The sequence below is a fragment of the Pelecanus crispus genome, chromosome 3 (genome assembly GCF_030463565.1).
Source record: "Pelecanus crispus isolate bPelCri1 chromosome 3, bPelCri1.pri, whole genome shotgun sequence".
NCBI classification, from domain to species: domain Eukaryota; kingdom Metazoa; phylum Chordata; class Aves; order Pelecaniformes; family Pelecanidae; genus Pelecanus; species Pelecanus crispus.
In genome coordinates, this window is record NC_134645.1 from 12691234 (window position 1) to 12762929 (window position 71696).

Here is a 71696-nt window from a genome sequence, read left to right on the forward strand (position 1 = left end):
GCTAGTCCTTGGTTTTGAGAAGATGGAACCTTATCTGTAATTTTAAAGGTTTACACAACACAAAAATATATTTTCAAGGGGAAAATTCAGATGAGTCCTGCATCTTGTAGTTACACAAGGGAACTGGATGGGTAACTGTTATTAGTGCTAATGTAAAAATCCACTGCACTTCACTTGATTCAGGGGCACCTAAATGTACTATTAGCACTAAAAAGTCTCAAATTAATGAATTAGTATTCATGCTTGTTCTGAATGAGGTAATGTTTTTCCTGCTGAGAGATAATGCTAGACTACAGGAACAAGGAGCAATCTCTGCATGGTGAATTTTGGTCCCTCTGATCGTACCCCAGGTGGGAAGGGCAAATTTGGGCAGCTATTGGGATCAATTCACAGCCTTCAGTGCAAGGGGTTTGCTGGCGCCAGCTTTTTAAACTGTGGAAGTCCATCCTTTGCTCACTTCTTGGCCCAATGTAGCTGTGTATCTTCTGGAGCAGGCATCACTGTGTGTCACCAGGGGCAGGTGGCCCTGGTTTGGACTTGTCTATGCTGCTTCAGCATGCAGTCCCTGGCCATTTTAGGGCAGAAGGGGCAGATTTGGCTGTGCTTTGTTCCCTGCCCTAGGGTTTGCCCTACCTGTGACAGTTCAGCAAGTTCTCAAGACAGTTCTCTCTTAAAGACTTGGCTGTTGCAGTTGAACCCAAGGTGTTTGGTTTGGGGTTTTTTTATTGCCTTCAGCAGTCTTTATGATCCACTTTCTTTCAGGCCATATAGCATGGATATCCTGAGTCATGGTAAATGCAGGGTATAAGCAGGACTACAGGGTGTAAGCAGGACTGTGAGGCCTTAGCCCCTGAGGGTTTGCTCACCAGCAATGGCCCAGCAAGAGCACTCGGCTAGAGAGTGTTTAGAGACATCATTGCTGCATTGAAGGGTGAGGTCCTGCAAGATGCTGGAGGTGATCAAATGGTTCCCCATTGTCAAACAGTTTCTTTTCCCAAAGCTGGTTGTGCAGCACCCCTAACCCTGTGTGTGACCTGTAGTGCTCCACAGTGAGATGGTTTAGCTGGCACAAACCTTAACTGCTGTGGGGGGAGAAAAGTCAGGCTGGTGGTCCTGCACACTGAACTGGCTCAACCAAGGGGCTTGGGGAACACTGCAGTGGGTGCAAGAAACAGGGTGAGGCTGCTGGTTTCGGTGGCAGCCAGCTGTGAAATGGTACCCAGCAGCCCAGGGACCATGATGGAGGGGGCTGAGATGCAGCCATGAATGCAGCAATCTCATGTAATCCTGGGCTTGGACCTGATGCTGGAGCTGCCTGAGACAAATATGAGGTTATAGCCCTCTGCCAGCATCTCTTATTACCACTACCCCTGTTTAAAACTGGGATAACTCTCCCACTGGGACCATCCCCATGGTCTCTTTAGACCTTTAACTCCTTATGACTCAAATTTCTTTTCCATGCTAAGCATGAACGGCACAGAGACTAGCACCAGCGCTGGTATTGCAATACACGTGGAGGGGAGGTATATACACCCCTCTAAACTTCACAGTAACTCTCAGTGATGGGAGATCCCACCCACTAAGAAACATTAGGCCTGCTACTTCTAAAAAAAAATTTAAAAGTCAAATTTTTTTTCCTCCCCCTTGCCAGTTTTGATTGAAAACCGCTTGGGCACTTAAGGAGACATCACTGTGTTATCTCCCTGTGGAAGTAATATCTTTTTTTCTGCTGCCATTAGGGTTAAACTTTGCTTTGAGTGATATGCTCCTACTAATATAGGTGGGGGTCTCTTACACAGAAGCCCTTTTAAGACACATTAAGAGTTGTAAATGGAGCTTTCATTTGTTTCTGAAGCCGCCTTTATACTGAAGCCCATGAATCATGCCAGCCGATGCCAGCTGAAGCTCTAATGGCCAATGGTTTCAGTGCTCCACTTAAAGCTATGCAGGGAGAGTGTCATACATTTTTAAGTTTTGTCCCATTATCGTAAGTTTTCACAAGATTTTAGATGGATCTGATATTTATGTAGATGCAGAGCATGTCTTCTGATCCAGTCACAGTTTTGGACTTCAGATCTAGTCTGGCATTTTTAACTGTGGCTCATAGACTTCTGGATGCTCTACTTAGGGCAGGATTTCTAAAGCGAATATTTTTCCCACCATCTCTCAATGCTAACAGGGAGCTCCCAGCAGGGATATTCCAAGGATATTTTGCATTTTTGTGCTGCTTCATGTCTGTTTTAGTTGCCTTTCAGTCCTCAATAGTTCCCCGAGTTTATGATTACAGTCTCATTTAACATCCTTTGCTATGGAAACTTGTATTAGTGCCAGGGAACTACTAAGCAAATGCCAATGCAGAGTCTAAGAGTGGGAGGGAAGCATCATGAGACATGATGTTTATAAGGGAAGTGGAAGGTGGAATTCATTTCATGTAAACCCAAAAACCTGCATCAGTACTTTCATTATATCATATTTCTCTCCCTGCCCCACCCAGCCCTTCTCAGGTTCCTATGTGTTTACATTTTTGTTACGATAAGTATCTAAATATTTTCCTAATTTATCCAAGAAATGAAGGGATTTTCTAAAAGAACAACGAGGATATTGTAAAGGAAACAAAGCCTGCTTTGCCAACACTATTGTCTTCCTCAAAAATTGGTGGACGGGGACTGGAGGGGAGTGGGGAAATGGAGGAAGGGAGGATGCATGTGTTGCCAGAGCAATGGTCTTGCAAGAATCATGTAGCTGTTTTAATTTCTGTAAAATGAAACATGCTGTGCTCTAAAATGACAAGATTTCTTTCCGATCTATGGGAAGTTGCTGTTATTTAGTAACTCCAGGTTACTGATGGTGAGTTGCTATTAAATAATTGACCTGGTTTCGGCTGGGATTGAGTTAGTTTTCTTCCTAGTAGCAGGCATAGTGCTGTGTTTTGGATTTAGTATGAGAAGAATGCTGAGAACACACTGATGTTTTAGTTGTTGCTAAGGACTGCTTATGCTAGTCAAGGACTTTTCAGCTTCCCATGCTCTGCCAGGTGCACAAGAAACTGGGAGGGGGCACAGCCAGAATAGTTGATCCAAACTGACCAAAGGGCTATTCTGTACCATATGACGTCATGCTCCGTATATAAACTAGGGGGGGGGGGGGGGGGTTGGCTGGGGAGCAGTGATTGCTGCTCGGGAACTGTCTGGGTATTGGTCGGCGGGTGGTGAGCAATTGCATTGTGCCTCACTTGCTTTGTATAGTATTATTAAAATTATTGTATTGTTATTATTATCATTACCACTTTATTTCAATTATTAAACTGTCCTTATCTCAACCCAGGAGTGTTTCTCACTCTTACTCCTCTGATTCTCTCCCCCATCCCATCGGGGTAGGGGGAGTGAGTGAGCGGCTGCGTGGTGCTTAGTTGCTGGCTGGGGCTAAACCACGACAATAATGTAACGTGTTAACAAACATTGGGCCTGTTGCTGTCTTGGGATCAGGGACTTGGTGACAGTTAATGGAAACCTTCAGCAAAACAACATGCAAGCCTGTGTTACAGAGCACTCAAGATGCTCTCCTGGGGCAAATAAAGGGTGACAAACTCCTTCATTCCCAATCTTGTGGTTCCTTAGTGAAAACACAATGGTACCCACGTCTGGGCACAACTCTGTTTCCTTTTTTGTATAAGGAAGGGGTGCAGAAATTCCCCAGGCTGAGGAATTGAGCACTGCAGTTAGCCACACTTCAACCAAGCCTTTGCCACGTAAGCTTGAATGGGGTGCAGAAGAGGGTCATGCCCATGCAAAGGCAAGGCTGTGCATAGCTGGGGTGCCCCTTCAAGGGTCTTGTAGGGCCATCTGTCTGAGTTGGGGGCAATGAGAAACTGGCAGTGGGGACAGGAGGGAAAGTCAGTGCAAGTGGTTTGCATCATTGTATTGGGTTTGTGTGGGAAGGTTTTGGGAGCGTAGGGGCTACAGGCTTCTGTGAGAAGCTGCCAGAAGCTTCCCCTATGTCCAATAGAGCCAATGCCAGCCAGCTCCAAGATGGACCCACCACTGGCCAAGGCCAAGCCCATCAGTGACAGTGGCAACGCCTCTGTGATAACATATTTAAGAAGGGAGGAAAAAAAAACCCTGCACAACTGCAGCCAGAGAGAGGAGTGAGAATATGTGAGAGGAAGGACTCCGTAGACACTAAGGTCAGTGAAGGAGGAGGGGGAGGAAGGGAAGGAGGTGCTCCAGGTGCCAGAGCAGAGATTCTCCTGCAGCCCCTGGTGAAGACCCTGGTGAGGCAGGCTGTGCCCCTGCAGCCCATGGAGGCCCATGGTGGAGCAGATACCCACCTGCAGCCTGTGGCAGACCCCATGCCAGAGCAGGTGGATGTGCCCGAAGGAGGCTGTGACCCCGTGGGAAGCCCACGCTGGAGCAGGCTCCTGACAGGACCTGTGGACCCGTGGAGAGAGAGGAGCCCAGGCTGGAGCAGGTTTGCTGGCAGGACTTGTGACCCCGTGGGGGACCCATGTTGGAGCAGTCTGCTCCCGAAGGGCTGCACCCCATGGAAGGGACCCACGCTGGAGCAGTTCGTGGAGGACTGTGTCCTGTGGGAGGGACCCCACGCTGGAGCAGGGGAAGAGTAACCATTACGCATGACGGAGCCCTGCTTTCCCAGGGATGGCTGAACACCTGCCTGCTGATGGGAAGCAGTGAATGAATTCCTTGTTTTGCTTTGCTTGCACGCACAGCTTTTGCTTTACGTGTTGAACTTTCTTTACCTCAGCCCACAAGTTTTCTCATTTTTACTCTTCCGATTTTCTCCCCCATATCGTGCTGTGGGTGGAGTGAGCAAGAAGTTGCGTGCTGCTTAGTTGAGAGCTGGGGCTAAACTACGACACACTTACTTCCTGCAATTGGGCAAGTATTCTCATCATTATTTACAAAAACCAGGCTGCCTGAGTCCTCTTGGGCTTCAAATCTCAACTAGTACAGCCTCAGGGCTACTTTGATATTCTGCCTCTGCTGCATGCCACCTCCAACCCTGCTTCATACCCTATGTCATGGCTGGGAGCAAGGTATGCTTTTAAGGCAGCTTCCACAGTATTTGGGGAGGCTGCATGCACATGGCATCTTTTAGCTTTTTCACTCCTGCTCAGCGACTTCACCACAACAGTATCATTGCCAGAACAAAGCAGTTTGCCAGACAGTACTGGCTAAGTACTAGTAATTCTTATTAAACTACTATTGTGGAAAGGGGAAAACACGGTTTCCAACATGTATGCACATAGTTTAAATAGAGTTTGTGTTTGCACGCTTGAAACAGATCTTGTAGCCTTTTCTTTCTGGATCTCTTTGGGACTTTTGCAACCAGCAACTCGATTCAACTCGGGTTATATGATATAAAAACCTATTTCCTTTGTTTTTATTTTGTTGCTATGTAAACAAGAAAAGCAGACCATAAATCCTAAGTTTTTGGACAGATATTTAAGAAGAGTTCTATAAACTCATCTACATGCTCTAATTACTATATGGTTTTATATTATTTTGAGTAGCTGAGTCGCCTGCTGCGTCATCGCAAAGTATGACCTTATCTGACCCAACCATATTGAAGTAACTCCTTAAGGAGGAGAAAAAAAAAAAAAAGTACACTGGCATGTTTAATTAAATGTAGAATTTTTTTCAGATTAAGCCAAGACATAACAATATTCCCCATCCCACCCTTGTCCTATTTGCTCTACATTGAGATTGGTGACTTTCACTCTTCTGATTCTCTTCCCCATCCCACCGGGGGGAGTGAGCAAGTGGCTGTGTGGTGCTTAGTTGCTGGCTGGGGTTAAACCACGACCATGAGTACTTCATGAATCCATTTAAGGCTTTAATTGCAATTTTTAGCTATAACGAATTACTGTAGGAAATGCAATAATAGTTTTGACTATGCACACATTTTCTGGAATAAACACGGGCTGAAAGAGAGCAAGTGTTACACCTTGTTCTTGACAAAAATTTAACGGTACAATTTTATAACATGACACCAGAGACATGTTTTTGAAAAAATTAACACAACAAAGCACATTTGAAAGTGTTCAATTCTATCCCAGCTTTATAACAAATAACTTGAACTAATAAAAACGGGCAAGAGAAAACAAGTAGGCAATTACTTTTCAAAACAGTATTTTCTCTGAAGTTTCTTCTTCCTCCTTTCTTCAGCTCACTGTTGATTACACCCATAGAAATTATGGCTCCTAATATTTACTTAATTACTAAGTGTTTGTAACTAGAGTAGTTCACATTCGTGTTTGACAAGATCCTCACTTTCCAACAAGTACTTTTCACCAACCCGCCCTCCTCCTTATCCAGAAGAATTCCTCTTATCCTTTTGGCTTCAAAATAAACTGCTTTCGGCTATCATTTCCTTTTACTGCATACCTCCCCCTATCTTTTTTCCTTTAAGCAGGGTACTCTGATCTTGTAATACTCACATAAAGACCTCAGCAAATCAGAAGTATTACATACTTTTCTGGTATAGAACATCTGATATTAACATTCATTTTCCCTACAACATCCAGGGCTGTGTCACAAATTACTTATAAACATGGCTGGATTTGCAGGGGATGAATGGATGGAAGATAGCACACTATTTAAACGACAGATGGAAGGACAGCATAGAGCAGCATACTTGTAATGACGCTAACTCCCAATGCAAGACAGTTTCTCTGCATACTCAAACTGCAGCTGCTTTGTCAGCTGACACAAGTTGTATAAAGCAGAAGCAAGTTACTTACCAAACTATGCAAGCTTATCATTAGAGTGAAAGGACTGGTCATACTATCACAACTCCACAGCTCTGCTACAAAACAGAGCACAAGCTCCCTCAAAACCACAGAGGAACATAGTTTCCCTTTATTTGCTGGTAATTTGTTGGGTGAATTCCAGTGGAACACCCTTTTTGTCAAAAAATCAGGTTTCAGGAAGGCCACAAGGTTGTAGTCCCAAACACAACACTACCTTTTAGTGCAGCAAAGCTCCCTGGGGTCTTCATCCAATGGTCTTAGCTACCCCAAAACAGGGAAAAGTATCACACTTAGACTTTGCCTACAGCTTCAAAACTCCAGTATGGGCATTCCCACATCAGTTTGCCTTGGTGCCATTGCTGTGAAGACATGTTTCTATCTGTACCATGAATGACAGCCCTTTTGACCATGTGACTGGGTATACAGGCAACCAGACCTGTGCAGAGGAAGAGACAGAGCCTGCACAACAGCAGGGGGGCTTCCTGGGAGCCCCAACCCAGGCATGTGGGGAGCAGGGGGCACCAGCTCCTGCCGACCCACATTTCAGTGGGCAAAAGAGGCCGCAGCCTGGTGGCAGGAGTGGGACACCAACCCGGGCGAGGCCCCAGGAAAATGCACACAGAGATAGATGGCCACCATCAAATCCACAGAGACCAAAGCCTTTCAAGAAAGGTGTGCTGCCTGCCCTGCCATACCACAAAAGAAGCCATCCTGCCTGTAACGCCATGAGCTCGCAGCCAGCCTAAGCCATTGCAACCCAATACTACCTTAAGGAAACATAGAATCCTCTTATCCTTTTGGCTTCAAAATAAACTGCTTTCGGCTATCATTTCCTTTTAGAATGCTTTGGGTTGGAAGGGACCTTTAGAGGTCATCTAGCCCAACCCCCCTGCAGTGAGCAGGGACATCTTTAACCAGATCAGGTTGCTCAGAGCCCCATCCAACCTGACCTTGAATGTTTCCAGGGACGGGGCCTCCGCTACCTCTCTGGGCAACCTGTTCCAGTGCTTGACCACCCTCATTGTAAAAAATTTCTTTCTTATGTCTAGTCTAAATCTATTCTCCTTTAGTTTAAATACATTATTCCTTGTCCTGTCACAACAGGCCTTGCTAAAAAGATTGCCCCCATCCTTCCTGTAGGCCCCCTTTAAGTACTGAAAGGCCGCAATAAGGTCTCCCTGCAGCCTTCTCCAGGCTGAACAACCCCAACTCTCTCAGCCTGTCCTCGTAGGAGAGGTGCTCCAGCCAGATCATTTTTGTGGCCCTCCTCTGGACTCGCTCCAGCAGGTCCATGTCCTTCTTGTGCTGAGGGCCCCAGAGCTGGACGCAGTACTCCAGGTGAGGTCTCACCAGAGCAGAGCAGAGGGGCAGAATCACCTCCCTCCACCTGCTGGCCATGCTTCTGTGGAAACAGAGCTACCTGTGCCCAGCGCAGCCCTCACACTCCCAGGCTGGGTACTCAGGGGGTAGGAAGATGGTGGTGGAAGCCTGCCTTGCCTCGGCAAGGCCCCTACGCAGCTCCCAGCCCTCAGCTCACCCCTCCCGACACAGCCATCCCCTTCCCCTTCCCCTTCCCCTTCCCCTTCCCCTTCCCCTTCCCCTTCCCCTTCCCCTTCCCCTTCCCCTTCCCCTTCCCCTTCCCCTTCCCCATCCCCACCCCCACCCCCATCCCCATCCCCATCCCCATCCCCACCCCTCCACCCCCCAGCTCAGCCCCGCCCCCCCGGCTCATCTCTGCCCCTTCGCTCTCCAGCCCCGCCCCTTCCCGCAGACCCCGGGATATCGAGGAAAAGGCGCGGCCTCCCCCGCCATTCCCGCTCGCTTCTTGTTGGCTTCCGTAGGAAAGGCGGGGCCGAAGCCACGGGGAGTGACGCGTCGGCACGGGGAGGTCACGTGGGCCACCCCGGTTCGGCCGGGAGCAGCTGGGACCGGTTGGCCGCCACGCCGCCCCCCCTTGCCCGCGCTGTCAGGCGGCCCTGGGCCGCGGGAGGAGGGGCAGGGAGCCCGGGCGGCGCCGCCAGCAGCCCCGCTGGAAGGGCTTGGAGGCCTGGCGCAGCGCTCGGCCAGGTCAGTCCACGCCGCTGGCCGGGGCGGGGGGCGCGGGGCCCGTGGAATTGCGGTGGGGCTGCGTGGCGGCGGCGGCAGGGGACGGCTGGTGCGTGCCACTGGGGAGACCTGGGGCCCGAGGGGGTCGGTTCGTGTGCCGGTGGCGGGAGGGCGCGGCGCCGCTCTCCCCACGGGGAGGTCTCGGGGGCAGCCGGTGCTCGGCACTTCGTGGGTGGCGGTGCTGGTGCCTGGCCCTGAGGAGAAACGGGGAGGGCGCGGCCCTCCCCTGCCGCGAGCCGGCGGCTGCAAGCCGCCGCCCCCTCGCAGCGCACCTTGCCTTGGCCCCGCCCCCTGGCCCGCGGCTTTCGAGGAAAAAGCGCGGCCTCGGCTCGCCCCTCCTGCTGGCTTCTTATTGGCTGCGATAGGACAGGCGGGGCCGAAGCCACGGGGAGTGACGCGTCGGCAAGGAGAGGTCACGTGGGGCCACTTCCTCCGCGCCGCCCCGCCCCGGTTCGGTTGGGGCAGCTGGAACCGGTTGGCGGCCGGGCCGCCCTCTCCTCTCCTCTCCTCTCCCCTCCCCTCCCCCGCGTCCCGCGCTGTCAGGCGGCCCTGGGCAGCGGCCGCAGACTCCGGCCGCGGGAGGAGGGGCAGGGAGCCTGGGCGCCGTCGCCAGCAGCAGCAGCAGCCCCGGCACAAAAGGGTTGGGAGCAGGGGAGCGGTGCTCGGCCAGGTCAGCCCGCGCCGCCGGCCGGGTGTCGCGGTGGGGCCGTGTGGGCAGGGGACGGTTCCTGCGTGCCCCTGGGGGGGCCAGCTCGCGCCCCGGGGGTGGGAGGGCGATGGGGAAGCGGCGCCGCTCTCCCCGCTGGCGGTCCTGGGGGGCGGGTATGGGGGGGTCGTTTGGTGGGGAGGGATGGCGCTCGGCCCTGAGGAGGGCTGGGGAAAGAGCGGGACGGCGCCTGCAGCTTTCCCAGAGGCGGACGGCTGCGGTCGCCGTGGCGGGGAGGCGGAAAGAGAGAGGCTGCGTGCCGCCGGGGGTGACCGAGGTGCCGCACGGCCAGGGGCGGGGGCACGGTGCCGGCAGGGCAGCAGGCGCGCCGTGCTCCCGGCGCTGCTGCGGCCGGGCCCGGGCCGTCATCCGGTGAGCGTGGCTCGGCGGGCTGCCTGCCGGGGACACGCCGGGCCGGCGGGTCTGGTGGTGTTGGTTTTTTGTGGTTTGGTTGGTTGGTTGTTTTGTTTTTTTTTTTTTTTTACGTCCCCGCCGAAAGCCTTCGCCCGGGGCGGTCCCGCCGCGGCTGCCGCATTATGTAAGCGGCCGGGAGGCTGGGATGGGGCGGGCCCGGGGACGCGGCTGCGCCGCCGGCCGTGGGGCAGCGCCGGCCGTGGGGCAGCGCCGGCCGTGGGGCAGCGCCGGCCGTGGGGCAGCGCCCGCGGCGGGCGGGGAGCGCTCTGTACGTTCCCGTCTGGCCGGCCGGCGGGGGTTGGGCACCCTGCGGCGTCGGCGGCGGGGGATGGGGCGGGGCGCGTGCGTGTGCGCGCTCTACTCTTTGTCTCTGCTCTGGACTAAAGGAACACGCTCACCACGCTAACGGCTTGTGTTTTGGTATTCCTGCTCTCATATGGACTAATAAGACAACTCTAGATTAACGCTGTTACCTGCTTCCTAACCAGGCTGTTGCAGGAGGCATATATTCATTTTCCTACTTTTTTTTTTTTCCTTTCCTTCTTTTTCAGTCAATAGCCTGTCTTGCAGGGTGTCGGTGTTTTGATGCATTAAAGCATGCGCTGTTAGATGGAGGTTAGCCTTCAGAATATTTTAAATGTTAATGGTAGAGCGAAAGAGTTGATGAGGGAATTATATTTTTTATCGTAAAAGATACTTTTCCTTACATATTTTTATATGTATTTCTATTCTAACACTGTTGCCTGTAAAATAACTATAGAAAATATTAAAAAAATCAGGGGAATGCTGTTTGCCTTGAGCAGAAGTTACTAGTCTAAACTGCCACATAATTAATCTCTTAGTAAAGCAAGCTGCTCCTCAATAAAATGGATACAGGCTTTGAAAAACCTTTTAAAAAGTTGTTTGTTGTTGTGTTGAGTACTGAGAGCTGTGGGCAGTGTTATACATGTTATTTGTCCTTGTAATTTCTAAGTGAGGAATGTTAGTATGATCACAAAGATCTTGGTTAAGATCTTGTCAGCCACACATGAATAATGAACAACACTTCAGCAAAGAGAAAGTAAACCAAGGCTGTTCTGGTTTACTTGCAAACATGCCCCAGCCATTTCCTGTCTTTTTCAAGAACTTTGTCTACAAAACTGCTGTGACATAGCTAAGACAGAAGAGTCTGCTACATGGACAGGAATTCAAGAAATGCCAAAAAACGTTAAGTTCTTGTTATTTAAAACCAAGCAGATGCATTATAGGTGAACACAGTGTGCCAGATAGGGATCTTGTTTTTGATTACCAGGGCTGGTTTGGCTCTGCAAATGGGTAGTTAAATTGATCCTGAAAATAGCATCTTAAAAGATGTTTTTCTCTATTGCTATATACTAATGTGATGCTGTTGCAGAAATAGTACTCAGGCTTTGCTTCTTTCTGAATGTCAGTATAGTCCTATTGGTAAAATTCCTGCCTTTGAATCAGAACAGCGTGTCCAAATCTTGTATGCAAGTTTGTTTTCTGTCCAGTGTTAATACTGCAATGCAGTATGAGAGAGCTGCTGACTTTGTGGCTGTTCTTTCTCGCACAGTCAAGGTGCGGGGGGAAAGGTGGGGGCAGGAAGAACCTTCTGGTTGTTTGGGTGAAAATGAAGGAGTTGATGCTGTAATGCTGTTTCTAAAAATTCTCCTCCAGTGAGATGTGAATGTCCTGACAAGCATATCCTCTGACCTTTTTCTAAAATCCAGGTGTTGTCAACTGTTGTTACTTAATTTTATTACATACCTGATTTGTTACTTTAGATGTGCTTTATAATATGCTGATACCTTGTTAGGACCAACCACAAGCAACAAAATCTGTTCTTCATACTACAAATTTAATTGGATTTGTATAGATATCATTTAAATATTAAAGGTATAGTCTGAAGTAACATGAGTCGGTATTTTATGCTTGAGAGTCTAATGCTGTGAGTAAAAATGGCAAAACTGTGTCTTAAAACAGCAGTTCTGTGTGCTTAGGCTCATATCTCTTCTTTGTTCAGCATAGCACCAGATTTGATGTGTGGTGGATTTTCTGTTGCTGTGTATAGTACAGCTTTCAAGAAGATAAAATGTAAATACAGTACCTTCTCCCATGGTGCATGGTAGTGTTCAAATGCAAGCTTCCTGAGGGAGGTTGCAGGGGGCTGTGGTGCCTTGCATTGGCCCCACTCCTGCCAGTGTGCTCTCTCAGCTGTCAAATGTCTTGGCTGGAACTGTGGCACCTTTTCCCTGCTTCAGGCTGGAGCTGGACCTCTCCTTGGTGTTGCTAGGTCTCATGAGTCTGTACTTTTAAGGTGGAGAATGTCTGCTTAAAATCAGAAAAACAAAAGCAAAAATACTGCAGCCTTCTAGTCCTTGCCCTTTTGATCTTTACATGCAAAAAAAATGGAGCAATATTTTGAAATAATTGGGCATATGTTTACTTTTTGCAGTATGAGTAGTCTGCACTGTGGTCTGTGATGAAATGTGTGCTAATGGTATAAAAGAGCCTGTTTGTGTGCAGATGGTCTTTATTTTTCTACAGATAACTAAGCAAATTCAGTAACACAGTGGTTAAGAGTATTCTTACATTAAGAACCAGGTGTTTGAAAGTAGTAAAATCCATTATGGGAATATCATGGCACCTAGGTGCCTAGCTGTCTCATTTTTATTGTCTAATTACTTTTGAAAAATCCCATTAAGTAGATATAAAAAATTTATATACCTGGATATGAAAAAAAAAAAAAATCACCCATTAAAAAGTTACTTTTATAAGCTGTATTTTACCCTAATTGAAAAATCTGTGTTGTGTATTATCCAGTCATCCTTAAACATAATGTTACCCAAGAGAGTTTTGGGTTGATAGCTTTACATCAGATATTTCTACTAATAGTTTATTAGATAGCATTTTGGGGAGTAGGGGAGGAAGAAGTGTAACAGTACATTTTGGTGTAAGCCTGCTGCTTTTTGGCGTTCTTATCAGCATGTTGCCAAATACTGATTATCCTCAATGAGCTAAGTCCTTGCAAAGGGTTATCGTCTCATATGATCTGGGTCATCTAACTTCTAGGAGCTTAAATGAAGTTATTTTAATTCACACTCCATTATATACATTCTAGAGAGGATAGAACTTGCAAAACTTTGGATTCCCCTCATGTACTGGAAAAGCAGGATTTTGCTTCTTTAATCTTTAAGTTATTTTTGTTATGAGTTCTGATTATTTTCAATAGAAATCTTCCCTTTGGGCCCCCCAGTTCAGAAAAGTAGTGTAGAATTTCCTGAGGGTTGATCTGTTTGTCTCCTCTCTCTTCCCCCATTAGGTGTCAATGTGTGTTCTTCCTTCTCCTACTAAGTATAACGAACTATTCTGCAGCCCTTACAGCCAACTCGGAGTCAATAAAATCAGCTTTTCATTCACATCTGTTTTAGTATCATTGCCTAAAGTGTTCCCTGCCTAATTTTGAAAGCCTCTGTCCATCCAACAAAAAGAAAGTTCAAGGCCTTCAGGCTTGTAAGTCTCTGCAGTAGAAAAAAATGATTGTGTCGTACTTCAAGCCTGTCTCAAATACTGCCCTTAGAGTGCTAGAAGTCAGAGCCTCGCAAGCCTGTTTGAGTTGCTATTAAAAATCTCACTTGTATTGAGAGGGAGCATGTCATCTGGCTTTATGAATGCTATGAATTTTTTATGAGTCTAAAATTCGTTCAGTGTTTGCAAGCTAGGCTATTATATTCCAGGTTTGTCCCAGATTACTTGGTGTGTATTTATCTAAGCCTGAAATACTGAGTCTAAGATATGGGACAGCAAACAGCCAATAGCTCTTAGAATATATTGGAAAGGTTAAGGAAATTAAGGGAGGGGGAATAATCTACTAAAGCTGAAAGGTCATGAAGGTGTTTTATATACCACCAGACCTGTAACCCAGAAGGTTCAAATGAACTTCAAGCTTGGAATTATTAAATTGCGTCCATGTTCTGGTGTATTTTGACTGCAACCAAAAATGATCTTGGTCTTCCCCATCCACGATGACCTTTGCTACCTCATTTTAGAGGAAAAGTGTGATATTTTGTGATACATGAATAGTTGATTGTGTTATGTCAGAAGGAGAGTCTGAAATGTCGTCTTTTCTTTTTCCAAGTGCCTTTAGGCAGTCCATGGCTGTTTGGCTGCATCTTTTAGAAGTGCCCTTCTAGAATCAGGAGGGGAGAGCTTGGGTTCCCTATTACTTAGGGAAGTACATTAACTCCTGTCACTCTTGTACTCCTTCAGGTGCCCATGAGGAGGAGAAAATTGTGAAAGGAAAGCTTTATAGGCAGTATTAGAACAAAGAATACTTTTTTCCTCTCTCTCCTGTTCAGCCTGCAGGATACTGCGCTTGAAGTCTTTGCTTTTCTTTTGGGTGTATGAAGGCAAGTAAGTGGATCTCTGAAATTGCAAGATTCCCAGTTGCTTTTCTTCCCGTCTAATACCATGAGGAGAGCTTTGTCTTGTGGCAGGGGAACCAAGATTGCACATGACCCTACCTACTAGGCTGTTCATCTTGCGCCTGCTCTGGAAGCCTTGCAGACAGCTTATTTTATACAGTGAGGTTTGTTGATGGGCAGGGCTACCTGAGTCAGGCTTTTGAAGGCAGGTCTGTACAGCCCCAGGACTCGGAGTGCTGCTGCTGTGCAGTCATCGTCTCCTTGGGAAGCCTCCAGAGACCGTGAAAGGTGAGGGTTTGCTTTGCAAAAGGAGAAGTAGTATGAGAGAATTGAACTGTGACATGGTGGGGGGAAAGAACATGTTTCTGTTGTAAAAGCAAGAATTTCTAGGTAGAGAAATGCTTTCTTCTTTAGTGAAGTGCTGATACCATTGTGTAAATGTCTGCCTGAGCAAGACCTCTGTTTCTCATGAGGGAATGACTGAGACTCAAGTGTTCATTGCTTGCTTGCATGTAGTTGCAGTACATAAAAGCTGACCAGAGGGAGAAAGTGGGACACAAGATGTGGGGCAATAGTTTGCACCCAAGGCTAGTATTTGAACGCATGTAGTTGCAGCAGATGTGAATTCAGCTTTAATACTTTTGAACCCAAAGTTTGCTTAAAAATCCTTGTCACGCAAGGACTTCCGGTTTGTGAATCTGCTCGGTTGACTTGGTTAATATTTGCTGACTAGGATTTCTCTGGAAATCGAACTACTTCCTCTTCTTAGGAACCATCAGTAACTAGACAGTTAAACTTATGCTTTTTTCCCTTAAATAAAGCATTTTCATACCATGTCTTCAAAGTACAGAATGCTTTATTAGTTCATGATAATATACAACATAGGCTTGATTCATTAACAAAAAGCAGATCTATTTTTAACTTGCTGTTTATATACAGTCCTCTGCTAGAAAAGATGTTTCTTCAAAATGAGGGGTTGTACTTTGACCCTAAATGCGAATGTAACACCTGTAGCTGCAGTTCTGCTAGAAAAATCATGCCCGTGTTTGGTGATGTACACTAGAGTTTTTCTTCTCCTGATACACATATGTTGGGCAGGTTGAGTAGGTCTTTAAGATAAAATGCCTTTTGAGCAGAATTTTGACAACTTTACAAAGTCAGTTTATCAAAATCTCCTTACAATTAACTACTGTTATATAGAAAAGTAACATTCTTTTGCTAGGCGGTTTAGAAAAGCCCACAAATGTCTCACAAGTAGGTACACAGAATTTTTACAAGATTGGCTAAAAGCGTTATAGACTGAATAACGGGATTTCAGGTTTTCTCTAGGAATGGATGGGTAGTTAATTAAATTGTAGTAAGAGAGATATGCTGGTTTTTGTCAGGTTTAATTTTGCATCAGCTTTGGAAACAGCTTTTTAACAAGGCAAAAGCCTGTTCTTGCTGTGGGGAACTGGGTTTAGGCTTCAGCTGTTACTTACCTGCTTCATAGTCTTTGGCAAGGCATTTTTGCCTACTCATCTGCCCTTTAGCTCTTCTGCCTTTTCGGTTAAAGGGTGTCCAAGTAAGGACAGTCGGTGAACACAGCCAAGGCCCTGAACTATTTCAGTGTCATCATAAATGCACACTAGTAGTTCATATTCTCTGCTTCAAAATGAGATTTTTGTGTCATACTGGACCAGTTTCACAAATCTAATTTTAGTTTCAGCACTGAAACATGCTGTGCTTCTCTGTCTATAAATAACTGCTAAAAATAAATGCTAGAATGTGTCACTTAACATACAGACCACCTAATGACACACACATGACAAAGTTAATAAAGGGTGTGCCCTTCATGGAATTCCTGTTTATTAAGTGTGCTTATTTCTAGCTTTAGTAGTTTGGGATTTTATCATTTTATGTTACTTGTAACAGATTACATGCACAATTGGAATATATGACCAGAAACATCTATACTGCTACCATTTTCTTGTTCTCCTTTTACCACTGAAAAGTCATCTCTTGACATGGAGAGAGGGGAAATAAGGGAGAAGAAAAAGGAATGTAAAGTAAAGACAGCAATAGTTAGAAGGAGTAGATTGAGAGGAGGAGGAGGAGAAGATCCAGAAGAAACATTGTAGGTGTTTAAACTTCAGACCTTAACTAACTGTCTGATTGCCTGGGAGGAATGAGGATTGATTATGAGCTTTTTTCCCCTCTATATTTTTTCATACTTGGTATCTGACTTTCCTTAGCTTTTCTTGCTTTCAAGGCTTCTGTTACACTACCCTTTGCTCTTTGAAGGCAAGGGCCTGTGGTAGAGCTAATGAAAAGTAGATTGCTCTCTAATGCCATTAGCTCTTCTTGTCATTATTATTAAAGCTGTTACTAAAGGGTTGATGACCAGCATTGTACTGAATTAAACTGCTTTTGTCCTGTTTAAAAATAGCAATTAAAACATTCTACTTGTTTGGTTTAAAAAACAACCACAGTGATGCAAAGAAATGAATTAGTTGAGAGCATTGCAGAGTTAATTCTGCATATAATTAGTATGATTATTTTGCAACTCATGTCCAGAGGAATATACTTGAGTGATGATCTAGCAACATCTGGACTTGGACTTTGATATGACTACTACTTTCATAAATAATGTAAAAGGATATTTTACATCAGTAGTGTTTCTGCTGTAATGGGGAGAGTGGGATTCTGCCAGCTTTTTTCCATCAAGTTACTGTTTATTGGAGGAGGGTAGAAAATTGAAGCAGGGTCAATCCTCCAACTACTGTCCTGCCTACAGAGACTATAGGCAGTCCCTTCCTGCCGTGGTGTTTTGAAGTCTGCTTGGTGCTTCTAGTTGCTGGGGCTTCACGTGAAAGGCTGGAAGTATTGGTAGGGGCGCAGAGTCCAAGAGTTGATGAACAACTCGCTGCCTGTGACAGCAGAGAGCTGACATCTGTCATGAGTTCTTCCCCTTTTTCCTTCAAGGTGGTAGTGCTTATCTATGAAACCTTTCTTATGTTTTGAAGAGGATGCTGAAGAATAGCATAGGGAGACAGTCAGAAGTTACTACTTGCCAAAGGTCATAATATTAAATGTCTTATAATAAAACTTCCAGTGGCCTCTTTGAGAGCAAAATTAGTCAAAACAGGGGTTTTTGAAAAATCTCAGCTTGAGACTAACGAATGCTGCGTGATACTGATACTTGCATATGGTGTTTGATTTAGTAGTCTCTTTGTTGTGCCAGTGTTGCAACTGTCTTCTGCAGCTGGATGCTATTTTCTGGGGCTGCTGCTGGTTTTAAAGAGCTTTCTATTTTTACTGCTTACTCAAACAGTAACATCACTAGTGGCTTGTTTCCCTGTAAGTGGTGGGATTCGTGTTTCCTCCTAGGACAGCAACAGATGTAGCATATTGTTCCTGAAATGTAGTATCTTTTTCCTCCCACTCTAGGAGATTTCAACTATCCTAAGACAAAAAGTTCTGCAAGTATGACCTCTTCTCAAGTCACTTTTGAAGTAAGAGGACCATCAGTACCAGGTACGAAATTGTGCTTTCTCCTTTTTGTATGGTTTAACTAGAAGAAAACTGAATAGAAGAAAGTTCAAAGGCTGTCTTTTCTGTTTTTTTCAGAGGTAAAAGAACATGTCAGATCAAATATCAAAATGATAAGGCATTGTAAGATACATTAATGAAGAAATTTCTCAGAGGAATTTGAAAATGAGATTTGGGAATTAGTTTTTACCTTTTTCTTCAAACAACAATTTCATACTGTGCTAGAGATTTTGATGCTAACTGAAAGGGTTATGATTTTTTTTTAAAACCAGTGTTCTGTCTCTAGTAACTTTTTATTCCATGGAAATGAGTATTTACATTCTGGACCATGATAGTCAGGCATGCATTGACGTGTTTGTTCTGGTTTTTGTTCTCTCTGCATCCCTGTTGAAAGTTCTCCATAACAACATGTGACCTCTACTAGGACAGAAAGAATATGCAGCTTAATTCAACGTTCTGTCTGTGCAAAAATGTGTAAAATAACTTCTGTAATCTAAATAAGGAACACAAAGTGTCAGATCATGTAGAACACCAAGATTTAGTGTTGATAAATTGTGCTTATTACTTTGACTTTTGTCTGTAGGAACTTTGAAGGAAGGTTACCAAAAAAATAGTTGATGGTTGCCTAACAGAAGCAGATGAACGTGGGAGCATATACAGATTGGCAAAATTCCTGTTACAGACAAGTACCAGATGGCATAAGTGTCTGTTGTAGTTGGGGAAGAAAAATGATAAAAACATTTTAAAAGTTTTGACATCTGCCCCATGTTAGACCTCTCCTGTGTTTCTCCCATTTGATTGGGAATTTGGGAACTGAACATTGACACACAAAGTGGACATGAAGCCTTTAGTAAGGACTAGTGTTTTTATAGAATTCTGGAGAAAACTCTAAAATTCAAGAACAAATTGACCTTAGATCAAATGAGGTTATAAAGCACTGGTGTAGCTATATAATGGAGTATTGTGAGCCATGCTCTTTTTGCCCTGTTCACAGTTTTGCTTCCACTGTTGTGATGGCACTGTCACTACCAAAGTTGACTTTGGATGTGTAACTTTTACTGATAATATCTGCAACAAAAGTTAGGATTAGAGAGAACCAGATCCTGCCTCAGTGGCTGGTTACAAAGAATTACCTGGAAATACTTAACATATATATAGCATAAAGAGGTGACATAGAAGGTTGCTTCTGCTCATTACAATATTGATACTGTTGGTTTTGATGGGGGAGAAGAGCTTTGAGATGCAGCAGTGGCAAGATGCAGTCTTGTGAAAGAAGACAGGTAGGTTTTCAGAGCTATCAGCAGTTCTACAAACAGTAAAAATTCCAGTTCATTTAGAAATGTCATGTACTGTTTTTTGTCAGATCACCATGGTGAGTAGTTAGTTGGTGAGACGAGAATCCTCACCTTGAGTGCTAACGTGCTCCCTGTGTCCTCATCACTGTCCCTTCCTGCTGATGTCAAAGCTAGTGGTTCTGGGCTAACTGGCAGGGTAAAAGGGCATCACCAGCATAGGAATGATGCTTTGACTCATTCCCTCTGGGCCAGCTACTTCTGGAGTCAACACTGGTGATGAAGCCTGGCATGTTGACAGAAGCTTTTATATTTTTGTGACATGGAGTGCTTCATTTTTGTCTCATCCTAGTGGAAGGAAGGTGGTTACCGGTTGCTGTGCCTCCTTTAGGTCTTCACTGGGACAGTCTCTTACCAAGTGACCGCTAGGTGGCCAAATAAATATTAGCTAATATGAAATAAAAAATGAAGCTTCTAGCTCCAAACTGTACACAAAAACTCTGCTCCAACAGAGCTGGCCAAAGCAGAGAGATTGCAACATCAGTGAGGCTGTTGCAAGCTTTGAGACTGGGCAAAAGGCCTGGAGTAGCTTCCTCTTTGCTGTAGCTCAAGGAGCTCTGCCAGGAGCAGCACTGGATTCCCTGGCAAGGGAAGAGGAAGAAGTTGAGGACCCCTGCACTTAAAACACAAACCAAAACCCCACTGAGTTTAGAATTGCCTTTTGAAAAGGCAGTTCCAGTTTATCGTGCCTTTCCTGGGGTAATTTAAGCAGCATCTTCTAAATTCTGGTTCAGTCTTGGAATGTAATTGTTGAAGTGAGTTTAGGGGTGACTGCGTATCTTGTTCAAATGTTGCATTTTGTGTGTTGTACCTTACTGAGTGGTAAGTATTCACGTGAGTGTTCACACACAGTTTTGTTTGTTTAAAAAAGATGGCTAGAAAATTATTCTAGCTAGCTACTACTAAGAGGAATGTAATTTAGATGGCACTTCAGAGATTGGTTGGTGTGTACACTAAGATGTACTAAATACTGCTATTTTAAAGGGATATTAAAAGAATTTTGGTTTCTCTTTAATATCTCCAGTCAGATATTTGAACTGGGTGGTATTCAGGTGGTCTTCCCTCCCCACTTTATCTCCTTCCCGCAAAACCAAACTGTAATGTGCCTTAGTACAGAGTGGAAAAGGTAAAGCACCTGGCCTAGCCATTGTGTGTATACAATAATAAGTATACTTGATGCAGCTGATTTTTTGTCCTCATTTGTATGCTTGCAGTGAACATCCAAAAAGCTTGGATGTTTTTTCTAATGTTTTGGAACAAAAGATTTTCTTAAAAGGGAATGTAATTCAAGATGTTCTCAAAAATTATTTCAGTAAGCTTTTTTTAGGAATGAATTACCCTTACTTAATCCCTGGCTTTTGTAAATTTCTTGCAACCCCTGGGTCTGCAGGGGTTTCTTTTATAAATCAGCCTGGTTGTTTAGATTAACCTGTATAGCTGGAAAACATGGATACAGTTTTGGAGGCGTAAGTACATCCTCAAAACTCTTATTTCAGACTTGACATTTCAGCTATGATATTTGGCTTAGTAAAAGGTAGTGTATCTTTGTTGTATATCTCTTGCCTCCTTTGTATCTCCAAATTATTGTGGCTCCAACACTTGCTACTGCTTTCCTAGTTTGAGAACATGAAATCACCATCACAGATACTTGTATCTTGCTTTTGTTAAGACTGATGCTTTTTATTTATCTTTGAGTCTTCAGCTATCAGTTTGATCCTTGCTGTTTCCTATTGGGGCATGCAGGATGGTTCTGGATACCCTTTCCCCTTTTTCTTGAATGGTTTTCATGTCATTCCCCACCTTCCCCCATATTAGGGGCTAATTTAACTTTAGCTGAATTTCCTCATGTCTACTTTGTTTTAAGGGTGCCTTTGAAACTTTACATTTTAGGCACTTTCTGTTAGAGGCTGAAGCAAATCTCAGCTTTTTTTAGTTTTTTTTAAATTACATTTTATTTAGAAGTTGCTCCAAAACTCTGGCAGTTTTTATGTTTTGCATAGCAAGACTAAAAGGTTAAGCATATGGTGCATAAATATACTTTAAAACTTCACATATTCTCCTACAACAGTTTTTTTTCTTGTGTCTAAAAAGATTGTTGAAACTCTGTGAAAGCAAAATACTAATTTGTCCTTTCCATTTGTATTTATCATTGTTGTTCTTGCAGTTGTGTGTGTATATATAGTTTTAAATTAAAAACAAGGATAGGTTGCAATATTAACTTTACCACTAGGATAGCCCAGAATCAAGCATTCTTATACTATTGTAATCTTTTGTGTTCTTTCCATATGTATGTATGCATTAGGGTAGACAGACTGTGACAACTTAGGTTTTTTTTGTCTAACAGCATATGTTTTTATATCCGATAAAACCAGAAAGCATAGCAGCAAAATTAATTTTATTTCTCACAGGAATGAAGTTAGATGGATGTGTTGTCTTGATAATGATGCTAGCAACCTTGTTTGTCTGTGTTTTCTGGATTATTGGTATGAATTTCAGAGAATTGTGTTTTTAGACATGTATGTTACTTCAGTACTGTGTCTGTGTGTATATAAATATTTATCATCCCCCCCAACTATACAGTATATAGGAAAAAACTGGTTCATCTTGACAATAAGCATTTTACAGTGAAAATGTGCCTGCTGCATTTGCATAGGTTTTTGAACAATATTACTGCAGGAGGATTTGGAAAGCCAGTGCTTTTAGTGAGGTCTCTCTTTATGAGGGAGAAGAAAACACACTTGTAATTTTTTTTGGGGGGGGGGTGGAATTCCTTTTCAAACCCAAAAGAGGGAGTTTGCATGGGTGCTTAAAGTATTTGAAGGTTTGACTGTGTAGGCTGTACTTATTATTCAAACCTATATGGAATTAATGATGATTGTGTTTTTTTTCTGTTTGGGTGTTTTTAGGAGAGGTTTTCGCAATATGCGGGAGCTGCAGTGCTTTGGGAAATTGGAATCCACAAGTTGCAGTGGTCCTCCAAACTGATGATCGGTAAGTTGGGTTTTTTGGTTTTTTTTTTTATTTGTTCCCGTTGAAGTAGCTGGAGTTCTGGAGCAACAAATTTATTCTGGCTTTGAGTTTGTAAACTATTGAGCTACATACATAGTAAAGCTCTCCAGAATGTCTTGTGTTGCCCTGCTGTGGAAACTTACAGAAACTGCTAGGGATAATTCTCAATCCCATAACTATACAGCAAGTTGTAAGAAATGTTTATAGTGTTTACTTCCTTTTTAACCTATACAAGTTACTATTGTGGCTATAAAGAGATGTAAAGAAGATTATTTAAAATGAGTGTTGCCTTAAAGCTCTTCAGTGGTTTGTGTGTATATAAACATGAGAGTACATGAAGAAAGTTTAAATGCAGTGGAGGAATTCAGTGTTTTCTTAAAATGGTGCCCTGCCTATTGCTGTTTGTATGATGCAGGAAAATAGGGCTCACAGGATATATTGTGTCAGTGACTTGCTGTGTGATCTTGGATGAGTCCCTGAATTATTTCCTCGTGTTTTCCCCATCTGTTAAATGACAATGAGAATTCTTGCTTCATTAGAGCCCTAAAGATCTGTAGATTGGAAAGTGCAATTACTCTTCTAAGAATTTATTGTGCTTTGTGCACGTTTGGCTAAGTTACCTTGTAAAAACCTTTCTTGCAGCAATAAGCTAAACTTTATTTTAGAATATCACGTAGGACAGACGTATGTCTGAAGTGGCTGTTAGGCTGTATTTTGAAACACTCTTTTTTCTGTTTGTTTTTTGTTGTCCTGTGTTTCTGCTTCCCCCCTCCCCCCCCCCCCCCCAGTCAGTTATGGAAAGCTACTGTAGAGCTTCCTAGAGGAGTTCCTGTTTGGTATCGGTATTTTAAAGGGTACTTCCTAGAACCTAAGGTATGTACAACCTTTTCTATTTCAAGTTGGCTCATCCTTAGTAAAAAAACTCTCTTATCTGAAGTAAAAAGGATTTTCTGAGTTAAACTTGAGTTTTTAAAAATAAATCTTAAATTGCAACATATGAAATATTAGAACGCTTGTGGGAATACAAGCAGTTCACTTCTGGAAATACATGACCATATGCTGTTAACTTCAAGTATTTTTGTTGAATTGTCTTCTCTCTTTTACCAGTTTTAGGGTTTTAAAAATTCCAGTGATAGTGAAATGCCGGACATTATTATAAAGCTTAAATGATACGGTGAAGTTCTCATTAGTTATAGTGGGGTTATAACAACTTCTACACTTAGAATATGAGCTTCAGCAGGGATCTCTAGCATGGAAGCAAGCAATAGCAGGAGAAAAATGGTTAGTGTGAGCAGGTGTATTTAAATTTGCCTAATCTACTACAGTTTTTAAAATTACTGCAGATTCTTTGAAGCATGAAAAGTATTAACTAGCTTTTGTGCTGCATAATTAACATATGTTAATCTCTTGGGGTGAAAAGTTAAAACAAGGAATGGGGCATCCCAGTGTTTTTTCTAGGTTTGCATAGAGGTATTTGCATGACTTGGGGGGCGGGGGGGGAACCCAAGAGACAGACACAAATGTGTTTTTACAGGTATTGATGTCAAAGTTGCATGTGAGTTGAATGTATGTGGCAGTATACTGGTCTGTAGAAATTGTACTAGGATAAGGGGGAAGTTCTTCAGACTAGGGATGAAACTGCACCCAGAAAAAAGTTGGACTAATTTGGGAAAATAAGCCGCTAGTCTTTAACTGTTTTTCTTAATAACAAGTAATAACTGTAAGAAATAACCCATTTAAAGCTGTCTTTGCTGTCTTTCTTACTCTATTAATATCCTGTAGCTATTCACCCTGGGCTTTAGTTCTTCATTGAAATGGGGATTATGAAGGCTGTAGCTAAACGTGCAAAGGAGTTATAGAATCATCTGTTCTATATCTTTTAAATACTTTAAATTACTGTCAAGAGCGTGTAAGTTTTTTTCAGCTGGACTAGGCTTTCTTTCACTGAAAAAATACTTGACAGAGGTATCTCAGTGAAGGATACCAATTTTAAATGAAACGCAAGAGACTGCATTGTGTTTTTTCATTACAGCATGTGAAATAGTCTAATCTGAAACTGACGTTCAAATTTTTTTTTCTGAGGCAAAAGAAGGGAAGGCCAATAATAGATTTATTTTTCTGAGGTCAAACTGAGGCCAAAAGTAGATCAGTTCTTACAGCTTATTGGCTCTGAGACTGATATTTTTCGCAAATGCCCATAAGTTTAAAATGTAAGCAATAGCACGCTAGAAAAAACACACTTGGTGAGAACAGGTTGGCAGAAAATGTTCATAGACAACACAGTTCCCATTTTATTATTTGAAAAAGTTTACAATATGTATCGGTGAGTGTGTTTCTTTAAGTAGGTGCTCTGTATCGTGCACGCTTTATGTACCGTGTGATGCAGAGTCTGCCATGGTAAGTATAAATTTTATGGAATACCAGCATAAAGAGATACTGTATATAAAAAGGAGGAAAAAAGAAAACCACCGCCTAAAACAAAGTATGTGAATTGCCAGGGTACATGGTTATACACTTAGGAGTGTCTAGCCTGTACCTGTTAAGTGCACAGGACTTTATTTCTCATAACATACAGTCTTTTGAAGAAAAGAATTCTAGCTGCAATGTGTTCTTCCTCTTTTTGTACATTATTTTAAGAACAATTTAAAAGCAGGATCCCTTCATTCTAACAGGAATACTGTGCGCAGCATAGTGCAAATAAGACAGTATATGGAGGACTTCAGCATTAACAAGTCTGATAAGGAAAATATACTTCCAACTTAAATTATCCTGAATATTTTTATTTCAGTCATTTTTATCATTAGGCATTGCATGTGATTAATCTCCTGAATTTGATAGGCTTGTAATATATGATCCTTTAGACACTGTTACCTTTTTATATCAGTGCAATTTTGTGTGTCATGGCCTGTCGTAGGATTACTTAATTACATGTTTAGTCTTAAATATATGTTTAAGTCTGAATATATGAATTTGATACCACACAATTGAGTAAATCATGATGAAGATGGATCCAGCTGAAGTTACTGTTCTCTTCCTTTCTATAGTAACTGCATCTTTGAAGATGCTTGAGATGGACATGGCAGCAAAGCTGGGAGTGATACATGTTTACACAGAGAAATGATAGTTCTCATGTTATCCAAAATATTGTTATAGACTAGATGTGACAATACATATAATAATTCACATTTTGGAAAAAACCCAAATATTTTTCTCACCTTCCCTTTAAAAAAAAGTCATGATTTGATCTCAGTTAAATTATTTTACTTGAAGGATAGTGCAATGTCATGGGAAGTTTGGTTTGTTTGCACTGAAGCATTTTGGTGTTAATGGACTGTGGTTATATAAATAGAGCGGGGTTTTTTTTATACATTAAAACATACAGAATATTTGTAGGAATACAACTAAATGTATATACAATGAACATTTTACTATAAAATTGGTGCAAGTCTTGGCTCTGCATATCAAGAGCTTTTACTATGTTGTAAACATTTTAATGATAACATGAGTCATCTGAAGCATTTTAAAAGGAAAGTAAATACATACACTTGATGAAATAAGACAGTAATTTAAACTATTTTGCTTGAGGTTTGTTCTTTTCTTAAACATAGGCCAGGACCAGTTACCTTACTGTGAGGATCTTCCCGTGTTTTATTCTACACATGCTTTGTGTGTGTTCAGGGGGAGGGGGAGAACAAAACCCCCTTGTCTGGAATTTAAGTCTTGCATATATCTTATGTTTTAGGAGAATGGTTTGGTATGTATTGTTTGCATGATGCATATTTGAAAACCTTAGTAAGGAAAATACATACCTTATTCTGGTAAGCTATGTTCTATATTTGTTTTTCCAACAGTAAATAAGCATGCAAGTTTAGAGTTACTTCTTTCAAGGAAAGTGTGAAATAACTAAGCTGTTGTGCATTAGCAGGACTTTTAAAACTGGATTGGTGAGCATTTTTCACACTTGTGAGAATATTGCTTAATTATAGATGTTTCAAATGAGACTGAAATTTACTTTTCTAAAATGTAAATAAATCAAATCCATTTAGTGCCTGGAATATAGTAATAAAGGTGAAACTTAGGTATAGGCTCAGTAATTTCTTCAATGTCAGAATGCCTTAGAAAAGCTTTTGCTAGACTAATAACCCATGGTTAACCTGATAATAACAAAGGAACACCTCTGCTGTGACTGTGCTGAGATAGCAGATTGTGTGTTAGATGGCTATCGGAAATACTAGGGCTATAAAATCTCTATTTAGTGCAGGACTTCCTGGCAGGTGACTTACACGTGCTGTTGCCTCACAAAGTTAGTTACGATGGCTCAATGGCTTTGGTTGATTGTTTGGTTTTGCGCTTAATTATTGTCTCTTAATGGTACAGAAATCCAGAGAGGTTTTTGTTAGAAATCCAGCATCAGCAGTTAAGTCTAATTTAGCTGTTTCATGTTCTTGAAGTAGATTAATATTCTTGAGACAGTTTTAAGAAGTAAAGTGCAGTTGGATAAATGGAGTTGTGTGGTGTTTTTAAGATTTAAACACCCCCCTCCCCCCCAATGCCTACTCTGTTGTGTTGTGTTGGATAAGGAATTTTGGAACTGGCCTTCTAAATAATGATTTAAACATCCACAGAAGTGCTTTCATTTTTTAATTGTACTGAGCAGCCAAGCACTTCGTGCAGAGTGTGCATCAGACTTCTTTTGAACCTTTGGAATATTATGCTTAGTAGGCATTTTACCCTTCATTTCAAAACTGACTAATGACTAATGGGGGACCCCCAGCTTCTGACAGTGTGAGAGGACTTGATTTTTTTAGAAAATTCTTGAATGTCCTTTAAGAGCATTAAAATTGCATCAGATGTTCAGCTAGATATAAATGAAGCACCATAAAAATTATGTATTTGCTTTTAAAAAAAAAAAAAATTCTGTGTGTTAGTAGAGAGGGATCCATGCCATACCGTGCTACTTACTATAATCTCAGTGTACTGCCCACTGGGATACTTGATGTGACATTTGGATAGGTGGCCTTTTAAGACTGTCCTAGCGGAGGCTGACTTTTTAGGTAACATTAGCATACTATGAATACTGATGACACGTCATATACTTCTGCTGCAGGCTGATCTGAACTGGGCTGTTGTTCAAATCTGGTCATATATGCCACTGAAATTACAGTAGTATTTTAATGTCATTGTAACAGTGGCTTCTGTTACATGTAATTAAAACATTATTTAAATGCCTATAAGCACAAAGACTGTCTGAGCAGGGATTGTGAGAGGTCTCACAGTGATGTCTGACTGTTCTCTAATCCATTGACCTTTTTTCCAGGTAGCTTTGCTTGGCTATGGAAAGTGTTGAGGGCTCCTGGGTTTAAATGCATACTCAGCCCGCTGTATTCCTTTCAGAGGATGAAATTTTGCTGAATGTCTCCAGCGTGTTGTACTTGTTATTGGGATAATGTTAGTCAAATTCTCATTCATAATTTTAGAACCTAAAAGTAAAATCTACAGTTATAGTAGTGTAAGAAATAGTAGTGTAAGAAATAGACTGGTATTGGTATTTTAATATAATATATTGGGAGTTTCTGCAAGGAAAAGCTTTTGCTTACCTTTTGAAGAAAACAGCTTAATTCATGTTAGGACAGACTTGCATTCCTCAGGTTCACAAGCTACAAGTTCTGTATGTGTTCATGGGAGTCGCTGTTGGAGAGCTTGCAGGCCTGCATGGTGTTAGGAAACGGTAGCCTCCTTGCTGGCAAACACAGGTTTCAGCTTCGGAAACTTGAGGTTGTGACATGCAATTGTGGATCTGCTGTGAAAGAAGGGGGAATAAAAGTCTCATGATTTACTTTTCTAGAAGTCCATAAGAGTGATCATTGTGGCAGCAGTGAGAAGATGGGAATTAAAACTGCCCTATAACAGGAATAAACTGAAAACAATAGTGTCATCTTATTTGATTTATATTTACATAGATTCTAGCTTTAAAGTGGAACTTTAAGCACATGTATTTTATTCCAGCATGATCCTTAAGTGTATATGCCTCCGAATTCATTAGAAAAATTGAATTGCTTTTAGCTAAGACTCAAGGAGCAAACCTGTCTTATTGAGCACTTTTAAAATATTTGGCGTTTGCTGTTAATTCATCCAAAAGCATAGTAGATTAAATGTGTTTGATGTATGCCAAGAAATCCCATCTGCTGTTAAAGAATTTATTCAGTGAGCTGTAAGATAACAAAGCATTATGGTACTGTGTAGTTATACTGCTGAGTTTGAAGCTTGTCTGGATGTCCCTGTTGATCTGAAATCTATTTAAACAAGAACCTGAATTACTCGGACAAGTTGGCATTGAAGCTTTTATGACTTTGGCAATAGTGGCAAAGTCTTTTTGGAAATAAGAGTTACTTAGGTCCAAAACACCAAAATGACAAGCTCTGCAGTTATTTGGCAGTTGTTCTTATGACTGATAGTAACAACAGCGCAATGTTAAGGGAAACTTCTAGGGTGACTGAGCTGCGAATCAGGCATGTTCTTTCTGTTGTTAGGCAGTGGTTACCTAGAAGCTTTAACCTAGAAAACTATTTCTATTACTATTATAGTAAACTTTTTTTGGTGAAAGAATCTAATTTATCCTGCTCCAAATGGAATAGACTGCAGGGGCTTCACTGTTGGCCAATTGGATGGTATCAGTGTCTTTTTCCTTCTGAGGCAGCAAAATTCCAAGTATTTGTTTTAATTAAAAATGGTAAATAATTTGCTCTTCTGTACCACAACTAAAATAAGGGTGTGTTATAGATTTTTAATTAGTCAAGCAAATTTTGAGGGAGAACCCACCCCTGCAACTGTTAACTGCATGAGTAGATGCCAAGTGCTGTTTGGAATTAGAGATATGGGGTATGTTTCTTTCATAAATTGTTGCTGTAGTATTTTAAGAAAAAAAAGCAAGCGCACTTAACGAGTTCAGAGACACTTTGGTTTTTTTGTATCAGAAGGAAACTATAGTAGTCCAGTGGAGTAGCTGTAAGCAGTAAAGATTTAATAATTCCATGTAACTTCTCCACCCTGTCAGCCTTTGTCACAAGTTTTGTCATATGTACACCCAGCGCATCAGATAGCATCATCAGCAGTTGCAGGGGTAAGAAACAAGCCTGATCTCTTCATTCTTTCTCTTTCAATCTTCTCTCTCTGTCCCCCTCTCTTTCTTCTTCTCCTTCTTTTTCTTTCTTAAATCTGTAAGTTTAGTTCACAACCATCCAAAACAGCTTCATGGGTAGAAAATCAGATATAACAAAAGAAATTATTGCAGACATTTAACTTTTAAATTACAGACTATCGATGGTCCCTGCGAAGTCATAGTTCACATGTGGGAGACTCATCTACAACCACGATCAATTACCCCTTTAGGTATGGGCATCAACTGCATCTGTTTGAGGCATATGCATAAGATTGCTAATACGCTGCACATTGGTTTAGAGGGATTGATAACTATAGTTTTAAAATACTTAAATTTATTAATGTGTTGGAAGTATAAACTTTTTCTTTGCACATGGGCCTTACTCTCAAAATAGATACATATCTAAGTGGCTTAAAAGTGGAGTGGATGTGAAATTCTTTCCTGCCATCCTCAAGATGTTGTGGGTTGGTTTTTTAATTAATTTGGAACAGTCATAGTTTTCTGTAAGCTTAATTCTTTGAGACTAAGGATCCATATTATTTTTTCAGACGTAATGTGGGGAGGGGGAGGGTGTGAAATCACTGCTGGTTTTATTTAACTGCTATTTCACCAGTAAAATTTTAAAGCAAAAATTCTTAATTAGGCTTCTTTAAGTAAATGGATTCATGTAAAGAGAAACATGAATGGGCTTATTTACCCATCAATTTAGCAGAAATTTATTTTGCTGGAAGAAAAGGTGGCATGCAGATTTGCATACAAGTTCCTAATGCTTTTCTGAACAGGGGAAAAGTTTGTCTTTTAAGAGTGGCTGAAATAACCTTTGAATGTAGCTTGTAATTGAGATCTCCTATGCTGCTATGGGATGGCATGTTTTATGTGCTGTCTGTCCTAGGATATGAAAAATGTTATTTCCTCCACACTTAGGAGTTTACATCTATTAAATACCTTGTGATGCATTGAAAAAATACGTCTTTTAGAAAGAAGCTGGTATTAAAGAAACGTTGTTAATCATGAGTAGTACCATGATCACATTCCCCCCCCCCAGCCCCTTTTCTTTTATTTCAATTGAATAAGTTAAGTTTTTTTTTTTCTTCTATTCCTGTAACAAGGTTCTGTTTCTGTATTTATCAGTAACTGATTAGGGAAGCAGCCTGCCCTCTGTTAGGGTCTAGACTTTATCTCTAAATTTCGATAACTTCATTCCAAACAGTTAGCCTATTCCACCCCCCTCTCCCATCCCCCTGCCCCCCCACCCCCACCCACCCCCCAAGTAATAGTCAATGCTTCATAAACAGTCTTTAAGAAAACACAGCAAAACCAGGATGTTAGCGCTTGGTCATTATGATCCTAAATTGTTGCCTGTGGTTATTAAAAATTGAGGGCTGGCCCATGATTCTTGTTAGAAAAAAAATGGGATTAATGGCTGTAGAGACAAAATTTTGTTGAGATTTATGTTTTGAGAAATGTATAGTTTGTTTAGCCTACTGCAATTCTGTTAATACTGGTGAATTTACTTAGTGCTTTAAGATTTCAGTTATTAGAACTTTGGAGAGGGTAAGGATAAAAGTAAGTGTGAAATCAGTGTTTTGAATTTCATCCTAGGTTGGTTTCTGTCACATGGGCAGAATAAGCATTTTAATTGTGGCTAACTCGATTTAGAAGCTTTAACTATAAATGTGCAGGAGGACAGTCTTGTATGTCAACAAGAAACTTCAATGTCTTTGACACTAACAAGAAAAGCATCTTAGATTCTAGTAGGATGTAGATACTATCAGCAAAATACTGCAGCAAACTAGGAAATTATGCAACCTTGCTTTTCGCAGTTCAGATTACTTCAGGTAAAACATCTTATGGCATTTTGTGTGTTGATTGGTTTTTCTTGCGGAAACTAAGAAAAAGCATAAACTGAGAAGAAGCTTTATAGAAGATTGCAATAAACATGCTTATTCTTTGTTTCAGTTTTCCTACTTCTTTTATTAGATATACTTTTTAGAAGTGAAGTGGAAAAGTAGAATTAATTTAACTTGGCAATTATTCTTTATAATGTGAATACTAATTAGTTTCTTTCATTCTTTTCCCCTCCTTTTAATTCTAGAAAATGAAATTACTATTGACGATGGATACTTTGGAATCCGTAGTAAGTGAGATGTATTGACCTTTACTCTTTACCGCGTATTTAATTTTAACAAGATTAAGTGTTGTAGTTGAAAAATATTTGAAATACTAAGTTAGTTTTGACAGGAATTGTCTGTAAGTGATTGTTTTTTCTGCTTAAACAGTTATTTCTGTATCCAGCATTTGTGAATTCACACTGAGGCTGTAATCCTTCTAATGTTAATAAAAGACTGCTAGGAACAGTTGAAATATTGTCAGTGTGCTGGTGTTAAAGGTTGAAATTTGCAAACTTTAGATCATGAGCATGTATTTTTAGAAATACAGAATATAGACTGTTGACTGTTAGCTTTCTCTTAAAACCTAGCCTTAGAAAAAACTCTTGGTGCCTAGAAAAATATTAGTGCTTATACTAAATGTACACAATCTGCCTCTTCAGTTAGGCACATAACTGCCAAAACCTCTCATAAGCTCAAACTTCATGTTCTTGTGTGTGCGTATGTTTCACTTTTGGCAGTTCTAACCCACCTCACACTTAACGCTCAATCCTGTGGTGCCTAAGGTAACTCTTTGTCATGTCTCTCATATCATGTCTTAAAGCTTTTCCATTTTTCTTCATATCCTCATCGAATGATACGTTTTGCTAGGATCTCTTGAAAACTGCAGGGTCTGCTTCAGCACCTGGCCTGGCAGCTTGGGCTTTCTGGCCATCCTGCTTGTAGGCTTTCCTTGTCCTGATGGTGAGGCTGAGGATTCTCCTTCATGCTTTGATTTCCCATCGTATCTGCTACTAGACCCTGTCCTGCAGACTTGATTATGATGAGCTAATTTGACCCCTGTATCTCAATAGAAACAGGGACTCTCAAGTTGCTTGTGAATCTTCAGAGTTTGTCAGTGTTATTCCATGCATTGAGAGATCCTAGGACAAGAGGATGTTACATTTGCCTTTGGAGACTTAACTTAGCCCTTGATACCATAAATAAAATTAACACTGGAATACTTGGTGCTCTCCTGCAGACAGTTTACACATGAAGCTGTCGAGGATCATTGTTCTTATTTAATCCCCTTAAAAGCCAGCAAACAACTGCAGTATCTGTTGTCTCTTCTGGGTAGTTCAGAAAAGGCAGGTGAAAGGATGCACTCAACAATTGCTCTGGAAAAACTGTTGAATAAGGCTGGTGATAAGGAGGATAAGGAGGATTGTCTAGATGGCGTCAGAGGAACTGTATATTTTGTATATTAAACTGTCTAGATCTCCCTAAAATTTAAGTTAAAGTGTCTACTACTTTTTAATTTTTGATAGATGGTATTGAAACTGTGGATGCTGGGTGGCTGACATGTCAAACAGAAATAAGATTACGTCTGCATTATTCTGAGAAACCACCTGTAGTGATATCTAAGAAGAAATTTAAAACATCAAGGTTTAGGTAAGAGCCTGCTCATCTCAGTTTGCAATTTATCTCGTGTTAATTGTCAATACTAGTGATTCTTTTTTACTCTATTAATGTAGCCTTTAAATTAATTTTGGGTTGCTAATATGGGTGTACTATCAGGCCAATTTCCAAGTATTTAAGCACTTTGTAAAAATATGGTGATAACATTAAATCAGTGGGGTGTTTTTTCAGTTACCTCATTTCATTATTAATGTAGTGTCAAGAGTTTCTTTTGTTTCAAAGCAAGACAAACAATCAAACAAAACTATTGTAGTTTCACTGCTGACTTAATACTTTTCAGCTCTTGCCTTCCTGATAGTTACTAAGCTATTAAATATGTAGAAAGCAGATGTGGTAGCACAAGTTAAGCAGTAGGTAACAGGTGTCTTTCATAACTACTTATTCCGTACTTGCCATGGTGTTTCCTGCTTCTTGGCTGGAACTGTAGTGTTCTTAAGTAGCTGTCTGCTGTTACTTTCAGAGAATTTTCTTCTTTGTTCTTTTTTCTTAACTTCTCAAAAAGAGCAGAATGGAAGTGGAAGTTGGGGGAAGGGAAAGGGAGAAGGCTTCCAGGTTTTTTGTTGCTTACTACTTTTTCTCCTTACCAAAGTAAACAGAATTACATGGGTAATTCTCTACTGGCATTACAGATTTCCAGTCAACATGTGTGGTGGAGATAATAGCGTTGTCTAATCACTTGTGTTGCTATTTAGATCAGTCTGATGTTTCTATCTGCAGAGGTGTCTCAAAAAGCAAGCATTATTATAGTGATACAGTTGACTGACAGAAGTGGGTATCTTAGTCCTGACGTTTTGAGGCCGGCACTATTGCCCTGAGTGTTTGATCTCCTTCCCCTCTTGAATTTCTGGGATCTGGAGCTTGCTCTCTCTTCCCTGCCTCCCCTCCTCCCTGCCCCCCCATCCCTTTCCTTTCTGCGTGTGGGTGTTTTTTTTTCATTTGAGCTCTGTGGGTGCCAAACTTTGTCCCAGCACGTATCATTGTACTGTGTGGTGTAGCCTTGTTTTCTGCATCTTTCACAGTCTTTTTTTGTGGAAAAAGAGTTGAAACATATAAAAACTTCTTCTCCTTAAGCAGGGCCTGAGACATCTCTGAATGCATGACAATTGTTACTACTAACAAGCCTCAGCAAAAGTGCTTTTTCAATTGCAATTTCAACAGCAATTTTTAGGTAGTATGTTAGCCATGTGTTACCCTTACCAGTGGGAACGAGGGGAACAGGAGTGCTCAGATCCTTTGACAGACTAGCAGTGTTTCTCCCACTCCTAATCTTGCATACAACCCATCTTCTTGTTTAGAAAGGATTGTGGTTCCCTGTTTTCTTTAATGGAAAACATTTAAAAAAAAAACCAAACAAACAATTTTGTTCTTAACTGCTAGAAATCAGATTTTGAGCTTGTAACATATGAGCAGCTTCCAGCGCACCACTATCAAAGTGATCTACACATCACTTGGTTAACCTGGGAGTTTAATTCTGTACTGTGTACCTTATTTTGATGGTCTGATACTTGATTTTTTTTTTTTAAATTCTAGTTTTACCCCTGAACTCTTCTGATGAGGGGAAAGTATATTTAATACAACATTCTTCAGTGAGAATTAATACTTGTGTCCTGTTTTCTAGAGCCTTATCTTTTCCTTGCGTATTACAGCAGGTAGAGAGAGAGCAATTTCTGAAGCCTGATCCTTGTCTAAACTAAGTGGTTGAAATCCAGACTTGATGAGCTGGACGCATTGATTAGATACTCTGTTTTCAACATTCTGCCTAAAAAGTTAGATGGCTTTTGTGACTGTCACTTGCTATGGCAGTGTCATTTTTCAAGTTTTTGGAGCATCTGTGTTGTGCTTTCTTTTTTCATGAGGTTATTAAGAATGTGGACTTAGTGTAAAGGTTTTCTATGATTGTAATTGTTTCTTTGAGATACGACTTCAGTTATACTAGTGAATTGGCATCTAACTAAATGATAACTCTATCCCATCTGCTGCTTAGATGATTCAGAAAGGTATTTGAATTACTCATATATGCTTCCATCACTGGTGTAATTCATTCTGTGTGGAAGGCTTGCTCTGTGTAATAATGAATTCTGAGTCTTAGAGAGGCTTATTCTTCTTAGTCCAGGATTTTTCAGAAATTGCATTCAGTTTACTATTAAATGATCATTTAGGATTTCTCATGGGACTTAAATATATTTTATTAGACATAAACAAGATAGTCTGAAATAATTATCTGCCTTACTGGTATTCAGAGAGACTTAAAATTGTATGTATGTGCTTATCAGGAGCCACCAATGTTCAGGTATTGATCTTGATGATTACTGCTATTTTCAGTGCTTTGCATTAGCCTTTTGGCATTATGGGTATCAGTCTGTGGAGAAAGGCTGTCTCTTTGGCAACCCAAAGAATTAGCTTGGTGGAGTCCTGCTTCTCAGACCATTATGCTGCTTCTCAGACCATTAGTACAGGTTTTACATTTATCCAAGTTCCAGTTTTGGAAGTGACTTGAGTGCTTAAATCTGACTGAAATAAGATCCAGGCAATAGTTACAAACTCTGACTTTTGTGAGGGCCAACTGTGTACACTGCTCTCCTGTAGATGGTGGTGTTGAGGAGAATTCTTGTGCTGTATGAGCTTCTGCTCAAGCTTCTTTCTAATTCTTCAATATTTCTAATGACACTCCTGTGACTTAACCATTTATTTTGTATTTCTGGTTGACTAGAGTAAAATTGACTCTAGAAGGCCTAGAGGAAGATGAGGATGATGAAGAGGGCCAACAGAAAACATCCCCCACTGTCCCTCAGAAGATGGCAAACACTGTGGAGTTCTCCTTAATAAGTAACACCGAATATAAATGTCGACACTCTCAGCCAGACTGTGGCTATGCTTTGCAGCCAGACCGATGGATAGAATACACTATACAAACTATGGAGCCTGATAACTTGGAATTAATCTTTGATTTTTTTGAGGTATGTGTCTTTACCACTAAGAAGCAACTCCACTCTGCCTTCACGAGTTAAAGGAGTCAGTTATCATGAAGATTTCACTATTAGGATAGGGCTATTGCCTGATATTCTTGATCTTTTAGACTTGTGTAAACAAGTTATGAGACTATTGGCTACTGCACCATTTTGCAGAAAGGTTTTGTGAGTCTTCTCAGTATGGTACAGAAAGCTTTGCAGTTTCTGATTATTTAGAAGTTAGTACAAATAAGACTCAAATCTTAGTGTGCAGTACTGCATGTTGTTACGTTGGCTTGATTTTTATCCTTTACCAGAGATCAGTTTTGCTTATCCTTTTTTAATCTGAACAGTGTGTAATGAACTAGTTAAATTACAACTATTTGATCTTGATTTTTAAGTTATAAACAAAGAGATTTTTCTGAACTAACTAGTGCAAATTAAAACTGGGTGCTTCCCAATTCTCACTACTGTGTTTATCACTACTATCCTGATTATCACTACTGTAATATCTGTTGTTTTGCACTCTTTTTTTCTGAAAGATTTTAATACTCCAAGTCCTTTTTAAAAAGAAAACTACTTTTGTCACTTCATACTGTTTATGCAGAAGAAGGTTTTAAGCATTCTCTCTTCAGTCTAAAAATACCCTTACATCACTTATGTTCATAATTGTAAGGTGACTACATAGTTCCTGAACATGATGATGGTCAAGAAATACATGTTCTGTTTGCTAGTTGCCCTCTTCCTTCCTTGCACATGAATATAATGTTATTTTAAGCATATATATTATTCCAGTTCATCTTTGTTCTAAATGACTTGGGCTTTTTAGAAGGCAGAGTATTCCATGCATGCAATTTTGATCTGAAAGCTTGTCAAGTCTAAGAGTTTTTCAAAGTCAAATATACATGATTTCCTAGATTTCCATCAACAATTTCATGTTCCTGATCATAACTTGCAACATGCTGTTATCGTAAACAATTTTCAGCCTGAAATTATTTTTTCTGTTACACACAAGAAGTTTCTTTTACATCAGTGCCTGTATATATCTTCCTGAGGAGCAAGGTTTCCATAAGAAAGAAGAGTGTATTTAGCATTCTCACCTACAAATAACAGTAGGTGTTTTGGTTTTTTGTTTGTTTTGTTTTTAGGAAGATTTAGGTGAGAAAGTAGTACAAGGTGATGTGCTCCCAGGTCATGTAGGTTCTGCCTGCCTCCTGTCATCCACAATTGCAGAACTTGGAAAGAGTGCTGGAGTTCTTACACTTGCTATTATGAGCAGAAATCCAAGGAAGACAATCGGAAAAGTTAGAGGTACAGTTGATGCAAACAGATGTAGATAACCCTACTGGAAGTCATCCATTCTCTAATGACATGTGAAACATTTGGTATTTTTCTCGTAGTGGACTACATAATTATTAAGCCGATCCAGGGCTATGCTTGTGATATGAAGGCTTCATATGCAAAATATTGGAAACCAAGAACAACTCTAGATGTTGGACACAGGGGAGCAGGAAATTCTACAACAACAGCTAAGTAAGTTAATTTGTATTTCAATTTGGGTGGGGGTATGTTTTGTTTCACTGACACCAATTGAGGAAGCGGGCAGTTTAAAATAAAAAGCTACAACCCATAATCATTTAAGTCAATTCAATATCAAATGTGGATGTTCTGTAAAACAAAGACTTCTGATTTGTATTTCTGTTGTTTCAATGGACTTCTGTGCCATGCTGCATCTAACAAAACCTTTTTCTTTGCTGTTATTTCAGACTTGCTAAAGTTCAAGAGAACACTATTGCCTCTCTGAGGAATGCTGCTAGTCACGTATGTACACACATCTGCATGCACATAGGACCCATATAGTTAAAACTTGCTTGGCTTGTCTGCTTAATTCCCATGATTCAGTACAATGAGTGGTAATTGCAGTGATATAAAATTAACATCAAATCACCATGGAAGTTCCTCAAGAGATAGGAAGGAAAGTAATAGCTAGATTAGACTCTCATTCTCAAGTTCCTCAAAAAAACCCCCAACTTCCATCTAATATGTTCTGGTGGCGTTTGAACACAGGGAAAACTTTAATCTCAACCCTGCAGAGACATAGGGTTGGAATAATTTTGAACAAATAAATAAAATTTTGGCTATGCTAGAGTCTCTCAACATACTCTTTCGTGGCAAAGGTCTCGCTCAGGAACTGCTGAGCACCTAAAATTGGTGTCCAAAAATCAGATGTGGGAGCTGAGCTAGTAGAGTAAAACAATCCTTTGTTTCAGCGTTTGCTACAATGAAGACTTTGAATCGTAAGATGAGACTTTTCAGTTTGGGAGATAGTAGCTTCAGGTGCTTCAAGTCTGTGATTGAGGTAGTCACTTTTATTCCTTCCAATAATCTCAGTCACTGAAGTGATCTGTGATAAGATTGATTTAGACAGTCTAGTGAGACACTATAGCAGAGTAGCTGGAGTCAGAAGCGGTTTCAGAGGTTTCTTGTGAAGCTTCTGTTTTCACAGTGAAGAGCTGTGGTTACAGTTACATAAAAATACTGCTATGACATCACCTGTCGCTTGACTTCTAGAGTTCCTAAGCCTTTTTAGGTACTTCTTCACTGATGTAGATTCTTACCGAACATTTTTTGAAGTTGTTAAAGGGATAGGAGCAGAATCTGGAGTATTATGCTTACTGGCTACTGATCCTGGAGTACTGTACTCCCCAAGAGTCGTAGCTGAAAGCTTTCTCTTGTTTGGAAGTCAGAATATAGTTTGAACACAGTGTCTGGAACATGCACTGACTGCAGAGCAAAAGAAAACTGCAGCTACTAAATGATCCTTTTGAACAGTAGTTCTTAATTTCTGGGTGGATGCTGCAGGTTTATAGACAGCTTTTAAAAAGCCCACAAGAAGTATGCGTCGAGGCAGAAATTTACTATGAAGTCAGCAGCGGCATCATCACCAGAAAAGTACTTTCAACTATTTGCAGATTTCAATCTGCCAATGCAAGCCACCACTCTAAAAATATTTCTGCTGAGAAAAGGGCTGAAAAAAAAGGCTGTCCTATTTTCTTTCTGTACTGATTGAAAAAGAGTAGGCGAGTCAGGATGATAATTTCATGAATGTTATTCTTGGAGGCATTTCAAAGGAATGCTTTACAGAGAGTGAAAATAAGTAACAAAAATTGTTTCTGTATGTTTCTCTATCTGTTTCTCTCTGGCCCTCTTTTCAAAAAGATTGTATTTAGAGCTCTTGTTTGATCTTTCTTCCTTTCTAAGCTTAACAGAAAATAACATACAGTTGAAAAGGATAGGAGAATGCTGGATATAACTCTTTGTGCTCTTGCACATGTTATAACGATACTACTGTGTTATTCACTAGTGACTCCAGAAGCCCCTCAGCATATGGAATATCTCCCTAAAGCTTTGCCAATTTGTAGCAATCACTTGTCTCTTGGGGTGGTGGGGAGGAGGGAGGAAGGGCACTGCAAAGGCATCTATGTTTTTAAATGTCATCTTAGCCTTTCTCTGAAATCAAGTTTACAATACTTGAATATTACTAGAGGGGTTACAAGATTAAGCAAGCTATATATATCAGAGCTGCATTATGGTAATTAAAATACTTTCCCATGATTCTTTTCATTTCTAATCCATTGTTGAGTGTGATTAAAGTGGTAACAACCAGTTGCATTCAACTTCTGGTTGATGTCCAGGACCTGTGAATACTTGGCAACTTGTCTGCAGTTCTGTAGTCCTTGTGCATAAATAGTTAATGGGTTTTTGTTTTATTCTGTGTGTTTTCCAATCTTTTGTAGGGAGCAGCATATGTGGAATTTGATGTACATCTTTCTAAAGATCACGTGCCTATTGTATACCATGATCTTACATGTTGCATGGCCATGAAAAAGGTAAACAAGCTGATATCTGTATTTTATCTTTAAATGTGACCATTCCAGAAACTAAAATGCCAAGTTCTCATGGAAATAATTCTGTGGAATCAAGGGATGGAATGGGAGTAAATATGCAGTGTTACTGTGTGCATAAAGTAGAGCAAGGAAGTTAAGTTGAGTTTTTCCTTTTGATGTTGTAACAACAGCATTTCAGATGCATGGTTTGAGACTCTTCAAGCCTACATTGTAGTTGGTTTTTTTTTTAGCTTTTTTTATTTATGGTTTGGAAGAAAAATGCAGACAACTCCACTATATTCAGTAGCACCTCTGAGACTCTTCTAGACTGTCAGAGTAAGAACTTCTGGTTGTTTCTTTTTTGAGGAAGAGTTAGCGTGATCCTCAGCATGACTTCTCACTCCTGCTGATACTTAAATGTATACTTCTCTTAAGCAGTTAATGCTCTCTAGGTTAAAACAAAGTCTACCTTGTTTGGTATCCCGGTAGCGGCCAGTAGATGGAAAGCAGAAAAGTGGAAGAAACAAGGATCTCCTTCACTTAGGGAGTTTGATTAGCCACAAATGGCTTGGCTTCCATTAGTTTTTCTAACTCTTTCTTTAACCCTTTTTTACTTCTACATTTTTCTCTGTCCTTTAACTGTGAGGTAAACAATATACTTCATGTCTCATTGAGACAGTAAGTGAGGCTAAGAACTGCTTTTGGATTGCTTGGTGGAACAGAAGGAAAGGAGTTAAGACAGAGGTCCTAGGAGCAGGAAAATGGCTCTTGAAAGCAAGTTCTGTTCCTTTCCTTGCTTACCTGATGAGGTTGCAGTTGTTGTTCCTTCTTTTTTTAACCAAAACCTCCTTTCTGCTGTTTCTGTAAGCATCAAGGGTACTATAACACTGTTCACTGCTTCTTACATTACTCGTACATACAGATAAGCATTCCTTAAAAGGTGCTCTGAACAGACTATCACAATACCTCTTAAATACCCAAGTTTTATGAAGCATAACAATTGAATGTTTTCATGGAGTAAAGTGACATGACACTCCTTAATAATGAGAGAACCATAGGCATAAGGACTGGGGACACAAAAAAACCCACGGAGGTGCTTTTCTGTATGGTCTGTTGCATGTTCTCCACTGAGGCCAGAATACTTACATTCAGCAGCAGTGCAAGGAGGTTGGACTGTTCCTGTTCTAGTTTTCTTCCTTTCTAGTTCTGGCAGTGAATAACAAAGATGGCAGACTGCAATATAAGTTCTCTCTTCTTGGCACTAAGTCAGTGTCATCAAACTCTCACACCCATTACGATATTGCAGTTTATATGAAGTTTGGTTTTGAACAGTTGTGGAAATGGAACTTTGATTAAGGGAAATGCATAGTGTATATTGAATCAATATTGCCTTGTTGAGTAAAAATTTCTTTATAGTGAAGAGGAGAAATCAAAAATGGATTGACAGAATTTTTTTTACACCAGATCTTTATTTTAGGGGCAGGGTGTCTGTGTCTCAGTTTTACCAGGACACTTGTCCTTATTTTATTAGTTTCTGAGACATTGGATGGACAGTAATAAACTGAACTGCCTTGGAGTATTTTTTTAATACGTTTCTTTACTTGCACACTCTTCCTGAATACAATAACTAGTTAGGTTTTTACAGAACAAATATGCTAACCTCTTCAGAAGAAAGAACATTGAAGCTTCTGACTTGAATGAAAGACCAAATCCGGGTGTTTTTTTTTTTTTTTTTTTTCAAATTGACGTCTGTTTTATGCTTCTGAGTGCCTATGTTGTCTCCTGAAAACTGATAATCTTACTCTTATTATAATAAAAGATATCACTTGTATCTTTATCAATGAAAGAGAAAAAAATTAGTTGCCTTTGATGTTACCATATTAAAAGCCTGTAGGCTTTTTTTGTAGTTTTCAGTGATGCTTAATTATGTATTATTTCTCTTCAAAGAAACTGGATACAGAGCCTTTGGAACTGTTTGAGATTGCAGTCAAAGAACTCACGTTTGATCAGCTGCAGTTATTGAAGGTATTGTTCTTTGGCTAGTATGACATGCTATGTGTAGAACTTTAAATGGTGTATGAAGCTTAGATTTTTGGTGTAACTAGATAGTTTGGCAGAGCACAAGTTTTAAAAATTGTACAAGTAGAACGAGTAGCTAATTCCAAGAATAGTACTTTTGGACCATCATTACAACTTGAATGAATCTCATTACTTATCTTCTAGAAAGATGGTCTGACAACTTGTGTAGATCCATATCACTATGCTAACATTGATAATCTTTAAAAAAATAAGAAAGGCTGAAAGTGGTAGGGTTCATTGAAAGCCAGTGCTTTGGCATCTTTGTTGAAGAAGATAGATACCTGTCATAAAGTCTATCTAATTTTCAAATGTTTCCCTGTTAACAAGGGAGATCCAGATTATGTTGAACTCCTCTTTGGAGGTGCATATGGAGGTGTAAAGGGTCCATGATTCAATGGTATGGATTGGACAAACTGGCTAGACATAATTGGTTGTTTTTATTTAATTGGGTATCACTGTATCTTCTGAACAGAAGTGCCCTGCCTACTTAAAAGGGGGTTGGGGATGAGACTGGGCCACTGAAGACCCAGCTGAGATATCTGTCCTCAGTCAAGGAAGCACCTGGCTGATCCAAGAACTACATGTTTCTTTTTACTTAAAATTACTTGGTATCCTCCTTTTTGTGGAGAGAGAATTTGAATGGAGTGAGGGAGCTGGCCCTATGCCTGGCCTGGTTCTATCTCAGTATGTGACTACACTATAAAACCGCTGTTGGCCCTCTGTCTGCACTTGATGGAAACACATCTGACAGAGGAGGGTTTAATGTTCAGGCGTCTTCACATCTTAATGTTAAATTATATTATGTGTGTTTCTACCCTTGAATATGTATTCTGAATTTTCAGTAAGAACATTTTCAGTTTGGCTTTGAGCTTTCCTTGGAATCTTTGTTTTAAAGTTTGAAAGAAAACTGTGATGTGTGCTAGTATTTCCTTATTCTTTTACAAATTACTAAAACTGCAGACCTTTAAACTTAAAAACAATTTGTAAGGAAAATTAGTTATATTTTACATGTAGTAAGATCTCTATGGGTGGAGTATTTGTTAATTTTACTCTTCTTATGCTCTTCAGCTGGCTCACGTGACTGCCCTGAAAGTAAAAGATCACAATGGTATGTACTAGTTTGCAAGAGTCGTGAGACTTATTTATTCCCATGTACTCTGTGGTTGCAGTCACTTGTTCTAATCACATTTGGCTTCTTCCGAATGTTTCTAAATGCTTACGTAGTTACTTTAATTTTGTGCGTGCTATAGAGTTCTTTGGGAAGTAAATACCTGGACGGGAGTTACTCCCTTGGGAAGAGGGGACAGGAGGGTAGAAGATGAATGTGTAACTAAATATATATTTATGAATATTCTTAATAAAATTGCTACTAATGTTTCCATCTTATGCTTCTCTAACTGTACCTTTTTGGCAGCTCTTCAGCATTGCTAACAAGAACTATGGTAACTGCTGTAGTGTGTCTTATTGGTGCTGTAAATTTTTGGCCTTAATTCATCCCCTTTATAGGGACAGCAAAATCAAGCAAAGTATCTCACACATCCTACCTGTCTGGGAAAAGATAAAATAAATAATAAGCCTTGACAGGCAAGGCTGCTTCTAGTGGATGTGATTCAGTGACTGAAACCGTGAGGAATGGGGGAAGCTGCTTCTGATAAATATTCTGGCAAGGCTTTTAATGGGGTGGGTCAAAAATCTTTCCCACTGGCAAAACAGGAATTGCCAACACTATCCTTGGAATACATCAGTGTTAGAGGGAAGGCTTAGGTAAGCCTAAAGACAGACCTGACTCCATTCTTTACTCTTAAAGGCCTTATGGTTTTGAGCCAGTCTTTTCTTGCTGGGATTAGCAAGATCTGTTTTGATTCAATATTTTGTATTTCTTTTCAGCATCTTTTAAAGATGAAGAAAACTCTGCTTTTGAGACCCAGCCATTTCCTTCTCTGCAGAGAGTAAGCAGTGAATATAGAGCAATAGAGATGACGGCTGTGGAACATAAAAACATGTGTTTTTCTTTCAGCTTTGCACACATAGCAAGCAATATTAATTTTTGGTTCTAGGCCTCCCATATCAATGCTGGAACTGAGAACACGAGCTATATTGTTGGCTCCTGGAGCCTTTTCAGCACTTAAAAGTAATATTTTGCATATCTTTCAAGCTTCTTAATTCACAAACCCAAGTTTTATAGCTCAGGATACATTCAGTTTTACAGCTAGTTAACATCTGGGCATTGCATTTTAAAGCATTGACAATTGTTTGTTAATTTTGGAAAAAAATCCTGGCCTTTGGCAGTTCATTCAATACTCTTGGCCATGCAGCAGAGCCAGACCCAGAGAAATTGTGAGTTTCTAGCGTGTTCCCATTCATGACTGCTAGCCAACTCTGGGCTTTGTGTTGGCTTATTTTTCACAGAAACAACTGACCAAAAGCCAGTTTGATACTGTCTACAGTGTTTTTTTTTTTTCTAGAACTTCTCCCCACCCCCCCTTGTGTTTTTCCTAATGTCTGAACTGCTCATTAACATGCCTTTTAGGGATTTGTTTTATACAATAGTACTGCTTTTTATTTGGATTATGGAGATGATTAGTATCCAGTTATTTATAGGCTTATGTCAGAGCATGTATGAAGTGTCCATCAGTTACAGGGCATACGCCCAACTGTATTTTTTTACTGTCTAATCAGATTACTGTGTAGCTACAGAAAATAAAGAACTTTGTGTAATAGACTAAACTGCTGAGGTTCAATTCCTCTACCTGTTTTGATTCCCCAAATTTAATTTTCTTCCTATAAGAAAAGGTATGTTACTCTCTTCTGTACCTGTCATCTTTACAGGGTTCCAGAATCATCTACCAACATTTCTTTCATTTCATTAGCTGTTAGTTTCACCTTTTGATTTGAAGTCACCTTACAATTAATTCTTTACAAGAATTTCACATACTTTTGTTCTCATCATCATAATGGCAAGCTCACAGATTTCATACTTAGGACTATGTGCTACTTAAGGTACTGTTTGCATTCAGAAAAAACTTCCTGGAGAAGTAAAAAAACTTCCCTTCCCACATGTTAAGGTGAATTGACTTGCATTTTTACCTTGTCAAAATTAGGTTCTTAAGATTTTATCCATTTTTATGTATTTCCTAGCTTTAAACTAAAGGAGAAAAAGGTGTATATGTATCTTGTATGAAATGTTAAAAACTTAGGGTTTTTTTTTTTATTCTACTGTTAGACCCCATAGGCGTTAAATTCCAATGTACTTTCCCAGTAGTTAGCCTCCTAGTGCTTAGTTGTCCTCCTTTGCTGTAGGGTCTGTTCACAGTGAAGTTTTTTTCAGGTCCTGGAGTCTGTTTCTGAAGATGTTGGGTTCAACATAGAAATAAAATGGATCTGTCAACAAAGGGTAAGTAAATGCACGTGTGATTTGCTTTGATAATTTGTCATTCTCGTGGCTAAAGCTTGTAATTTGACATGGCAATTCATGAGCTACAAACAAAGGCATAATTTTGAGTTTTTTTGTGACTCTTTGTTTTATTATAACCCACTGGCTTTAAAACTGGGAGTATAATAGCACTGCTCTAGCAAATGAACAAACTTACTCTTAAAACAATAGAAGTATTTATAGGACTGAGTTCATAATGAACCTGAGACTGCTTTTAGTAGAAGACCCTTTTTAAAGTCAATGAATTACAACAGGTCAGCCATGCTGTATATGGGAAAAACGACAAGAAATTCAAATTCTTCTGGCCTGGTGCAGGAGCAGCTACAACATGATGCAGTGTTACAATCAACTGTTTCCTTCTAGTCAGCAGTACTGCAGACTCAGCTGGATTATTTAGTGCTTGGTCTAGAAGGAAATGTCAAGGCTAGGACTGGAAGCCTGGAGTGGGAGAAAAACTAAGCAGAGTGGTTGGTTGTCGTGGTTTAGCCCCAGCCAGCAACTAAGCACCACGCAGCCGCTCACTCACTCCCCCTACCCTGATGGGATGGGGGAGAGAATCGGAGGAGTAAGAGTGAGGAAAAACTCCTGGGTTGAGATAAGAACAATTTAATAATTGAAATAAAGTAAAATAATTATAATAATAACAATATAATAGTGATGATAATAATAATATACAAAGCAAGTGAGACACAATGTGATTGCTCACCACCTGCTGACTGATACCCAGACAGTTCCTGAGCAGTGATTGCATCCCCCTGGCCAACTCCTCCCAGTTTATATACTGAGCATGATGTCATATGGTATGGAATAGCCCTTTGGTCAGTTTGGATCAAGTGTTCTGGCTGTGCCCCCTCCCAGCTTCTTGTGCACCTGGCAGAGCACGGGAAGCTGAAAAGTCTTTGACTAGCATAAGCAGTCCTTAGCAACAACTAAAACATCAGTGTGTTATCAGCATTATTCTCATACTAAATCCAAAACACAGCACTATGCCTGCTACTAGGAAGAAAACTAACTCTATCCCAGCCAAAACCGGGACATAGGTGGAAGTCTGTATGCATAGAAACATGTTAATGCTCTCAGAGATGGGTCAGCTGCAGAAGGACTAGTACCTGCTATTCTCAAAGGCAAAGGATATCTCATTTATTTCTAAAAATCTTATTGTTGCATTTTTATATTTCAAAAAAGCAGTACAAAGTGTCTGTAACAGTTTTTAGTGATCTTTCATGGAATCTCTTTGTGTTTTCAAAATTAGAAAAGGCTTTATAGAAACTCTCCTTGGATGGGACTGCTGTTAGAATTCAGCTGTACCTCACAGACTGACAGTTCTGTAGAGCTGTAACTAGCATTCAGTAGACTGAAGGAGTGACTTCTGTATTCAGACTTGGAAACTGAATTCTCATTTTGCTCAGGTTGAATGAGAGACCATTACTTGTTAAAATAATTTTAGTAAGCATTAATATAAATGGCTGAAACTTGTCCTTTCTTCTTATAGGATGGACAGTGGGATGGCAACTTGTCAACTTATTTTGATATGAACCTCTTTCTAGATATTATTCTAAAAACTGTTCTGATGAATGCTGGAAGAAGAAGGATTGTATTTTCTTCTTTTAATGCAGATATTTGTACAATGTAAGTTAAGAAGAAATATACAATATATCTTTTTTCTTTCTTTCTTTGGTAAAACTTACGTTGGGTTTTCGTATGTCCAAAGTAATAACACATGTTTTGATTAGACCTAAACTTTGGGTGCCAAAATAGTTAGGAATTGAAACGAGAAATTAGACCACTTTGCCATCTGAGCTGTGTCAGAATTAAAATAGAAGAACAAAATCAAAGATGACATTTTTGTGAAGTGCCTTCCTGAATGCCTCACTCTTTCTTGACACAACAAAAAAGGTCAAAATTTCTTCTGGTATCACAAAGTCTTTTTCAGTCATATTTAAGGGGTATACAAGCTTAATTTACAAACAAAATTAATTTTGTTACAATTTTTTCACTACATCTGCCTTTTAAAAAGGACAGAAAATGAAATAGCTTTGAATGATCCGCGTTTGGTTTTTTGTTAAGCAGTTTGTTTTCCTTTTATGGAATGTCATATTGAAGGTATTGGACCACAGAAAAAGCATAGGGGTTGAACTGGGGAACAAGCAGTTGGGATGCATATGAACTAATAATATGCTGTAGTATTTCATAATAAGAAGTGATTTAGCACTGTTAATGAAAGGCTTTATGGAAATCTCATTTGATGAGAGACTGCACTGATGAAATACCACTGAAGGGTAAATGAGCAGGACAAAACCAAATCAAGGTACTGATAAAAGGACTAAGGAACAAGCGTTTAAGTGCATAACACACTAATACCAAAACTTTGCTTCCATCTGTTGTCATTTCATACCAGCTCTGGTATCAGACTTAAAAAACACATTAATAAGGTAAGGTATTACATATTAAACATGTTTATAAAATCTTATCATGAATGTTCATTTTACTCTAATGTGCATTTAAGAAGAAAATTACAGAATTTGACAGTCTTCAAGGATTTTGTATAAATATTTTGAGGATCTGGATCTGAGTTCAACTTAGTCTAGCTTCCCTGAAACGGTGTATCTTAATCTCTAATTATTGGTAAAAGTAACAGACAGAACAGTTTATCTACACAGTTTCATACTAAACTGTAGTATCATCTTGTGGCACCAGCTAGGAATTAGAAGAACATGCAGTAAAGGGCGTAATCCTCCTCAAACAGTAAGATTGAATTTCCCTGCTTTTTAACACATTTGCAATTTGTAAACTTTTTTTATAACAGGGTTCGGCATAAGCAAAACAAGTATCCTGTGTTATTTCTCACCCAAGGAGAATCTAAACTCTATCCAGAACTTATGGATCTTAGATCTCGTACAACTCCAATTGCCATTACTTTTGCACAGTTTGAAAACTTGCTGGTAAGCTGACAAGCTCTGGTATTAATCTGCAGTAAAATGAAGCTAAATTATTACTACTTTTTGTAAATCCATAATTTTTGACACTAATACTTAACATTACAAACAATATCACAAAAGAAATACACTAGCATTTAGTAACTGCTAAAATAATGTCTGACTGTCAGTTATTTCAATGTCTGTATAATACATTGTTTAATAAATAGTGCTATCAGTAATCTCTTTAATTGTGTTAAATTATTTTTTATTAATATTATAGATGAAATCATAAGGAGCTGCAAGTGTCAAAGGTTTAAAAAAAAACAATGTGAGAGTTTTTCAGAAACATGGATTTTAATTGAAGTGTTTTGTATTTCAGGGAATTAATGTGCACTCTGAAGACCTGCTGAGGAATCCATCATTTATTAAAAGGGCCAAATCTAAAGGCCTAGTAATTTTCTCATGGGGTGATGATGCAAATGACCCAGATAACAGGAAGAAGCTGAGAGAATATGGTGTTCATGGGCTAATATATGACAGGTACTTCACTGTGTTTTAAAAATAGTAAGAAGAATAATTAAGCTGAGAAATTATTGTATCCCGATTTCTTGTGAAATTTTGCATTTGTGCAGAACACCTTTCTTTGGTATTATAAGCACAAGCCCATAACACCAATTCAAAACCAAGACTAGCACTAATTTCTATTCTTTCAGCTGTGTATATGAAGCAAAATAACTTTTGCTTCTGCTGAGGTTCATATAAATATAATTTGGTTCTCCAAAGAACTAGTGCATGGCATATACATTTAACATACTATTAACATTCCTGATAGTAATTCTTAAATTTTGTACATGACATGGTGAGAACAATGTTATTTAACTGTTCAGCTGAAATCTCCAACTTTCTACATTTAGTTATGAAAATAGTTAACACAACTTAAATGAATGATTTTAACTTAATTTTTTTGACAACATTCTCTTGTGCTTCAAAGCTGTGAATTCACCATTTTTCCTATTAAAATTAGCTTGGAGTGACTCCCAGGGCAAACTGCCAAATTAGTCACTTCAGAAAGTAGTTATTACATCCACACAATTCAGGTGGACATCAGAATACCATGGTAAATCTTTGAACAAAACTGTTATTTTAGTTCCTTACAAAACTGAGAAGATTTAGCTCTTTTAACATAAAAGATGTGAAATTCATTATTACAAGACGATGATTAATTTGGGAAGCTGTATTAAATTAGACTTTCTGATAGATTACAAAGAATATGTAATTGTGAAAGCATTAAGTGTAACTGAAGTGTCAAATTACAGAAGAATTTCAAACCCTTTGCTTTAGCAAGAGCATTGCTTTGCATACTGCTTTACCTAAAAAAAAAAAAAAAAAAAGGGTGGGGTGGGGAGGGAAATCAAGTAATTGTCAAGGACTCTGTTTTATTAAGTGAAAACTGGGAGTAGAGTTAACATATCTAGAGGCAAGAAATTGAGTATGTTTGCTCTTAGAGTTCTAGGCTGCCAGTGTAAAAAATAGTTAACTCCCTTCAGTCTATTGACTGTTTAAGAATCCTTCCAGGGTGGTTGGTCCAGTGCTTCTCTGGTTTCCTGGAGGTCTCCCTTCTTGTACTGTATAGTATGTCTCCTTTTCATTAGTGGTAAAAAGGAGTAACAAGACTTCTACATTGCGGATCAGCTTTGGACTGGTCATTGAAACATAAGTCCTCTTCCCTGATACATGTGCTACATGTCATACCTCTCCTACTACAACTCAAGATTGAGGCCCCTTTAGTAGGTGAAGAATATCTCCGGACTAGTATGCAGATGAAATGGTCTTCTAAAGACCCTGACTCTTTAGTGTACAGTCACAGGGTTGTTACAAAATTTGATCCTGTGGTATGCATAACTTGAAGTGATAAATTATTGGTCTTATAGGCAGGTGGGGTGTTTTAATCAAATACTACTGCATAAAGTGTTCTTATGAAATGTCTGTTCATCTGATGCCTACTAATCCAGTTTTCTAGAGTTCTTAATTACTCCTGATGTAATAGATACGCACTGCTATGGTAAAATAGTAAAACGGGTGACGGCCTTATTTCTGATTTCATGTTGCTTTTATTACCTTACATACTTAATTGCTCAACACTACTTAAATAATGTTGCATGTATGTCAAGGCTGCAAGTCTGCTACGTGTCATCTTATGTTCCATTTTGTACTGTTTATTGTGTTAAGTTGCAGTATGATAGAACACCTTTTAACTCACCTTTTGATGACTGACCAATTAATTGGAATTGATAGGCTGAATTCCCTTGATTTAACTGAACAAAAAATTCTTAACCTTCCTGCACTATTCAGGTCATCTAGATTCTTAATAATATTCATCTCTCCTCTCACCATTTGCCCCCTGTATGTCTGCCACCTTGTTGACATCTTTCCACTTTAATTTTGGGGTTCCTCTCAATAATATTAATTCCAGAGCTGTTTAAAAACCAGTAGTTCAGTGGTGCTTTTTTTTCTTTTTCAAGTTACAAACTGCAATTGAGTAGCAAACAATTATATCATTTCAGTATAATTGTTGCAGGCTTATTAATTTCTAAATGTTATTGACCTTTCTGTAGGCCAAAACAAATATTGGAATGTTCCTTTACAATTCTTCATTATTTTTCAAAATTTACTAATTGTCTGAATAGAATTTAATCTTAATATAGGTTCTTTAGAATGAACATGACACTTGCTGAAAATTGCATCACCTATCTCAAGCTGGACATTTTGAGCAGGTGGTACCTGCAAGTCCTGGCTGGCATGTCTAAATGTAAAACGTGGCAGCAAGTATTTCCATTCACAGTTGGAGGTGCTGGGTAAAGAGGCAGTCTTTCAAATCATTTGAGAGTATGAAGTTGATATCAAGAGTTTAAATTGTCAAAAGTTTAAATAGATACGGTGTAAGCATCCATATTCCATGCTGTTTGAAGTTTAGAAATAGATAAATTCAAAACTACTGTGAAGCAGAACTCAAGTAGAGAGATGTACATGCCTGTTTCAAGGTCTAGAAATAAGTAGGGACTGCAGTAATCCGTTTATTAGTGTAAAGCCAGTTTATGCTATGGTTGCATCTTCAGATTCCAGAACATTTCCAGGGCTAAATCAAGATGTGCTTCTTCCATGGCTTCTGCAGAATTTTTGTTGTCTGGACTTAGGGCTAAGTCCAGATATTTATCAAAAATCGCTGTGCCTGGTGTTTTGTGTTGCTGTTTACTAGACCTTTGCTTAAACCATCTTAGTAAGTGTTATTTGTCTGAATAACCTAGGAAGTGAGTACAGGAATTCTGGTGAATTTTAGGTTGCTTGGATATGGCCCTGAGTTATTGTTATTGCATGCAGTAATTATGTCAAAGATTATGAACTGTCTGGGTAGAGATGATTTCTATACGCTATTTTTTCCGAACTTTAATCATCCATGTAGAGTTGAGGAAAACATTGTAGCCACTTGCGAAGACAGCAGAAAAACTGTGTCCTGAATACCAAAAGTTGCTGATACCAAGTGTTGGGGAAAAAAAAAAAGATGCAGGTAGGGGGGAATCTGACTTTCTTTTGCATGGAGAAAAACTGCAAGACTAAATCTCAGAAGCTTACAAATACCAACACTATTAAAAGAACAATCTCACTGGGGCAGGGAAAAGAATTTTTTTTTCTTCCCCCCCCCCCCCCCCCCCCCCCCCCCCCCCCAGTCCTTTCTCCACTTGGGCTGCAGATTATTAGACATACCCAAAGTCATTAAACCAAATGTATGGTCTAGTGCAGCTGCCAGGACAATACTCTACTTTCTTCCTATGTTCAACTAGCATTCATCTCAGCATCTAAGATATCCAAACTACTTGTGTTAAAAGGGCAACCTACAGAAAAGGTGCCACCTCTGCTTCCAAGCTTCTATTTGGGCCCTAATCTAGAAAGTACTTTAAATGCATGACTGGGTATCTTCTATTCACACAAAAGAAAAAACCCTCATGCTTAAAATGCTTTATTAGTTTGATTTAGATTTTATTTAGAGAATCAACTTTAACCTATTGTAGTAAAATTCTCTGGATTGGCAAAAATTATGAATTTTAAAGCAGGACTTATAGGATGATTTGTCTGGTATTTTCCTCCTGGATAAGCTTTGTAAACAGTCCAGGAAATATTTCTGTGTTTGAATATGCGTAACTCCATAAGAACAATGCATTTGTATGTTTTTACGCCAGTTGGCTATATATTAAAATACCAATGTGGAGAGGGAGTGGGTGCTAACTTACACTTGCATTATCTTTTTTTAATTCATGTTACATGATCTGTTGATATTGTTGAATAACATACACAGCTGCATGAAAATATTAAACTAGTAATCCTCAAACATTTATGCTGAAAGCTTTTCCATGAGAATCTTCAGTGAGTTTGTCTCCTCTCTAAACACTACAGTTCCTTATGGCTGCATGTGGGATTTGCAGACTCCAGACAAAAGCTCTGTGCCCTATTAGTATTAACTTTTCAAAACTAACACAGATTTAATTGGCAATAAAGGCAAAAGCATTCAGAACCCTTCTGAAAACTAGAAGACTGTCTTAACCTGTGCCATTTAATTACCTGAAGCTGAATGTTACTTAAATAACAGCGTGGATATGTGTAGGAAATTAACTAGTATTAGTTGATCTATAATTTAATCTACTCAATGATTGAATTAAGATGTTATGCAGTGGCAGTCTAAGTCTTTCCTATTTTGTGAATTGCAAAGTAAACTCAAGTTTACCTTGAGATGTAAACAAAATAAGTTTCAATCAAAAGCTTCAGAAAATCTTTTTTAGCATGAAAAGAGTATTTTGGTGCTGCTAACTCTTCGTTTTTGGACCAAGCAATACCAAAGAAAAACAGCTGTGACTGAGACTTGCTGGATGTATGTGTTTTCAGAGGTTGCAAAAACACCTGGTAGGAGCTAAGGAAATCAGTTTGATGCCCACTGCATAACCCTGGAATGTCATGCAAAGTTTTTGTAGAAAGTGCTAATTTAAAATAGTAGTATTCAAAGGACTTCCCAGTCTTACATTAATAAGCAAGCCCTGCAGAAGTCAAGTGGAGGAACTTTGGTGCATAGCTACTTATAAATAATTGTCCTGTTGAAGATTGAAGGATAGGGAGATGAGAGTTTATTCCTTATTTTGATGGTAATGTTGGAAATCATAGAATCGTTTAGGTTGGGAAAGACCTTTAAGATCATCCAGTCCAACCATTAACTTACACTACCAAGTCCACACTAAACCAATCAAGGGTAGACTAGACTAAACCATGTCCCGAAGTGCCACATCTACCCGTTTTTTGAACGCCTCCAGGGATGGTGACTCCACCACCTCTCTGGGCAGCCTGTTCCAATGCTTGACTACCCTCTCCGTGAATAAATTTTTCCTAATTTCCAACCTGAACCTCCCCTGGCGCAGCTTGAGCCCATTTCCTCTCGTCCTATCGCTAACTACGTGGGAGAAGAGACCAACACCCACCTCACTACAACCTCCTTTCAGGTAGCTGTAGAGAGCGATAAGGTCTCCCCTCAGCCTCCTCTTCTCTAGGCTAAACAATCCCAGTTCCCTCAGCCGCTCCTCATAAGGCCTGTGCTCCAGACCCTTCACCAGCTTTGTTGCCCTTCTCTGAACACGCTCCAGCACCTCAGTGTCTTTCTTGTATTGAGGGGCCCAAAACTGGACACAGTATTCCATAATATATAAAAATAATTCATAAGAGAAGTCCTGGAGCTATGCTCTGGTTTTGCCAGCTGCTGGTGTTTTGTGGACCCACATGAAAAGTGGGGACAAGAAATTCTGAGGTACAAGGGTAGCTGTGCTTCAAATGGCCTTCTCTGCTTTCAGTTTAGAAGAAATACTACATACACATTGGAATGGATTGGTTCCAGTAGAAAGTCTGAAAGGAGCTTGGAGGGTTGGACTTGTCCAAAATCTAAACTGAAAAGACTTGAATATGAAGCAAGAATTACAGGATTTGTGCTGCTGTAGCAAATAACTAATAAAATACGTGTCAGAAGCTGCTTAGAAACTTGCTTAGCCATGTTCTATGAACAAGGGGCTTAGAAACATGCCTTTGTTTTTCCAGTGTAACTGATGGGAAGGACTTAAGATTTGTAGTTTCTAAGGTGCATTGCTATATAGAAAACTATCTTCTAATTTCAGTGCTTTGTCTTGAACGCATAGAGAAATTTATAATTTTAACTTTATAATTTATAATTTATATTTATAATTTATAACTTTAACTGGAGAAAGTATAGGTCATACCTGCATCCTGGAAGGAAGAAAGGTTGGACTTTTATTTTGCAGATAGCTTCTATTAGGCAATTTCAGGTCATAGGCCTGTATTGGATTATAGATTCTGTGCAAGTAATTTAACTGCTGTGCCTTCTGTATGTGTTCCATGAAACTGGACAACATTTGTCCTCACTTCTAGGAGTTTCTTTACAGAAACTCTTTGATCTTACTGTAGGTAACATGAGCCACATCTGTATTTCCTGTAGAAGTGTTTCCTCATTTGAATCCCATTTACTATATCACCGTTTGAGCTGCATATTATTTTTGATGTCTTGGATTTGCCAGCAGTTCACAAGTTGTCTTGCCGGGGTAAAAAGGCACTCCGTTGTTCTTGTTGTGGCATCCTGTTCCTTTTGGACCTAACTTGAAATTTTGGTATGAAAGAGAAAGGATGATGGAATAAAACTAAACTCCTTTCTTGAAGGAATCATAAATGAAAGTATGAATATTCATAAGAGATTAAGGCAGAAGCCACAGTAATTTCTTCTAGAAATTTTCATTGGAAGGAGATAAACCTGGAGACCTGCAATACCTGGAACCATATATGCACAATAGCTACAAGTGAGGGGTCCTGGATGCCAGGATTTAAATTTTGGATATAAATAGCATACTGATGTTAGAAATTTATGTTGGAAGATCAGAATGTATCCTTGTCACAATAAGTGTTGTACCAAGGTTAGGTTAGAGGAACATGAATACTTTTGCTTCATAATGAATTACGCCAAAATAGTATGTGAGTTATGCTCAGTGCCTACACTGTAAAACTTAAAATGTGTTTTGGATTTGGACAGTCTGGTGCAATGTTGACAAATCCTGCAACTTTGATTATGTGTGTGAAAACCAGAAATACTGTTTAAAATAGTAGAGATAGTTAGATTTGCATCAGATTTTCTGTTTTTCACTCTTCACCTAATATTGTAATGGCAATTTAAAAAAATGGTTCTGAATTGGGGGGCGGGGGTGAAATACTTCTTGAAACAGTAAGTATAAACTCCACTCAGTGTTACGTGCAAGTAGCATATCGTAGTCTGTTCAAATAATCTCAGGGCTCTGAAATTTCTTACGCTTCTAAGTTTGAAGCCTGGAACTCTGCTCTTACTTCATGGCTTTGTGCCACCTGTAAAATCACATTTTTCAGGAGAGTGAGGTAAATGCAAGTGGGTAGCTTTTTAGTATATCCAGTGGAATATTAACCATTGTGTGAAAGGAATACCATTTTAAATTGCAAGATGAGTGGCAAAACTTAGGGTACTATCCTCAAACATACTGTTTTTATAGATTTGCTGATACCTAATTTTACTCTAGTAGGGAAAAAAACCCAGTTGCTTTATCTAGTCTACATTTCTGTGAACTGTCAGGTTATACTGAGCAGTGTTTTTTCTTCTCTTGTTTATTCAGAATATATGATTCGAATCCTGAACAACCAAATATATTCCAGGTGGAGCAGCTGGAACGTCTCAAGAAAGAATTACCAGAGTTGAAAAGCTGTGTGTGTCCCACAGTTAGCCACTTTAAATCTATATCTCCATGTAAATGTCATCATAGTTGCCTGGAAGAGAAAGCTGTAGATAACTTGAAGAGTGTTCAAATGCAAAAGGACTGATTCTAGGCAGAATGCTGTTTTCTATCTATTTAACTTTCACCATTGGGACAGTGCTGTCTATGCCTTCAGGTTGGTTTGTTTTATTTTTAAGTCCCCAGATAGCAATAACTGTGTTCCTTGTTCCTGACAGTACTTGTTAAAATTTCAAACAATGTTAAAATATTCAGCCAGCTATAGTTATTGTTTCAATTTACATAGACAGTTTTAACTTTTTCCTGTAATCGTCTCAAATCTTGAAAAAGATGATTAACACTAAGTGTGGTTTTAAAAATAAAAAAAAAGTTATTAAACAGTCTGAGGAGTGGAAACTCAGAAACTAAACTGTAGGGAAATGACAATAATCTGATATTGAATATGCTGAAAAATTGTTCTGACTTTGATTTTTACTTCAGTGCTACAGCTTGTCAGCCTGTATCTGACAACAGGAAATTAAGAGTGATTGTTAAGATACATATAATTAGATCTGGCCTGAATAAATTTGTACCTCTTATATATGTATTTGCACTGATAGATCCACCTGTACAAAGCTTTGTGCCATTTTAAAAAAATCTATATATTTTTAAGTAAACTGCAATGCATGTTAACTCTTCCTCCCCCCTGCCCCCACTTCACTGGACACTTAGGCTGCTGCCATTATTTTCTGATTTGCCAATTCATTGGTACAGTGTCTGTGTATAGCAGTCAAGGGTGAACCACACCTATGATTTTTTTTTTTTCATTAATCTCACATAGGCCTGCTAAACTCTAGAAATGTTGCAAATAATTTTAACAGAATTACAGAAACATCTTCAGTGGTTGAGAATCTTCTTTGCACAGTAACATTAATAAACAGAATATGTAACATACACAAACTCTACAAAATGCATGCTTTAGTTATTAAGCATGAAATTTAGGTGTTTGCTGAGGTCCTTGCATCTTTACGGTGCTAGTTGTGTGAAGGGTGCAAGGACTAACTCAACTACTTAATCTTCCTTGCCTAAAACCACAAGCCTGTTATTCAGAAACATTTGAAGAAAAGGCTATACCATACATGGTTTGTCTTATTTACATAATACAAGCTACTAGCTTTTGTATTTTACAAGATTTTTTTTTTTCCTCAGCAAGAACCACAAATGTACTGAATTCAGATAATCAGTATTCTGTTGGCTGGTATCTATCCTCTGTAATTTATTACAAAGTCATAGTTCAGAGTTCTTTAATAGGTAGGTATGCATGTCCTTTTTCTTCCTGAAGTTGCAGGTAGTGCCAACACAACAGCTGTAACTTTCTACTGAAGTGTTAATGTATAATAAGAATGGAAAATATTTATTTTTCTCTTGTAAATTGACAATGAAAGCAAGTGTGTACTATATTCTTTATATACAGTTATTGCTACATAGAATTGATTGTACAAAGAGTAAAGCCATTGCAAATAAGTGCTTGAGCCTGCACTGCTGAGCAGTGTGAAACAGCCAGCTTGTTTCAACTTGCCTTGTGCATGTTAGTATTTAAAGTTTGTTTGTCCTGCAGAAACAGCACATTAATGATTAGGTATCTGGAAACTGTCTTTTATTTTAAAAAAAAAAAATTAAACCAAAATTTGGAAGAGTGTGAGCTGTGTTTTTTGGGAAGGAGGGGGCACTGAACCTGATTCTTGACATCAGGAACCTGTGGCTGTTATCTGATACAGCAAGTCCAGATTCCTCACCTATGTGATTAATTCTTAATTTTTTTTCCTCATTTGTATACCCTTGTGGGGTTCTTTTGACAGGTCTTGAGGGCTTTGCCAACTGATGTGCAACCCCTACCAGAGTTATACATATCACTGCTCGTGAATGCTGGGCAGCGCATCCAAGGAGATGTTGAACATGACAGCTATTTTGTGTGAAGGTGGTTTAAAAGTTGTGCTGTCTGAAGCACCCTCTTGGACTAATCACAGTGTGATGCTGAGAAGGGCTTGGCACCCTTAAAAATTTGTTTCCCAACCTCCGGATGCTCAGAGAACAGCATTTGCCTATTCTGTTTGTGGAGGTGGGGTGTGGAAATAAATACACCCACTGTGGTGATGATTTTACAGAACAGTTTTGAGCAGCATTACAATTCTAATGTATACTTCCTGACTCCCTTATTTATGAGTAAGTTGTGTCAGCACCTTGCTCCAAACCTGACTAGGCTTTAGCAAGCTCTTCTGCTCTGTCACTTCTTAGAGCTGAGCTCACAGCTTGGCCACATGCAACAGCTCTTCTGCCACAGCTGACAGGGCAATGCAGTGGGTATATAGGGAACCAAAGAGCAGGGCTGTGGGAACTGGTGGGGGGAGTCATGTTTAACTTACATCCTACAAAAACCTCCTCTTGTAAGAAAATGCTGTGGTGACAAGCAAAGACAGGAGCATCCACCTGTATTGCTCTGTGGGTGTCCATCAGTTGCTGGTAAGCTTTATGCTGAAATGGCCAGGGTGACTTTTATGAGACTTCATCTAAGGGGGGGAAAAATGATTCCTGAAAGAGAAACTTGTTGAATGTACAGGTCTTTGAGGGAAACTGTGTGGTGTTGCCAAAGAGGATTTTAGGTGAATTTCTTGTGAAATTGTTCCATCCCTATGCCCTCACATGAGCACACAGCTACTCTGCACTGAAGCCCAGCCTGGGGTGAAGGCTCCTTGGAAATGCATGATTTTTGCTGAGACAGCTATGCAGCCCAACTGCCCTGGCAGCTGCTGTCCTGCAGGGCACTAAGGTAAGCCTGTTGCCTGGTGAAAGGCAGCTGTCAAGTGTTCCGCTTGGCCAGTGTACAGGTTGTTTAGTGCCTCCAGTTCCTCCAAAACCTTCTCAGCTCTTGCCCAGCTGTTAACCAGCTCATTTCTCATAGATGTCAAAGCAAAAGTAGTGAAAGATAGTGGCTGTGTTGAGGCTGTGTCCACTGAGTTTGATGGGTTTGGGTAACTGTCTCCAGACAAAGATGTGCTGAGAACCTGCAGTTTAAATAACCTAAATTGGCGGCTGCTTCAAGAAGGTGTTGGCCTTGACCACTTACATTGCAGGTGGACTCCTGTTCCTCATCAGAGTTGCACAGCCCATTGCTGGGTTTGTGCTGCAGTGTGCTCAGCTGGTGTCTGCTGTTCCAGGGGTGGCGAAGAGTCCATCTACAGAGAAATAAAAAGCAGGAAACTATCCCTGGCTGACTGAGGGAAAGGAACCGAGGCTGTGAGTCTGAATTTTCTACTGAAATCTGTTCTCTCAGCCTGATTTGGATCCTGCCTCCTCTGGCTTTTGAGTGCTTGCTGGAGACCAGCGTGGTTTTGAGTACAGATGGCTTTGCTCTAGCCAAGGGACCACTACAGACACGTGAGCTGTGGTAGGTGAGACAGAATTTCACTTTTTCTACTGTAGGAGCGTTTGCTTTTGGGCCCACCCAAAGACTGGACTATGCAGGACTCATAAGATGTGTGTTACTTCACACTCTGGCTCTGTCCCCCATAAATGAGTGGGAAGGAGGATGAGAACCTTGCCCCATAGAACAGAATAGTGTGGAGAATAAAAGTTCCTGCAAAGGAGTGCTTGGGTAGGAAGATATTTAACTGCTGTGATAAACCTCTGGTAAAGTTCAGGTGGAGCTGGGTACAGGGAAGGAGCTAAATTTGTGTATTAAAGACATGGGAGGAGGAGAGAACCAGCATACACCTTCACACCCAACTCCCCTGGTAGCCAAGGGGCCTGAATTTATCCCTTGCAAAGTTGCTGCAGTAGCAGGAATGGATTTGGCCCCAGGCATGGGTGGCAAGGTTGGGGGGGGGGGCAGGTTGCTATGGCGGTGGCTTCTGTGAGAAGTTACTAGAAGCTTCCGCTATGTCTGATGGAGCCGATGCCAGCTGGCTCTAAGCTGGACCTGCCGCTGGCCAAGGCTGAGCCCACCAGTCATGGTGGTAGTGCCTCTGGGATAACATATTTAAGAAGAGGAAAAAAAAAAAACCCAGGACACAAACTTTAGTGGGAGTGAGGAGTGAGAATATGTGAGAGGAAGGACTTTGCAGACACCAAGGTCAGTGAAGGAGGAGGTGCTCCAGGCACCAGAGCAGATTCCCATGCAGACGCTGGTGAGGCAGGCTGTGCCCCTGCAGCCCATGGAGGTCCACGGAGGAGCAGATACCCACCTGCAGCCCATGGAGGACGGCACGCTGGAGCAGGTGGATGTGCCCAAAGGAGGCTGTGACCCCGTGGGAAGCCCACGGGCGGGCTCCTAGCAGGACAGGTCCTGTGGACCCGTGGAGAGAGAGGAGACCAGGCTGGAGCAGGTTTGCTGGCAGGACTTCTGACCCCATGGGGGACCCTCGTTGGAGCAGTCTTCTCCTGAAGAACTGCAACCCGTGGAAAGGACCCACTCTGGAGCAGTTCATAAAGAACTGTAGCCCATGGAAACGAGCGCTGCAGAGCGGGGGGAGGCTGTGGGGCGCGTGTGTGTGTGGGGGGAAGCTGCTGGCTTCGATCTGCTGGAGGGTAGGATGGCCCTGCAGAGGGACCTGGACAGGCTGGACCAATGGGCCGAGGCCAGCTGTATGAGGTTCAACGAGGCCAAGTTTTACAAATGACATGGGACCTACATGCTCCTTGGAGACCACAATCAAGTGGCAAGGTCCAATGAATGAATAAGACTCTGAAAAGACAGTTTTCAAAACTTTGTCAGGAAACTCAAACGACGTGGACAGATGTGCTACCAATAGCATTGCTAAGAATTCGAGTCACTCCCCGAGCTAGCGAAGGAGTTAGTCCTTTTGAGGTTCTGTATGGGAAACAGTATCCCATAAATAGTTTAACTGGGAAAGGTGATCAAACGCGTATTACGGGAAACCAATTGTTATCCCGTTACCTGTTATCTTTGGAACAGGCTTTGTCTTCCCTTCACGGGTATTTAACTGAAAGGGCGCCAATACCCTTAGACACTCCAGCTTGTTGCCTTATGCTCAGAGACAAAGTCCATATCCAAACGTGGAAGGATGAACCTTTAAAGGAACGATAGAAGGGACTTTACCTGGTTTTGCTAATTACCCACACGGCTATCAAAGAAAGAGGCATTGACTCCTGGGTTCATCGTACCTGGGTTAAAAAAGCCAAAAAGCGCCGACGGAACAATGGAGCTCTGAGAAGACAGGAGAAACTAAGATAAGAATTTTCAAGAACACATAAACTGTTTTTGCGTCCCAAAGGGATTTTGAACTTGATTGTAAAAAAAAATATGTGTGTATATATATATATTCACGTAGAGCCTTCGATCCTTTGCCAAGTGGAAAGCAGAATGTGTGTGGTGAAAGTTTTCATCATGTACTCCTACATTAATTGCAGTAACACAAATCTTATTCTGAAGTTGGTCCGAGACTTTGGTAAACTTCAAAACTTGAGTTCAGTGACTGCGTGTTTACCTACTCCTAAGTCCGCAGAGAATCCCATTTCATGGGGGGGGTACTAACGACAAACCTAACTAAAACAGGGGAAGACATGTGGAGAAGGGAACTTAATGGGTCCACCACATGGTACAATAAGGAAGGAAAATAATGCCCTCAAATGGACTCCGAAAGGTGGTACGGTGGAAAACTGTAATATCAGCAAAGCTGAAACTCCGTGGGCTAAAGAAGTAATATATAGACCGTCAGGAGATCAGTGTAGTAATAGGCCGTGGGGCTGTCAGATACCCCAGCTTTGGGAAGTGCCGGGAATATAACCAACCGACAGATTGGTGTTTTGTTTGGGAAGGAAATGAAGGTATTCCTGATGAACCCTTGCAAGTGCAGTTAACTTATCCCAATCTCGATAGGTCAAGAACTGCCTCTGGAAAAACAAAGTCAAACTGGAATTGTACTAGAATCTTTAACTGTAATAGCTCAGAACCACAAGTGCAGCGAGTGTATCCGGTTGCTATGGCCCTAAGGTTAGGATGCATATGCAGGAATTATGTAACTCCATTAAATGATACCTGGTCGCATCTGACTAATAATGACCCTTGGAGCGGCCTAGATCGTACCCAGATGACAGTCCCGGCCTTAGGATATACGGTATGGATAAGCAGTGATGGGGAGTGGGTAACTCATCTCCCCCTTTCAGATGAGAATAAATACTGGACCGTAGGACTGCTAACTTTGTCCCTTATGGAGAAAATCTCCATTAAGCTGAGGAATTTGGGGGAGAATCAAAAGATCAGTCGAGGACAATTGGCAACACCCAAGTACTGGAACCAAGGTAGCGTGGATATTTGGACCTGTATTGACTCCTCAGGTTTCAGAATAGATTAGCCATTCAGAATTTAACCTTGCAGATGGAAGCATTAGCGAATGCAACTCGGACTGGTCTGTCAGATTTAAACCTCCAGTTACAAGCCACCTCTAAAATGACACTGCAGAACCGTTTGCCTCTGGATTTATTATTATTGCACGAACATGGAGTGTGGTGGATACCTGAATCTTTTAAACGGTAGGTGTGGTGTCCACATTCCAAAAGTAACTAAAGATTTGGACCATCAACTAGATGATATCAAAGGAGTAGCCAAAGCAAGCAGGGAACTAAGAGCAGGGTTAGAAGGAGGCTGGTTAAACAAAATCCTGAACGGACTGGGATACTCATTAACCGGATGGTTAGAGAGCTCATTTCACACTCTTAACTGTTGTAATAAGAACACTGCTCATTATTTGTATTGCTGTGAATTGTTTAAAGAGAATGCTGTTACAATTAACTAGAGGACAGTCCATTATGTTAGCACGGGTACATAGGGAGACTTAGGAAGCTCTTAGAAAGCCTCGTAGTCTCAAAGTGGGGAACTGATGTCTCAAGCAACATAATGTCGCGGTCAGCTAGTAGCGAATGATATTTACCCAAGGACAAAATGTTAGATAAAGCAGAAAGTTATCACTCACAAAGAAATACCTGGGCAGCAGAGCATGGAATTGGACGCAAACTGAAAGAGTATATGAACTTTAAATGAACTACGCTCATTTGCATGGAAAAAAACACACCTCTGTGCCAAAATATTCTTGCCTCCACGTGAAGACCCTTATGCAACATTGTGTCTTTCAGTCAAGGAGAAGAGACTAAGAACCCACGATGGTACGATAAGCAAATAGAAAGGAGTGATATGTAGCAACATAAGTATACATATGTTAAACTATTACTGTAAGGGTGTGCTAGCTTTGTGGAATTGCCACCTAGCACCCATCTCTGCACAGAAATGAAATAAACTGGATATCTCGACTCGGTGGATTGGATTCTCGACTGCTCGACTCAATTGGTTTATCGCACACCGGGTAACAAACTCCCTTTGTGAGACAACGCTACTGCGTCAGAGCTTCACAAGGGACAAGTTCGGTCCCCTCGGCCAATAGGAAAGTTGGGTGTGAAGGTGTATGCTGCTTCACTCCTCCTCCCATGTCTTTAATACACAAATTTAGCTCCCGTCCCCATACCCGGCCCCACCTGAACTTTACCAGAGGTTTATCACAGCAATTCAATACCTTGTTACCCAAGCGCTTGTGTGCAGGAAGTTTTATTCTCCAGACTACTCTGTTGTATGGGGCAAGGTTCTCATCCTCCCTTCCCACTTCTTTACGGGGGACAGAGCCAGAGCGTGAACTAACACAGGTCCTGTTCCGCTTGTCTCCCCCACATTTTTTGACCCCCTGAGTGTTGCTTTGGTCTTCTGTGTGGGACTGGTTTTGTAATGGAGGGGTGTTTTATGCATTACTGAAAGTTGTTGACAGACACCAAAGGGAATACGTCGCCTAGCTTCCACTTGCTAAGGCTCTTCCTGTCTTAAACGGAGAGCAAGAGGCTCCTCTGGAGGATGAGTCAGAACGACAACCCAATTTCGGCTTCCTCGTTACCCCACTACTCTCAGTCGCTGTCTGGAGGATCTCGCCTCTCTCTCCCTTGACTAGCACAAGCACAAGCACCGTTCTGACTTGGGCAGCTGAACCAGTGAGGTGTAAGGGCTCACTGCCCAGTCAGAAATCGTTGCTAACGGGAGAGTCACAACATCATTCTGGAACAACCGGGCAACGCAAGGGACCGGAGGCAAAGCAGCAGGATGAAATATAAAAGTCTAAAATGAGCAGTACACATGGAAAGACAGAGGTGGAGCGTATTCACATGCACACCATCAGGCTCTCAATAGGTAGCACTTAGGCTCCTACCTCATCACAACACTGAATGGCCCTCTGCCCGCCTAAAGTCTACATGTCTTTCTTGACGTATGCTTTCTGAAGCAGGGGCTTGTCTCGTCCAAATTAGCTACTAACAATAATCTGGTGTGTGCATATGGCACCCTATTTCTGGAGCGCAAAATTTGTGTAGTGGACATTCCCAGGATGGTCAAAGGTATTTTGTCTGCCAGTCGTCAGGTTCATGCTCCACCATACTTAGTAAGAGAGAGACCTGTGACGTGGGGATAGCAGTGAGGTTTTCCCGGAATCTCCGTTGTTCCAAGTGTCACCTTACTTGGTTGACGCTGTTCTGAGGATTGCAGCCTAGCATCTTTACTAGTGAAAGGCTTCAGCTCAAGTTAGAAAAGCAAAAGCCCAGCAAGAAGTTAATCTGGCCAGTGTTGTAAAAGATAATAAGAAACGCTTTTATAAGTACATCAGCAATAAAAGGAGAGCCAAGGAGGATCTCCAGCCTTTGCTGGATGTGGGGGGGAACATTGTCACCGAGGACAAGGAAAGGGCTGAGGTACTTAACGCCGCCTTTGCCTCTGTGTTTAACAGCCAGACCAGTCATCCCCAGGGTACTCAGGCCCCTGAGCTAGAAGATAGGGACGGGGACCAGAATGGAGCCCTCATAGTCCAGGAGGAAGCAGTTAACGACCTGCTACGCCACCTGGACGCTCACAAGTCTATGGGGCCAGGTGGGATCCACCCGAGAGTACTGAGGGAGCTGGCAGAGGAGCTCACCAAGCCACTTTCCATCATCTGTCAGCAGTCCTGGTTAACAGGGGAGGTCCCTGAGGACTGGAGGCTTGCCAACGTGACACCCACCTACAAGAAGGGCCGGAAGGAGGACCTGGAGAACTACAGGCCTGTCCGCCTGACCTCGGTGCCGGGAAAGATTATGGAGGTTCATCTTGAGTGAACTCAACAGGCAAGTGCCGGTCAACCAGGGGATCAGGCCCAGTCAGCATGGGTTCATGAAAGGCAGGTCCTGCTTGACCAAGCTGATCTCCTTTTATGATCTGGTGAGCCGCCTGGTAGATGATGGAAAGGCTGTGGATGTCATTTACCTGGACTGTAGCAAAGCCTTTGACACAGTCTCCCATAATATTCTCCTTGGGAAGCTGGCAGCTCATGGCTTGGACGGGTGTAGTCTTGGCTGGGTAAAAAAACTGGCTGGGCGGCCGAGCCCAGAGAGTAGTGGTGAATGGAGTTAAGTCCAGTTGGCGGCCGGTCACGAGCGGTGTTCCCCAGGGCTCTGTTTTGGGGCCAGCCTTGTTTAATATCTTTATCGATGATCTGGATGAGGGGATTGAGTGCAGCCTCAGTAAGTTTGCAGGTGGCACCAAGTTGGGTGGGAGTGTCGATCTGCTGGAGGGTAGGATGGCCCTGCAGAGGGACCTGGACAGGCTGGACCGATGGGCCGAGGCCAGCTGTATGAGGTTTAACAAGGCCAAGTGCCGGGTCCTGCACTTGGGTCACAACAACCCCATGCAACGCTACAGGCTCGGGGAAGAGTGGCTGGAAAGCTGCCTGGCTGAAAAGGACCTGGGGGTGTTGGTCGACAGCCGGCTGAACATGAGCCAGCAGTGTGCCCAGGTGCCCAAGAAGGCCAAGAGCATCCTGGCTTGTATCAGGAATAGTGTGGCCAGCAGGAGCAGGGAGGTGATTGTCCCCCTGTACTCGGCGCTGGTGAGGCCGCGCCTGGAACACTGTGTCCAGTTTTGGGCCCCTCAATACAGGAAAGACACTGAGGTGCTGGAGCGCATTCAGAGAAGGGCAACAAAGCTGGTGAAGGGTCTGGAGCACAGGCCTTATGAGGAGCGGCTGAGGGAACTGGGATTGTTTAGCCTAGAGAAGAGGAGGCTGAGGGGAGACCTTATCGCTCTCTACAGCTACCTGAAAGGAGGTTGTAGTGAGGTGGGTGTTGGTCTCTTCTCCCACGTAGTTAGCGATAGGACGAGAGGAAATGGGCTCAAGCTGCGCCAGGGGAGGTTTAGGTTGGATATTAGGAGAAATTTATTCACGGAGAGGGTAGTCAAGCATTGGAACAGGCTGCCCAGAGAGGTGGTGGAGTCACCATCACTGGAAGCGTTCAAAAAACGGGTAGATGTGGCACTTCGGGACATGGTTTAGTCTAGTCTACCCTTGATTGGTTTAGTGTGGACTTGGTAGTGTAAGTTAATGGTTGGACTGGATGATCTTAAAGGTCTTTCCCAACCTAAACGATTCTATGATTCTAAGTGCTTAATTTTCATCAAATTCCTCCCTGGCCCCACTAAAAAGTGTCCGATTGGACTTGTTTCAGAAGGGATGTGTCTGTGTCCAAGTATTTCAAGAGAAATCCAAAACTGTATTACAGTTGGTAACACTGCGTATAAAATATTGCTCTCTTGGCCTTGAACAGACAGACTCCCAAGTAGGAATAAGGCATTTTCTGTAAGGTGTTCCAAGGAGCAAGATGCTGTCACGGCCGTCTTTGTGGACTCCTGGGGACTCTGTTACGTCAGCTTGTCAGTTCTCTTCCTTAATTGTAACGCTTAACGAACCCTCCTGAATCTCTGTTGCAAACACAAGCAATTCAGAACCCGGGCATCACAGGGATGCCAAAGGTCTCTGAGTCGCCCCTGTAAGCATCGGTGCCTATCACCCTCTTGAGCGTTGCCAATGCTCCCCGCACGCTGGCCAATTAATCCTCCTCCCTTGTGGCTTGCTAAGAACTCCCTTCTTCCCAGAAGCTGCAGAGCAGTGCAGGGCATCGTCTGGCTTCACTAGACCTCTTCTGCTCTAGGTTGCACAGGGAAACAGTGCACTTGCTTTGCTGGAGGGGAAAAGAGGAGGCCAGTGAGGTTTAAATGGCCAGAGGTGGTGTTGAAAGGTCGGGTGGAGCCAGACAAACCCCACTCTTTCATCTGTTGGCTGGTGTTGCCCTCCTCTGATCTATGCACAGATCTCAAGGTTTGGACACGGGGAAAGCGTGGTTTGGTGGGCACAGTGGCATCTCCGTGGGCACACCGAGACTGCACGACTCTCGGCCGGGTTAAGCAAGCCCTTCCGGACTTCTCTTACATGCCAGGAAGACGGACGCTCCCCCGGCAGTGCAGAAACGAGACGTTACAAGCTTCTGGAAGATTGCATCGGGTTGAAGATTAGGTCACTTGCACCTGCAAATGCAGCGTGGGTGCGGCAGAGCGGGTGGCTCAGCTGAGATGGGGTATTTTTTACAGCTTTGCCACAATAAAACTCTCACACGCGTTTAATGCTCCTAACAGGCTTTACTGAACTTGTGACTGGAAAGGGAATTTACAACAAAGCAATTAAATAAACACTAAGTTAAAGCACAGTACTATTGTACGTAATGTTCCAAAGGGCTTGAATCACTATCAGGTTCCGACACATTAAGACTTTAAAACAACATTAATATTCAAAGTGTACCCACGCCTATACTTATCATCGTAACACGTTTCAACACTCCCAACAATGTACATTTGTGCTTACGGTCCCCGCATACGCTCAAGACCCATGAAATGCTGCAGCGCACTTGTACGGTTGAGAAGAGCACTGCATGAGACAGGCACGAACCATGTGCTGGAAGCTGCCTGCGGAATATGGGGTTTACCTCTAAATCAAACTGACTCTCTGGACAACAAATGGAAAGCGCTAGCACGCCTTCTGGAGCACACATGTCATACCCGAGGGGGGAACGAGTCTCCGTGTCACTCAATTAACACTGTAGTTTCACAGATGCTGTAGGTTAGTGCTGCCTAAAGAAGTACCCCACCTTTCTCTGGCCGTTTGTTCCCATGCACATCTCCGGCTACCCTTGAGCCAGTGCAAAGCACTTGTACATTTGCGCAGTGGACCAGCCAGGGAAACTGATTGAGCTTCACGCCAATTCAGCCAGCACACACAAAAGAGCGCTAGCTCTGATTCTCCTTGATTTCCCTGGTCACGTTCGCTGGGCAGCTGTGCTGGCACCAGAAAGACACCAGCACAGGGGAGGGACGCGCTGCCTGGGAGCAGGAGGACAATTTCTGTAGGCAGCAGTACTGCAAAAAACACCAGTTTAGCTGCTTGCTAACTGGAGTCACCGACCTCGCCACACAGCCAGCAGCCTCGTGCTCGCTCCAGACGCTTATTGCCTGGCGGCTCCTGTGGCGGCTCCCGCGTGGACTCGGGACCGGAGCTCGGGACGTGGCGGTGGCACCATGGCTGGTGGCAAAGCAGGAAAGCACAGTGGGAAGGCCAAGGCAAAGGCAGTGTCGCGCTCACAGAGAGCTGGGCTGCACTTCCCTGTGGGCAGGATCCACAGACACTTGAACACTCGCACCGCCAGCCTACGGGCAAGTGGGTGCCACCGCTGCCGTCTACAGCGCTGCCATCCTTGAGGACCTCACCGCCCAAGTGCTGGAGCTGGCAGGCAACACGTCAGAGGATCTCAAAGTCAAGCGGATCGCTCCTCGTCACTTGCAGCTGGCAATCCGCAGCAATGAAGAGTTGGATTCCCTGATCAAAGCCACCATCGCCGGTGGAGGTGCCATCCCCCACATCCACAAGTCTCCCATTGGAATGAAGGGACAATAAAAAACGGCATGGAGAGGGGGAAAAAAAAGCAGCCCCCTCCCTGCCATCATCGTACGCTACCTAGCACAGAAGAAATCTTGGGGATATGTGGAATTTTTTTTTTAAGGAATAGTTCAAAGGAAGAGCATAGACAATTGACTGTAGAGAGGAGGAAACATCGGTAGGGGCTTTAGATTCAAAGTTTGGCACAAAGTTGTACCTCGTCGGGCGGCACCCCTTGGTGTGGTGGTTGAGGGGCTCAGCTGCTCCCCTGGGTTTTATACGAAAATGGAACCGACCTCCTCCCAGCGCTGCCATGCTACCTGCACTCTGGAAAGGGCAGGGGAGATACCCTATGAATATCTGGGGGCAGCAGGGCAGTGCAGGATGGGGAGGAAGAGCCCAAGCAGTAGCTGAAGCTCCACCATGTTTCAAGGGAGATGGACAGAGGGATGGCGATTAATTGATTGATTGCTGGCTGGCAGGCACGCGCATCTTGAGCTCTGAAGGTGTTTTGAAAGAGCTGCTCCACACCTAGGCTATATGGCACCACATCAGTCTGCGTGGCCTGTTCCACCACCACGTTGCTCATTCTCCCACCCCCCCGCTCCTCCTCCTCCTCCTGGGAAGTAGTTACTTTTTCATCCAGAACATTTTCAAGCGTCTCTCGATTCACTGCAGAACTGGAGGGAGCTGGATCGCTCACCTCAGAGCTTGTGGCGGTCAAACTCTCTTCAAATGCATCAGTCTCGTTAGCCGTGCCCTCGTTAAGAAGCAGCCCACTACCTGCCACCTCCTCCAGAGCTTGGTCCTCCGTGATGAGGCTGCCTGGCACCGTGGCACACAACGCTAACGCCTTCCCCTCCGAGTCATACGTGTACTCCGGGCACTGCTCATCTCTCACAGAGCTGTTCTGAGCCATCTCCACGCTCTGCAGCAGAGACTCCAGTTTCTTGTTTTCAACGCTTATGTCTAGGAAGTATTTCTGATTTTTGTTTTCGTTGTTCTCAGACAAGCTGTTCAATAGCCTGCTTCAGTTCTTCAATTTCCCTCCTTGCTTCCAAGAAGGCCAGCTCCACCTCCACACCATTACACTCTTCTACAATCCACTCTTCCTTCACGTGTCCCAGATGAGCTTTCAGCCCTTCTACTTCTGTTTCCCTGCAGCAAAATAAAAATATTGCGACACTGTTTCGTTACAGAGTCAACGTGAGGCTCCACCGCACTGGGATGGCTATGCTGCAGAGATGCTCCAAGAAGGAAGCACATTCCTCCGTGCACCATTTCCTGCCGCCTCCGGGAGAGCTGGCGGAGACGTAAGCCGGCTGCCAAGACACGCCGGCTGACTGCTGACTGGAGTCACCGACCTCGCCACACAGCCAGCAGCCTCCGGGGCTGTGCTGTGATCCTGGACATTTTGAGGTGCAAGCGGGGGCCTCTAGGTTAGGGCCAGCCAGTACAGCGCTTAACGTCTCACTGACTGCCCGGCCCTGGAGGAGACGAGAAGCAGCTGCCTGCACGCATCCCCCGTGCTTGCCAGCAGCTCCTCACATACAGCCAGAGCCAACGCTGGCCTCAGACAGCAGGATGGCTCGGGGCTGCAGGCCCCTGGCTTGCTTTGCACCCACCCAGCCCAGCACGGAGCCAGAGGCTGCTGCCTTGACTTGCAAGCACGTGGGGAGAGGGGGCCCCTGCAAGACATCCAGCCCTCGCAGATGCAGAGGTCGGGCTATCCCGAGCTGGACCAAGGGCTCCCTGGGACTCTGCCTTGGGGCTCCTTACAAACACCCCTCTGGGCCTGCTTGGGTGGCGTCTGCTGGAGAGCCAGCTCTCAGAGAGCGGCTTTAGCAAGAGAGACGACACCTGCTGCTGTGTAATGCATGTTGTCCCTTCTTTGCTTAGCATACCTACAAAGGCTACTGTGAACAATTCAACACCTAAGCGACAAAAACACAAGCAGGCACCCTGGTTTGTGTAAGAGCTTTTCTTTCATTAGGGGAGAAGGATGACACTTGCAGTCATATTTCAGTGAGTGAGGTACAACAGGGGACTAAGGTCTTGCAGGTAGAAACTGGCTTATGTACAAAAGGTCTCAATGCTCAATCACACTGGGAAAATATTACCCTTTAAAAATATTCTATTGGGAAAGTTCAAAACAGGGGAAAGAGGCAGCCATATTCATAACTAAACTGCACGGTACGTATTCACTGAGCACGCCGTGAAACCTGAAGTACCTGAGAACAACCTGATCCGCCTGATCGTCTTTCAAATTTCTTAATGAAACCTTGATGCGGTCAAGAAATGAGTCAAAATGTTCTGGATTCCCACCCCTAAATGCTCCTGAATACATCTTTCCAACTCTGATTTCTCAAGTGAAATAGACCTTTCTTTACCTTTCCTTACCTCTCCTCTCAGATTCCTTCAGCTTTGTTTCCAAATGCTGTACTGGAACTTCCTTCTGCTGCAGAGCAGTCAAATACGGCTTGGCATTTTCTGGCTTAATGCTGCGATTCACCACAAGAAACGTATCTCCCCGATCGCCTGAAAAGGAAAAAAAAAAAAACCAACAAAACAAACCCTCACTTAACATCACTCCTGCAGTTCTTCAGTCCTGGCAAAAAGAAAAACATCCCACAGACTGATACAAAGCTTGACGCCTTTGGGGCTCCTCAGTGTCTGCACAAGTGACTCCCTCTGGCAAATCAAAGTACTTGAGGAAACGCCTCATTT

The 71696-nt window shown here is 41.6% G+C and overlaps 1 protein-coding gene and 2 pseudogenes across 2 annotated transcripts; 2 read left to right on the forward strand and 1 right to left on the reverse strand.

The window, feature by feature from the left end:
* The first annotated feature begins 9491 nt into the window (after window positions 1-9491).
* GPCPD1 (glycerophosphocholine phosphodiesterase 1) lies at window positions 9492-56831 on the forward strand. 2 transcript variants are annotated; one of them, XM_075706785.1, is made up of 20 exons: window positions 9492-9545; window positions 17849-17935; window positions 22209-22293; window positions 23100-23184; window positions 29625-29700; window positions 31566-31607; window positions 32886-33009; window positions 35747-35993; window positions 37133-37295; window positions 37385-37517; window positions 37751-37805; window positions 39782-39874; window positions 41819-41896; window positions 43019-43058; window positions 43838-43899; window positions 45279-45344; window positions 46876-47012; window positions 48190-48325; window positions 48681-48841; window positions 56035-56831. In XM_075706785.1, exons 2-20 carry the CDS (start codon window positions 17887-17889, stop codon window positions 56237-56239), a joined length of 2037 nt encoding a protein of 678 aa, XP_075562900.1. In that variant the 5' UTR covers window positions 9492-9545; window positions 17849-17886; the 3' UTR covers window positions 56240-56831. The 2 variants fall into 2 exon arrangements, with proteins under 2 accessions (XP_075562900.1, XP_075562901.1); XM_075706786.1 differs by lacking the exons at window positions 9492-9545; window positions 17849-17935 and adding an exon at window positions 21714-21785.
* An 11780-nt stretch (window positions 56832-68611) lies between these two features.
* LOC142593219 (histone H2A.V pseudogene) lies at window positions 68612-68987 on the forward strand (annotated as a pseudogene).
* Window positions 68988-69285: 298 nt separating this feature from the next.
* The window catches only part of LOC142593171 (syntabulin-like), a 3470-nt pseudogene continuing 1059 nt past the window's right edge, over window positions 69286-71696 (reverse strand).

What these genes read in the sequence shown, in the direction of transcription:
- GPCPD1 (XM_075706785.1), top strand. Translation starts at nt 17,887, where the DNA reads ATGACCTCTTCTCAAGTCACTTTTGAAGTAAGAGGACCATCAGTACCA. An exon ending in AATTCTACAACAACAGCTAA is followed by an intron (nt 37,518 to 37,750) that starts GTAAGTTAATTT and finishes CTGTTATTTCAG; the next exon opens with ACTTGCTAAAGTTCAAGAGA. An exon ending in AATGGATCTGTCAACAAAGG is followed by an intron (nt 45,345 to 46,875) that starts GTAAGTAAATGC and finishes TTCTTCTTATAG; the next exon opens with GATGGACAGTGGGATGGCAA.